Genomic DNA, 72,089 nt, shown 5'->3' with positions numbered 1-72,089 from the left:
GCGAAAAATTTGTTATTGTTATTTTTATTTTTATCATTATTATTAAATATTTTAAACGTAACTACCTCGTCTTCCGAATACATAACTTAAATCAAAGGGGAAAGTTTGAAATTAATTTTATTGCGTGACCATGACTATAAAAATTTAATATTTAATGTGATTATGCGAATTATAAAATGACATGTTTAGACTTGGGTCAGTTTGGTTTTTTGGTTGTTCGTCTTGGTGCACTATGAAAGTATGGTAGGTATAATATTTTATATTGTATTTAAAAAATACAAAAGGATAATCAGCTATAGGAACAATGGATAAAATATACGCGTAAATTACTTCTCATTGTGTAAAGACTAAAGATAGTTAAAGAAAAAAAGAACTAATTTTGATTTAATTATTCTTTAGATTTAGATTAGTTAGGTAGTATAATCATAACTAATATTAAATATATTAAAATGTATTAACTAGTTTTAATTTTTATCTTATACCAGCTGAACCCGTATACTTCGTTGTCCGTTATAAAAGCATATACAAATAGATTCTATTATATGTCTATGGTTAAAAGTGCCAACTTTATATGATTCAAACTTTGTTCAATTGGTTTATTTAATAATCGGTGTATGATGTTCAAAACTTAAAAATTGTCATCGATCATCTTGAATCTCAAAATATTTGTGCAATCACTACTTCAAAATACGAATTTTGAAAGATGTTATCTTAGAGCACGTTACATGGTGGAACGAGGGTACCGTGAAAATTGCAAGCCTCAAGCTATTATATTATTTAAGATCTTCGTTGATCAGTCAGTGAGTCGGCCAGGACACGTTCCATTAAATTATACTATGGACATCCCGCCCCGTGAGACATGTTTGTGATTATGGGAGTAAGTAGTATATTTTCAGTTAGGCAATCCACCTGCGAGCTGCGGTGGATTGCAGACCCCACGAGGTGCGTACGTATAATTACGAATGTTTTATTAATACGTTGTTTATGATGTGCATATGTAGGTTCCCGGGACAACGGTCGAAAAATTAGCCTTGGGAATACCATTTTTACTAAGTTATATTATAGTTTTGACCAAATATAATGTAGGTTCAGGTCTAAAATTATATTCAATCATAACCAATAGCAACCTTACAACAAATAAAAATATATTATTATTTAGTTTATTTTTGTTGCTGGACAGCTGGCGCCACTGTTGTATTTTTTCCATCCAGTTTCCTACTTTTCCAGTAAATTTTGTTTTGATATAAACCTGACAATTACGAATACAACAGAAAAAAAATCAGTCAAATCGGTCGAGTAAAAATAACAATATAGGCTATAGCATATTATAGTATATTGTCTACTATAGTATATTTTATTATTATCAATTTAATCTATACTGTGATATCATCCGCCTTATAGTAATCAAACTAGGTATATAGTAAATTTAATATAATTTAATTTAACTGTAGCTAATAAAATATTAGGCGTGTAGTTCGGTTAAATATTTTAAATTTCATTTCTTAGTTCGAACAGTTCGGTGTTCACTGTAATAAGTTAGGTACTATAACGAGTGTCGCATATTATACTCATATAGTCATAAATATAATATACAATATACATTGCTACCAAGACGAAATTGTTAAGTGTAATTCCTCAACCGAGTTTATATTTTTCAATATAAAGGACGAATATAGGATAGTTTTTATACAAGGTAGGTACCTGAGTTACCGACTTCCCAATAATGTATTATTATTGTTATTATTATTTTATTAGTTTGAAAACGAGACAACAACTATAGGTAAATATTATAATATACAATGATAAATGTTTTATTCAACAAACGAGTTAGGTAATTAATTTTTGCATAATATAATATTATGATCTATATAGGAGTAGAGGCTAGTAACTATATTAAGATCTATTTTATGGCAAAAATCGCCTATACACAGTAGTTGTATGATTGTATTATCATTATCATTACGCATGGCCAACGACGACAACAACAACAATAGCCGCAGCACAATTTATTGGTAAATATTTATGAATAATACTAACGACGATAATAATGTTACACGTTATTATTATACTTCGGGATAGTCATTGATCAATAGTACTTGTGGTAATTCGATGGCTGTTGGTGGTAGTCGACGTCCACGTGCGACTGATGGTAATAATAATTATTATTGTCTTTGGGTGCTTCGATTTTCTTGACCACTGCGTTGAACCCGTGCTCGTGGTCGGCCGTGTACTCGACCACCCGGGTGGAGCCATCGGGTTCCACCAGACTGTAGGATCCCTTGACGTTACCGTGGCCGTCGCTCACTTCTTGTTGGCTCTTGATGTCGTGCGTGTGCAGGTCCTTCACGCCGTACTCAAAGTGGTATGGGGCGGCGGGCGGCGTGTAACCGCTGTGCTGGTACTGCAGATGACCTGCACCGTCGTAGCTGTCGTCCTCTTCGTAGTAACTCTTGTGCTCCGGCGGGTAAGCAAAGGCCATACGCCCGAACAGAGTGGCGACGGTGGCGAACACTACGATCGACTGAACAAAATAATAAACATTTCGATATTATACAGTCTCAATACTCGTATATTTTTTCCTTGGCCTTGTAGCAGGTCCGTCCTTAGAGGGGGGGGGGGGTGAACAGGGCCCTGGACCTCGCGCTTTTTGCTTAAATTTGGTGGCCTCAAGAAAAAAGTGGTACAAATGTACGTTGAAAAATTGGTAATTAATAATTAATATTTGGAATGTATTTATATCAAGATGCATGCATGGACGTGCATAAAAATGGTGTGTGTGTGTGTGTGTGTTTTATATGAAAGAAAAGGAATATATTGCTCAATAAAATTGTCGTAGGTATGTACGACAATTATAATAATTAATATCATAATCCCATCTAGTTAAAAAAAATCTAAAATGAATATATATTTTAAAAGCAAAAACCAATCCACACTCTAACTTTTCGTTGATTTACTGTGTTAGTATTAGTATATTAATTTAATATTTCCGGCATGTTTTCATTATTTTTTATAATACTTATGGAGTATGGACAAGTGTCTTAAAAAAAGAATTAGGTGGTGTGAACAACAATAGACATGCCAAAAAATTTAAGTTATAGTGCAAATCGCTCAAGAATCGCAAACAATTTCTAATATTTTAAAAAACAGACAGAACTTGAACCAGTAAGCAAGCAATAAAAATAACATATTATTCAAACTTCAAATAATATTAGTTTAGTACAATTGTTTTTGTAAAATATCTGCTACCTTATATTTGCAAATTATGTTGTTACCTAGTTAATAAAAAGGGTTGCAATTGTTAGGGTAAAAAATATTTTAATTATAAAATATGAGAGGTGGGAATGATAACTTGATAAAAATGTGAGTAATTATGTGATTGCGAACGGTTTTTTTAAGTTTTGGGTTCAAAACGTTTGCCCTCCTCTTTTGAAAACTGAAATGACGCCATTGGGTGTGATGACTGTTGAGATAAAATATTAAAATAGTAGTGAAAAGTCGATTTTTTTAGTCTTAACGCCCCCTCCAAAAAAAAAATTACTTAATAGACCCAATTTTCTACCAGGATCCACTCTTAAAGTTGAAGAATTTTTAATATTTCAAAACGTCATGACAGGAAAACAAAAAAACACATCACTGTAAAATATAGGTATATATTTATATTATATTTATCGCTCCGCTCAGAACCTTTTATTGAATAGTACCTATAGTATACTTGGATATAATTTTACTTTCAAATTACCTCGCAACTATTATTTACAGGTACGCAAAATACTGTCTTTTTCATAAATTTATATTAAAATAACAATATATTTTATTATTTAGAGTGTTGTATTGATCAATTAGAAGTAAAGTATACACCATGTATGATAAATTGATACCATCATACTCATTCTGGAGATATTTTCGTACATTTTTGAAATTATTTTCTTTTTAAAGTGCGTATAATAATGTAATCCTATACGCATAACCTACATTCCTAACCTATATTAATATCACCGTGATATATAATTTTATTTTATTTTAATATTTAATATAATTTTACGAGAAAATCATCTCTTTACTATCATAAAATATTGTTTTAAAATGTTAATATGCACCACACAATTTATAATCTATAAGTGATAATATAAATAATTTGAAAATTCCTAAAGTTTTCCAATTATTTACTTAAAATTGATTGCCGTCCTCCCACGTATATTCCTATTTTGGTACATCTATACGTTTGGATTCTTTAGCTGACCGTTGGCATGTGGCTTACTTAACTTTTATTAATAATTTAATAAATGGTAAAGTATACTCTCCTATTTTACTATCTCAAATTCTTTTTTAAATTCCCTCTCGTCTCTCACGTTATCCTGACATAATCTACATCCCTTTATCTAATTTAGACCACTCTTCTCCTTAATCATCAATATCTAATTATTTAATTTTATGAGCCATCAAAGTTACCTACCTACTTAATACTTATGTAATAATTATATTAATTGTATTAAAAGCTGTATCGTGTTTATTTTCAGAAATAAGACAAAATAATATGCCTATAATGAACATTTAAAATTGAGATATGAATAAAATATTAATAACATTTTAAATAAAATAAATATAATAAAATGGTGGACTAGTGGGTGTTGCTCTGCTGTACAGTAGGTTATAAGTGGGTCAGTGTTATAGATCGTGTTAAATTTTAATTCAATGATATAATAGCATTGTATAAGAAAAACGTTTCTGAGCAAAACGATCAGTCAGCCTATGATATTACTAAGTATATTTGATGATATTATTGTGAATAAAGTAATTTATATATAAACTATTTACGTGGTACCTTGTTTTAAATTTTCAATCCTTACCTATAAAAGTTGAACATTTTATACATTTTTAACTACAAAATCAATTTTTAATATTAAATTTGACCATATGCGTGTACAGACTTGGTTTTGGGGGTGCATACTAAAGGGACCCACAAAAATTTTGAAAACAATTATAGATACATGTTTTAAAGATATCAAATGCACTTAAAATATTTATTTTATTTTATTATTCATTCTATTCTTCCTTTGAAAAAACTGGGAATTTTGACCTTCTATCAAAGCAACAACTAGATTCGCTTTCCCATCGAACAAGATACTGAAGTTGAAAATCGAAGCATTATTTCAACTACTTATCGTGTACACAGACAAAAATTTAAAAAATTAAAATAAAATAAAAAACACATCATTGTAAAATCAATCCATTCATCGCTCCGCTTGGAATCTAAAAAGACAATTTATTTGACAAAAAATTAAATAATCTTACCTTAATTGCCATTTTGAAAATATTGAACACTTAAATTGTAGACAAGATGAATATAAATCTTTATTTACAAAATGAACAGAAAAAATACACTGATGTATATTGAAAGTTTGCTTACAGTATTTATACTTAAATTCTTACATGCCTCCTATTGGCTCTAGTGGAGTTCACCTAGATTCTCGGACTAATATTATATAGCCCAATTACATCATCAATTACATTAAAAAAAAGGTTACACAAAATAATCATCTTCCTTGATTACATTACCTATATGTATAAATGTTGCATAATGTATTAATTAATTCTATATTATGTTAATTAGCATTGTTTGTGTTGCAAAAAAAAAATATGTTTTTATGAATTAGGTACCGGTACGTGATAGTGTGATACATCATACATTTAACTTATGATGAGTATAAGACACACGCTTGTCCAATTTACTACACTATTGACGATTTTAATTAGGCTATATTGAATGTTAATTACTTTACTTATGTGAATTTTTTTTACAATCATTCAAATTATCTAAAACCATGTATTTTATAATATTATTCTCTTAACAAGGCTGCCTCTTCTGGATAATATATCACTATGAAAAATGATTCACTTGTGACTTGTCAAACGTTTAATATTATATAGTATAGGTAATACATTTAAATGATTTTACCAACCTTGGATATTAGGTAAAAATAAAATTATATAATTATATACATGATACGTAGTTGGCCAATTTTTCAATTATCTAAATTTTTGAGAGATTTTCAAATAAGCCAACAGCATAATATACTAAAGCTGTTCGTGTACGAGCTCAACCGCGCCATACAGTTACCAAAAACTACAAGTACCTAGGTTTGTTAACAGGACGTTAATACCTGCACATGCCCACTAAAGCACATTATACGGAATATACATTATCATAATGCCAATACGGCGCATGCTTTTCATGGTATAGAGCCAATTGGATTGTTGGCGGGCGGTGATGGGTATCTATCTACCTACAATAGTGGTATTATTTACCCTGAACTCGGCCGCCTGTTGGACTATAATTATTTGGGACCGGAGCTCCGAGCTAAACAATATAAACATAATAGTATATTATACGCTATAATACTGGATACTGCAGCAGTGGAAGCCATATATGCCACTAGATCGAGTTGTCGTGAGCAATTATTATTAATCCGCTGCAAGCTCCTGCAGCAGAACAATAATATTATATTGAAGTATCGTATTGAAATGGCTTAATTACCGAGGCTTGGTGAGTTTATGAATAGTTTAAGCTATAAAAAATAGTGGTCTGTAGTACTTCTTCAAATGTGGTATTATTTAATTAAAAAATAATAATAATAATAAAAAAAACATTACATAACACTACCTTTATAAAAATATATAATATACGCGTCTACCACCCTATAGAATCCCAGAACTTGGTAACTTGGTGTTTTCAGATAGTTATAATTATTTTTTTTAGTTATACACTACATATTTTATATGTATAAAGATATATTATAATGATGTGAATAACACTGGAATATATGAATAACACAGATCTGTTGAAAATATTTTAATAATACTTTTATGAGAAATTCAAAAGATTATCAAAGCATTTTTCTGCTTTGAAGTAATATATTTTCTGAACAAAAGAAACTGATAATATTCTGTTTTGTCACAGTTTGTAGTAGGTAAGGCAACTGAAATTAAAAATTAAAAATATATTACAAAAAATTCGTTATGTATTTGTACATCATTCTGGTCATTGACAAAAAATACCTATACTATTTACAATAACTGGTACTATTGCATTGTAAATAGGAATATTTCCCAAAACATTAATATATATTACACGTGATCATTTAAAAAAAAAGACTAATTTTACTATTTTTTATTGCGTCTATAAGTAATGGTATTATTATTTATTTAAAAGTTATTTTCACCAATTTTAAGAATATAGTTGTTGTTATATATATCATATATGTCGTAGGCCATTTGGAAAATTATTCTTTTTGCGATAAGACTAGGCTCTTTGCAATGGGGTAGCCTGTTTGCAAACTACTTATTATTTTTCCAAACGGCCTGCTGTTTTTTAGGCTTATTGTATACGGAGCGTTAACATTTAGGCATTTTGAACTACAATCATTACAATATTATGATAGGTAATAACCATTTTACTTATTTTCCGACAAGCGCATCTATTTTTTATGCACGGTGTTTTGCATATGTAACATGTAAACTGAATAAGAATAATAGGTCAATTTATTAATTATACAAAAAAAATAAAATTGCAATAGAGTTATTACAACATGGTTACTTATCTACTTTGATCAATGACAAGTATCAGTGGAGTTTAGTTTATTTTAAAGTTTTACATTTCCATCGTAAAACTCAAAATCCCTGTTTGAGCACTACCCCGGGTTGGACCAATCGGATCCAATAATATTGTGAATCTAAATCATCCCAGGAACTGCTGAAACACACAAACAAATTCACCAAAGTAAGTCCAGCCGTTTAGGAATGCATAAAAGACGGACAGACACATTTTTATATAGATAGATTATATTATATCTATATCTTTAAATATTAAAGTTAAATTATTTCATGCAATATTGTTTAAAATGAATGAATTATAATTATGTAATACGTAGTTAATTTTGCAGATATAATATGTATATATTAGTTATTTTATATTATAATAGAAGTGTAGCCGTTGCTAGCACAGTTACAAGTTACAAGTATATACATAGTTTATACGTACAGTGTTAAATATGTATATGTAGTCTATGGGAATTTTTATTAGGTATTTAATATGTTTTATATTGTACTGAAGGCATGTTCCAGCAGTATTCATTAATACAGATTAGTATGATATTTTATAAATTTCATTTACGACCGTTTTAAATAAGTAAATCTTATGGGACGAACTGTATCTATTTTTAAAAGACATACTATATTGTGTTTGTTGAATAAAAAATACAATTTTAATTTATATTAATTCATAAATCCAAAATTAAGGGTTCAAAAACCAATCCCGGGAACGTCAGTGTGCTTGTCTTGAATTTAACACTGGTCGAGGCGAATAGATGAGCTACAATTAATGTCGGTCGGTAAAGGCGAGAAACATTAATTTAGGTTCATATAAATTATAAATGCATGAGAAAATTACAATTTTACTTAATATAAGTCGACCGGCTTTCTACTATTCTACTATTATGAAAGGTTGTCAAATAAGTGTAACTATGCTATACAGTAGGCTACAAATGAACCACTATAATGGATCGTGTTAAATTTGAATTCAATGATATCATATCATTGTATAAGAAAAACAATTCTGAGCGAAGACGGTCAGTCAGCCTATGATATTACTAAGTATATTTGATACAATTTGATACTATTTGATAATATATTATATTATTGTGAATAAAGTAATTTATATTAAACTTATTTACGTGCAATCTTGTTTTAAATTTTCAATCCATAACTATACAATTTGAATATTAACTACAGTAATTTTTAAATTTTAAATTTGATAAATGTTGTTAAAAATCAAACTTTAAATGCTTATAAAAATAAAAATTATGATTATCTATTTTTAATATTTTTTAAATATTATTGTAACAATATATTAGGATATATAATAATATATTATTATTAGGAAACTGAAAGTATCCATAAAAAGTTCAAAACTAATCAAAATATTTATAAAATTGTATATGGATAGAAAATGCTTATATAAACAACCAGTGAAAATTACAGTAATTTGTTTTAGAGTTACACCAAAAACCAAAATCGATTTTGCGTAAAAATTCCCGTTGATCCTTAATTTTCATTATTTTTTTCACAGCGCTTTTGAAAACTACAGAAAAATTCTAACTTTTGACCCCCTAAAGTAACAACTAGATTCACTTTCCTATCAAAAAAGATACTGTTGAAGAGAGTCTAATAGTTAATGACAGACACAAAAAAAAATATAAAAACACACATCATTGTAAAATCAATACATTCATCACTCCGCTCAGAATCTAAAAAACGTAGTGGGCAAGTGGGTTGTATAACACTGTGCTGTAATGGATGTGTCAAATTTGAATTAAGCTATATAAAATCATTGTATAGGTACGAAAAAACTCTGAACGGAGACCTATGTCTGTCAGCCATTATTATTGGTATTTTTAATTTTATGATATTATTGCTATTAAAGTAATTTATTTTATTAGTATTATAAATTAGTAACCTAGATGGTTGAATTAAATTTTGTCTAAAAAACTAAATTTAAAAATGTCATTGTATGTTTAAAATATAATAATACACTTTAAGGTTCCAAGTACCCACTAATAATATTTTTAAATTACAACAAAATAAATAATATCGTGATTCTTCGTTTGAATACTAATCTAATTTTATTCAAATTTTAACTTAAAATATCTATAGAAAAAAACTATAAATATATTTTTTATATTATTTAGTTGCAGTATTTAATTACTTGAGAAATCTTGTTTTTAAATTTGAAACCATTCGTTACAAAAATTAAATATTTTATAAATATTTAACACATTAACTACAAAATGGTTTGAACATTTTCGAGATTTTGATGAATTTTGTCATTAATTGAACTTTAAATGCAAAAAAAAAAAAAATCAAAAATATGTATCTTTAATATTTTTGAACTGCTATTATATCAAGTTATGAGGAACCTAAGTTTGTATTGAATTACCAGTACTTTATATTATTATCACACATAATCTAATTTAAAATATAAAATACGTTCTTATATAATACTAGGCAGTTATTAAATATCAATGTATCTTTTACGTATAGAAAACTAACACAATCCGCTGTCTTATATACGTATATAGGTCCGAAGATTGGAAGATATATAATTTTAGACGTTTAACTAGTAATTCGCCTACGATTTTTGACAACATTTCTACTTATAGCTATCTGCTGAAAGAACAAAATATAAATATTTATAAAAATAAATTTTAACCTGTTGTTTTTATAAAATAAATATTTTTATTTTTATTTATATGTTATGTTGTTATAATTTTCGTTTTGTAAACTTAGTATACCTACTAAGGTAGTTATTTTGTTTTATATCATTTGATTCTACATTTTTTTAATGTACTTTCCTTGTAATTTTAAAACTTAACATTTAATTAAATATTTTATTGCTGTATTAAAACGTGTGCTGGTCCCCTCACGAAATTGTTCAGTAGGGCCCCATTAGCTTCTTAAAGCAAAAAACTAAACAACAATTTCGTAGTTAGAGATGATTATTCAAAATTGTATAATATAAATAAAACATTAATTGATTCATAATATAATGGTATCTTAATTTACTGTGTTATAGTTCAGACGCGCATTAATAAATGTAAATTATAATTCCTTAAAAAAATTATTAATAATTTACCGTGCTGTACATTTGTGGGCGTTTATTCAATACTAATATAGTAATATTATGATTACACGGCATCCCGGATAGGCAATTTAGCTACACCACTATCGTGGATCCACTATTACAATATTATATTATCGTCTTCTTACGTTATACGATATACGTATTAAGAATACATTTAAAGTTAGTACGGTTTGTTATAAATTTACCAAAATGGAAGTTTAATAGAATACTTATAAGTCTTATAACTTAAAAGTATTCTGTATTAGTAAGGTGAAATTAGTAAGCCATATAAGTATATAATATAATAGTATGTACATAGTTGGGCAGTGCCTATCTTCGATATAAGTATCTTAGATACAATTGTATCTTGTACGATTTGTCGATCGTCGTCGTACCGATGTTGAATATCGAACCGCTGTATACAGAGAACGACCGCCACATGGTGGGGGAAATTTGGCCTCGCGACGTCGAAGCGAATTCATTTGAATGCGCGTGGCGGTACCGCTCTCTCCTAGAACGGAGTATAGTATCTAGTATCGCGATATTCCAAAGCAAAGTATCCTGTATCTAGTATCTCGGATCTCGATACTTATTTTTGAGTATCTTGCCCAACCCTGAGTATGTACTTATGATTGAATACTATTATATATAACTGAGAAATTACAGAGTTACAATTACTTATTAGTACTTAATAGCTTAAGTTTTTTAAAACAAAATTGCAATTTGATTTAAAACAGTGACGAATTAAATATACTAATGAGTAATGTTCATTTACTTTCAACACATTCACAAGAGTACAAGACCCATGTAACTTGAAATATAAAATGCCTAGTTTTTACTCCTTGGAATGGATAACGCTCTAGCCCCCTTAAAAGCTGCAAAGTATTCCACATTTTCATATACCTAATATCTATTTACCATTTCTATTGCATACCTATATTGGTTTTCCCAAACACTATAAATAATGCAGCCATAATACAATATAGTATTAATATGTTAAAGGGCCTCGCTATACTGCCGTCAATTTTAGCTCAAAAAGACTTAGTTTATGTTTTCGGGTTTTGATTCTGAAAACAAATTTGAACTCGACAAAACATTGTTTAAATATTATCAGTCGGAAATACTTTGTAAAAAGTAAATCTTATATTATTGCAAACTGTAACCTGAAAATATGATTTTTTCAAATCATAATTAAAATTAAAAACGGAAATTGTTCAGTACGATTTACTGAAATTTTTCTTCTGAATTCAAATCTTTTTCAGAATCAAAATCAGACAACTTTAATTTTTTCAAAACAATAAGTTAATAATTGTCGTAAAATAAATTCGTATAGTGAATTTTGTATTGTTATCGTGTCATTGAGATGAGATGCACGTACGAGAGTGGTACCCACTACCCACATTGAATTTCACTCACACTAATAATTAAGTACAACTAATACATAGATCCCGTTGGCTAAGACGAGATTAGAAATTGCCTAAATGTTGCCCCTTAAATAATATCCGTAGCGAGGCCACTTAAACAGTCATCATAATTTATTTTATTTTTGCATAAACTTTTAATTACGCCATCAGTTTTACAACACACATCTGAATAATTAACTTAATCCAATACGTGTCTTAACGTTGTTCGTGAGCCACGTGTTTTACCGTTATCGCGAGTGTGTATTTATAGCTGGCTATCGATAGCAAATCAACGCTGGATCATTATGTATGGGTAATACGTCTATTACGTGAAATCCCCTTTATCATAAAATTAACTACAATAATAAAGCGGCCGACTGTCCGACTGTCCGATCATTAGCAGACCGCATACAATCAAACCACATATTCAAACAAAACACACGCTGTTAACCAAATCTAAAAATGTCCCGTTACCCAATCCCCTCTTCCCAGACCCACAGGCAAAACTCTCCTCTAATTGTATGCATTCAAGAAACTAATTTCAATATAAGACGCTAACCCACATACCTACATTTTGATGATATAAACGAAATTGCTCAACTTAGAGTCAATAGTGGATCTACAATAATGATAAAAGATTAATTAAAACTACTTTAGTGTAGAAATAATCTAAAATACTAAAACTCAAAAATATATAAACATATTATCATGTGCAGGAGCATTTCGCTATTTCTTTTACACATACGGTCACTCACACTAATGATCACTTACTACGCACACGTTTCATTACCAGCACGCAGTGGCCACACACGCACATTAAAAATGACCTATATTGAACTCTGTATAAACGATTGGTATCAAATCTCCTTAAATAATAAATACTCATATTCAAACGCAGGAATACGTTTGACCATGGTTATTGTGATTTATTGGAAAAATTATTTCTCATTTCGGGTGTTTTTTCGTATCAACTATCAAAAATACGTATAGGTACAATTATATATGAAATATGCAAACCATATTATGTATTACTTATATTAATCTAAGATTTTCTTGTAATAATATGTCATATAAAATTGAATAATTTTATAATCTAAACACAAATTTAAAAAAAATGTATTAAATGTACTTAACTTATGTACACCTAATAATTCATGATACATGATTCAACATGAATTTATTGATACCTTTTTTTTATTTTTAATATTTCATAATGACAATATTATTCGTCTAATGAAATTTTAAAACCGTAATAATTACAATAATACAATGTAATAACTTTTTGACAGTGTACTTCAAATCCCCTGATGAATACATGGACATGATACAATGATATAAATATATATCGTCAACTGCTGTATAGTTACATTAAAATATACTAAAAAATGCACACTACATAATACCTACTGTATAAAATAGTTTTTATTTTTTATTATTTACTGAGCCGGTATACTTCGTGGTCTGTTAAAAGTACCAACTCTACATGATTCAAACTTTGTTAAATTTGTTTATTTAATATTTGGTGTATAATGTTCCACACTTAAAAAAATTGTCATCGATCATCTTGAAACTCAAATACTTGTGCAAGCACCACTTTAAAATGAGATTTTTGGAATATGCTACCAAGGCGTTGCCCGTGAAACACACTTGTGATTATGGGAGCAGTATATTTTCAGGTAGGCAATCAATAATCAAAAATATATTATTTTTTAAAATATATTATTTTCATTTTATTTTTTTTGCTGGAAACCTGGCGCGACTGTTGTATTTTTTCCATCCAATTTCCTACTTTTCTGGTGGCTTTTCATAAAATTTTCTTTCATACAAACTTTGTCACGACAATTACGAATACAACGGAACACAATTTAATACAGGTAAGTGGATGTCGCTCTACTGTACAGTAGGTTACAAGTGGGTCAATGTATGATGGATTGTATTACTCTTGAATTCAATGATATAATATCATTGTAAAAGGAAAACGATTCTGAGCGGAGATGGTTTGTCAGTCTGGATATTTTATATTGTTATTATTTATTATAGCCCGTAAGTTGAATTAATATTGAAATATACTTTTTGTTTATATTCTCTATTTTGTTTATTGTCTATGATAATAAACAAAGCGTTAGAAATAAAAATCCCATTTTTAGAGGTTTTTTGTAATTTGTCGGTGGTTTTTCCCGTGACATTAAATAACTATTGAGAAAATCAAAAAATGACCGGCTTAAAGTACCATCTTGATCCAATTTGCTAAAAGATAAGGTACTATATCGCCTATATGTTGAAATCGAAGCACTCCTTCTGGTAGAAGTTTTGTATACAGGATATAAAAAGAAAAAAATAATAAAAAAATAAATAAACACCATTGTAAAAACAATAGCTTCCTCGCTCCGCTCAGAATCTAAAATGATTATTTTTGATTATTTATAGATTAATATTGTGTTAATATTCGGTTTGAAGAAAGTTACGTTTTTAAAAAAAAATTGGTGGCTGCATTTTATTAACTTTTGTATATAATTGAAACGTAACTTATTTTATCATACGCACACCGCTCTAACCGGATAGACATTATAATATGATTAGATATTATTTATTACTTATAAAATATTAGTTTTTAATAATAATTGTAGTTTTTAGGTAGTTACCTGTCCTATTCAAAATCGCTGTAGATTAATTTTAACATCGCTTAAATTTTAAATTTTATTGCACAGTAATTAATTACATTGTTACATCGACCACCTATGTAATAAATAATAATATTATGTTGTATAAGTTTATAATACCTTTGTTTTAAAATAAATATATATTCCATAATACCAATATATCCATTTAATACCTCTATTTACGTATAATGTTGTAAATCTAAATAGACGAATAAATTGATGTACTTTTGTAAATGAATATTACAAAAAGGATTTACATGACGTCATGCGTAGACATGGTACCTACATAATTTAAAACAAGCTTTGAACTATAGGTTTGGTAGGTTACTACAACATGATCAAATGCTTATGTGAATTGATAGTTGGAATATCTGTACATTTTATTCAGGCAATATGTAATATCCTGTATTTAAAACAAATATTTTGGTTTAATAAATAATAATATAAAAAGTAAATCAATTAAAAAGTAAATTAAATTTATAGTACAAATATTACAAAAGCTTTTGATAGCTCTTAGCTGAACTGCTCCCGAAGAGAATTTAACTTGGTGTCAATCGGGGCAAAAATAACAATCAATACTAAGACTGATGTTATTAAAACAATAAACAACACGTGAATGAACAGCCAGAATTTCCGGAATCCAGAATGCTAAAAATAAAAATTTATTTTAATAACAAAATAATATAAGTATTGTGGTTTAATTATTTTGCGTAGTACGCCAGTACATGACACTACGGCAGTATATATTTGACTTGAAATTTCACTTACCGGTGCATCTTTGTGTTGTTCGTAACTCATCGGACTCCTTCCGTTGTGAAGATCTTTCATGGGGAACGTGTTTATGCGCATGCTTCCCGATTTTTCACTCAAGCAACCCGATATCTAAACCACAATGTTTGATCGGTGAATGATTAATAAGTGTATAGGTACAGATAAATATAGGTAAGAGAAACACTGTGTAAATAATATTATAATGCGCATCGAGTGCGGTTTGTGGGTACTTACCGACAATATTAAATGGATGATGACGTAGAAGCCTACGTAAGCCACTAGTATCCAATCCATCCATGCTGGGAGTTCGGCTTTGCTGAGGGTGACGGCGAAAAATATGGTTAAAACTATGGACATAAAACAGAACCACGGTTGCGTATAATATGAGAGACGAAAATCGACGGAGTATGGGATTAAAAAAAAATACGTCGGGTAGGCTACTCACTGGCGAATATGTGGGCGGCGTTTCCTACCAGCCAATGGATCCAGTTGAAAATCGGTCTCTTCGACGAGTCAGGATGCGGCCGGAACGCTGCGAAAATCGGCTGGAAGAAGGTCAACACGGTGGTGACGACTCCCAAAAGGGCGTGAGTTTGACTGGGACCAGACACCCATTCGCCGAGTTCCACGAATATGCAAGCCGACCCAGACAATGAAAGGATCCAAGTGAACATCATCAACAAACGATGCCACTGCGGGTTGGAAAATAGAATAACATATTTTATTGTGTATACAGTAACTCAATATAATAGTTTAATTATTATACATATTAGAAAATCAAATTTTCTGAGGACATCCAAATTCGTATTTTGCTATTTATTATTCTACTTTCGCTTGAGAATCATTTGATCTAATCTTTATCGTCATACTAATATTATAATAATATATTATTTTAAATGGATATGATAATTTATTAATAAAATAAGTATAATATAATTTAAAATTAATACGTATGGTATGCAAAATAATAATAACTGTATTGCCATTTTCCTTTACCATGCAATATATCAAAATATTGTTCTTAACCATGGTTTTATATTTTTATTTCTTAGTTTAAAACCAATGTTTAAAAAAAAATCATTGTTAATAATAATTTAATACAAATATTTCTCCAACATCTTGGAGCTTTTTACAAATTGTTAAAAGACAAAAACATGTCATACTTAAATAAAATCAAAAATATCAATAATAATTAAAAAGATTAGGTTTATTAATACTTATTAATATTTGGTTGTTTTAAAAATGTTGGGAAATAAATAACTACCTACTATACCTAGGTCACAATATAATATGAAAGTAGAGTTACCCAGTACACTTATTGTGTAGTGGCTGATATAAAATCAAATTTAATATGTAAGTAGTACGACTATTATTTGTTAGTATCAATAAATTGTAATTTCATATCAGTAAAATTTTACAAATTGTATATTTATTTGTATTTTAGAGTAGGTACAAAAAATATATTTTATAGGTTATGGGTAGGCTACTAAATTTTTAATTATATTTTTGGTAGTCAGTCCAAAATCCAAATACTAACGGCATAATATTCTTTTAACGATACAAATTCGATCAAATAATAGTTATTTAAAACATGTGGGTAAAATAAATACTAAAACTGATAATAATTAGTCAAAATAATTGCGGGATTAGTTTTATAATCCCCGTTTAATCAAAACCATACGAAATGAGGATTTTGTACACATAATACTATACTGCAGATACTGCAGTGCGTATTATCTACTACAGTACATTATCAATTTAATTGTTAGTACAAAACGCTTTCCAGCGGCTTACCCCAAACCACAAGTCCTTGGAACAACACGAACCTCCGACCCAGGTCTGTTTGTAATACCGAGCGACGACTATACCTATGCTGGCCGCTCCAATCCATGCGACAATCATAAACGAACCGTGTAACCTCAAAAGTAACTTTGACGAGGTTCTCAGTGACTTGATTTCCGACAGCGCACTCGCCTCCGCGGTTGAGGTATAGGCCAAGTCATGGTAGCCTACACTCCGTTCTGGGACACACACATCACACATTCGTTTAATAAATTACAGTTCTAATTGTATTCGTTTCCACTTTTTTCTAGTGTTATTATATGATATTTTTGTTGTCATTATCATAATATTATCTTTGTTATTATTGTTGACGTTATGTCTTATCTGTTTTACCTTTTAACGATGTACCGGCGGCAATCAGTAAAAAGTATTTGTTTCTCATCAGATCGTAATTAACTCCTTCCACTCTTGTGACGGCGTCCCGGACAACGTTACAGTAAATCGTGCCGTCGATAAACGAAGAATTTAACAGTGTTAGTCCATTTTGGCTCTACAAAACACAGAATGGGTATAACAACCTTTTTTATAGCATCTCAACGGCACCCCGTTAAGAGATAAAAATATGCTGCTCACCGTTAACCGTTTGTTGCTCTTTTGATTAGGAACATTCCATGACATGTAAGCTTTGACCAGGTTCGTGCCAACGTTTTCGTGAACGCATTCCATAACACTGTCTCCTCCCTGAGAGGAATAAAAAAAAAATAAAAATATTTAACGTCATTATAATATAGTCATTCACATTGTATTACACAACTCGTTCGATTTTTTACGCCATCGTGTACGTGACTATTGTTATATCCATACACTTAGACGACAGTATTAATAAGTACATTTTAATAAAATATAATAATAACAATAACCATGAACAACCACAAAAAAGCCACTATCCATTTCTGTTGTCCTCGGATCCACAACCAAAATTTAACCTGATCCTCAATAACAAGTCATCCATATTTTTTCTTAACTGTGCCTTGGACATTAACGTATTTCATTCCATTCTTAAAATTTTTGTTAAACAATTCCGCTTTGTTCGCACTGCACTATGAATAATATACTTTTGACCTTCAACATCTGTTATATTATCTTCTAACTTTAAATAGTCAAAGAGCTTTGTAGTTTCCAACATTGAAAAAATATAATGTAGGGATCATGGGGCATAGTTGTGCACGGGGCAAAGTGTTACAGTAACAATTATTTGTATATACCAGGGGTGGCCAAACCGCGGCTCGCGTCATAGACTTTTGCATCTCGTATCTTAACGTAACATTAGACGTAAATTAACGTAAATGTAAAAAAAAAAGTCATATAATAATATGATCTTTTTTTTTTTACATCTTGGCTCTTCAATTTTTATTAATATATTTGGTGGCTCGCGAGTCTCTTCTCGCTGGCCACCCCTGGTAAATACATTGGACACACCATTGGACACCCAGTGGCGTGGCGAACTAAAAACTTTCCAGAGGCAAGTTACAAATATCCCAAGTATTAATGCATAAAATGTATTAATATAATATAACTAATTAATTCTTGCTACCACAAACCCAACAAATGAATATATTATTTTTTTTCGGTTATTCTTAAACAATTTTAAATTTATTTTTCAGAAAATCTATAAGATATGATAAAGAAGCTTAAATGTTTTCAAAAACTCAAAAAGACTATAAGTTTTTGATTTTTTTAAAGATGAAATGTATTTATTTATGTTTTTAAGGACAAAAATCAAACGATAATAATATAGAAAAAACTTGTGTTAATTTTTGCTTATTTTAATATTTTTAAGTGCTTATTTGAGTTCTTATTATGAAGTATTCAAGAGCTTTTTTTCAACGCTTATTTTGATGATTTTAATTGCTATAAGTCCCGAACCCTTATTATGACATATTGATTTATTTTATAAAACAAGTTTTACACTTACAAGTATTATTTTTTTTTACTATTTATCATAATATTATATTAATCATTACAAGTGAATCTAATAATATCAAAAATTATGAATTATTTTACTAGGTACACCAGTTTTGAGTAAAATACAAAAAACCCAAAAGTATATCATGTAGCCCCATTTTCCTATCTTTAGAACCGTAATAATTACTAATTAGCACTATTCTCGGTGCCACATTTCTGTCTGTTATTATATTTTTTATTTATTAACTAGGAAAATTTTACTTTATGGTGTAAATTAGTTGATTTAATGTGTACATTTTTCTAAATATAATTGTTGAAAATATATATCAGCTAATATATACGAATTAGTGTCACATCATTTCCTCAAAAACAATAATTAATTATACATTACATATTACAAATTACAATGCATGTGACGCTCACTCACCATCTTCTGATCATCCGAGATACCGACGGCCACATAGGCAGCGTTCCTAGCTTTCATTTCAAACATGTACCGGGTCCCTTCGACTTTGACGGCCGTCACTGCAGCGCAGTCCTGGGTCGACAAGCAACCATCAGGCGACCCGAAGCACGTTTTCGTCTGACCACAGTTGTCGTAAAACGGGTCCATTACACGAGCCGCTCTCAGCTGACCGAGTTTCCTCTTGTCGGCGCTACTTATGAACGCTACGTCGTGGTAACCAACGCTGAACGCTGCACGGAAGTTTAAAAAAAATATTTTATTTATTACGACCATTTTTATTTCGCCGCAATGTTCGTACTTTTCAACGAGGCACCGGCGGCTAGGAGGACGAAATAATCGTTGTTGTCCAGGTCATATGTGCTGTCTTCAACTTTTAAAACGGGATCCACAACGACCTTACAGTAAATAGCACCGTCGATGATCGAGGCGCTATCCAAATGTACTCCCGACAAGTCCTCGACGCGGCGGTTTTGCTTCCGATTGGGCACGTTCCACGATTTGTAAGTACTCACGCTATTGCTCCGACCACTCTCTTCGTGAACACATTCAACGACGCCGTCGCCTCCCTGATGAACACCAAAGCATATAGTTAATAAGTTATTGTTGGACAACTTAGAGTTAAGTAAACGAACGCGCACTTCTACAGCACTTTCAATGATATTAGGTGAAATATGAATTTTTTTAAAAGTCACGACCGATATACTTTTGATTAATTTAATAATATAGGTACAAAAATTTAAATCTTGTACAACAATATAATTATGTGTTTATCTCAGATAGGTTTAGTACTATTCTGAAAAATACCGCGTGTAAAGCATTATGTAACATGTAATATAAATATTATTATAATAACTCATTGGTGTTTAAACTAATTTTACTTTGCAACAAATTTAAACAACTATTCGCTCTTTTGGTTTTATAGATTACCAAGGAGTTACCACACGAAACCATAAAGTTCAATAATTAATCATCGCATAATTGATTACTTTGCATGTTTAACCCGAAAGTGTTATAAGTTTTGTTTAAAGTCTAAGATTCAATATTAAATGTTGAACCATTAAAACGAGCGTTTGTATATAGGTGCCCGCTAGAATCAAGAAAAGTTTTATAATTAAATTCTTTAGAAACACTTAACAGACAGGAATTTATATTGACTTGATGGGCTTACCTATTGAAATTGGCTTACGACTCGCGGTACCTATTGAAAATGTATTGTGCGTTAAAAATAGTATTATTATTACAATGTATGAATACCTAGTGATTGTTTTAAGAGTAATATTTTTCTAAGGACAGGTGATATTATGTATATCAACCGACAATTACAAATATATCTGATGGAAATATTATTATATATATCGTTTTAAACGAATAGACATTTAAATTGCATACCATTTTGTTGTCGTCTGAAAGTCCAAAAGCCACGTATTGGCTGTCACGAGCCATCATTTCAAATTGATATTTGTCATTCCAGGGCATCAAGGCGACAACCGCTCGGCAGTTCATAGTTTGGATGCAACCAAGAGGGGCTCCGACGCAGTTTTTAGTTTTTCCACAACCATCGTAAATGTTTGCCTCGATTTCTTTGAGACCCTATATAACATTTGCACGACATAGATTAATAGGTTTACCTCCATTGGTTATACGATTATAATAGTACTTATAATATATAATATTAATATTTTAAAAAGTGATCATACATTTTCTGATCTGCTGATTTCGGTAGGTCCGGCCATCGAAGGCTCACCTTTTGCGCTGCTAACCTGAACTGGAGTCGAAGTAATGCCCACCCAAAATGTCGCGTAATCAAGTAACACCGTTGCCCTGCATAAAAAAAATATAATATTATAATTTTTTTATATTTTTGTGATGTTCTTTTTACGTAATAATAAAAACATAGCATAGTATTGTTGAATTCAGAATTACTACGCGTTATACGTGTTAATCAAATAGTTAAAACTTACACGAAATTCACTGGTCCGTTAAAGTTTTCCGGTGCTTGCCAATCAAATTCTACAGATTTCTTTTTCGTGTTGCTACTATGCGTCACGCCCGAACTCTAAATATTAATATCGAATTCATTAGGAAAATCGCTGTAATTTAAACATGTTATTTTAAAATGACAATCGTAGTTTAAAAAATCAAAACTAATAGCAAAAGTGTACTATTATTTCTTTGCTATGATCGTTTTGTGTATACGAGAAACCATGTTTAAATATTATTAGGTATACAAAATAAAATCCACATATTTTGTACAAAAAAATTGTGAAAATCATGTCCGAAAGTTGTTTCAATTCTGTATTAGGTACCTACTATTATTTCAACAAGATGCAACCTACTTTTATTATACTATTTTGGAATCAACTAGATTAACCTTGGTCTACACATCTCGCTCGTGACTCGTGAGAACGCATTATTGCGATAATCCAGCGTTATTATAACAAGAAAACAAGTAAGTACTGTACAATTCAGCCATCATTTTCAGTATTTTACAACACCTACTGTACAACAATATAAAAGGATATGTATATAGTATAAAATGGCATGCAACTAGTTTGTATTACGACTATTTCAATTGCGTTTCAATTTGTTCTGTGTAGGTACCTTCTTTATCTATAAACGTGTAAACCTGATGCTAGTATATAATAATCTAAATGATTTTCCTTAAAATGGTATTCGCATTTAAATTCGCATTCTCTGCACAATATACGTATTTACTTCAAAAGTCAAATGACTAGATTGAAATCTGTATTTGCAATCAAAATCATATCAAAGAATAGAAAAATCCATCAGCAATATGGATATCCTAAAAGTTTTTTTTTGCATTAGGTATCTAGTTGGAAAATATAAATGATTGGAAGATGTAACATTCAGTGTAGCGAAATTTACTCTACTTATAGTGAAAAATTGGATTTCGATATTGCTAAGTAAGATTATATAAGATTTACTGGTCAAAAAATCAATATACCTATGTACGTTGCTACATTATTCAAGTTGTACCTACGGATTTACATATCATAATATGATCAGCTTTAATTGAACTAGATGTGTGGTGGCCACGGTCAGTCCCATGACCCACAAACATTACATTATTGCATAATATTTCAAATACATAAAAGACTGCTGTGTAATAATATCACTCACGGTCACTTCGTTGCAGTCGAGCGTCTGCGAGTCCTGCGGCACCTGGACGAACGACCCGATGGCATCCTCGCCGGTTCCGGGCGCTCGGGCCTCGATCAAGAACCCGATGAAGTAGTCGTTGGGCCGCGGCGCTGTTAGGGTGACGCGGACCCTCGACGACGTGACGTTCTCCGACGGTACGATCCTGTACGGGGCGGCAGACACCTGGGCCGCCTTGCCATGACCCGGGATCATGGTGCGACACGTGAGCACCGGCGCGCCGGACTCGTAGCCGCGGACAGCGAGCATCGAACAGCAGACGACCGCCAGGGCGGCGACGGCGGCGACCGCGTGCCGGCTGGTATTCATCGCGCACTGCAGCAGGCCGCGAAGTGTCACAAAGTAGAATATGAAATTGTGTACGCTGTTAACAGTTCACAGACGAAAAACATGAGTAAATGCGCGAAAAAAAAAATGTTTTCGCAATATATAGTAGGTACATAGGATAATAATATTATAATATGATAACGAAATATTATACGGTAAACATCGAACATTATAATATTATATTATTGATCGATCACTGGTCGGGTTGGTCACATGATATATAAAACAAATGATAAATTCGAACGTGCGACGGCGGACGACATGCGTTTTCGGTCTGACGAATATTATTAGTAGGTATATACTGTTACTGTTGAATCCTAATTGATATAATATTATTATAATTACCTATCTATACCGTTGTCGAAATATGCCAATGACGACAAGTTTTCAAAAACAACCAATCCTACGCAATAGCCTATAATATTATATACAGGGTGTCTCGCTATACATTCGTCCCAGACATTGACACGTTTATTTAGAACTATTTTTTCGAAAATTGTATAGATGACAGCGCTTTTAAATAGTCACATTTATAACGTTTTCTGCAGGTAGATTCACTCACCATTAACTATATACAGAGAGTTTAAGTATGAACCTTTCTGTTATCGCGGATGACAATAATATGCGCACGCACACAGAATGTACTTACGGCGAGCACTTGATATATAGATAATATACCTATGCATTGTGAATTGTGAAGATATGACGATCATGATAATGTAACTGATTACTATAAGTGTTAACTGTAATGATTAAAGTATAGGTACCGAACATTTTCAGACCCAAAATTTCATCAACCATTTCACAGCCACACGTATTATAATATACGAATACGTATAAAATTAGGTAAATTTAAGTTCATTCGACAGTCGACATTCCGACAATGGTGACAGAATAGCTCATTTCGCGTGTACAGCGTAAGAACTCAAAACAATGTAAACTGAAACGCGCTCGTACATATATCCTATACTATAATATGATAGGTACGTGTGGATCCTGTGAAACGGACCTAAAGTCTCAAGATCGATTTATATCAACAGGACCACTTGAATCATATGATAATAATAATTCCCTTCGATGACCGTAATATGCATACCTATATTATGTATAATGTATGTTAATAATAACTTCACACGTAACCGCTGAGTATCACAAAAATGTCATTAATTATGTGACTTTATTATGCGCAAATACTTATAAAGATATAAGTTATAACTATACGCCAACGGCCAAACTGTAAAAAAAAACCACTAGCCACTGCTGCACATTATTGTAATTATTATTGCTGGTTGGTGGCTGCAAGGCCGTAACTGGAGGAGAGTTAATGGTTCACCCCCCCCCCCCCTCTACGCCCCCAAAATTCTATCAGATACGTAACTTAACGTAAAATTAACGACGATTTATTTTCATTCCGCGTACGCGTTATTAATGAATTTTATTTAAATTTTAACCTCGAACAACCTTTCTGTACTAAAATATCCTCCCCAGCCATACGCCATCACCTAATAACCCCAAAAAAAGATAACGTCTTCACTTGGAGAAATAATATTATTTTAAAATTGTATATATTTAAAACGCTATTTATCATAAATTGGTTGTATATTAATTATATTTTAATTTCCGTTTAGGAACACTTGTGTCGAATTTTTTTTTCACTTCCGATATTCAATGAATCAAGTACCTACAAATTCACTTAACCGTTGCTTTTTGGCACCCGACTGCGAATTTCACGGTAAATTATTTCCAGGCATTCCAGCACACTCACGCACACACGTTAATGCAATAGGTAACAATGTGTTATTACTTATTTTCATTTTCCCACTGCTGAGTGATAACAATATTAATAAACGCACGCGCTTAGCGTTCATAATATTAATTTTGCGTAAATTTATTACGAAAATTCAGTTTTCGTGCCGACACACACTTCCTGCATGGGTAAACTCAATGCACGTATTTATCGGTACAGTAAAAACTGTTGCAAAAAAAAAGCCTGCCGTGCCCCGCGACGGTATATTGTTAATATTATTTATGATCATTAATACAAAGACAAAAACGAACGATATTATTATATTTTATAAAGCGAGGATGTTTTAAATTAAGCCTTTATTGCTGTTATTTCGCCGTCAGAATTATAATATTATTAGGTGTATAATACCATAATAATACCAGGATACCAGACACCAACATATTATAGACGCATACATACAGTCCAGTTGCAATTAACACGTCACGTTATTATTACGTATAGCTGAATAGGTGCGCGTACAGCAACCATATACCTGGTATATTCATTGGTTTTCACGATGTATGTAGTATAATACGCGTAAAATTAGTGTACAACACATTAATATAATATGGATTAAGCAAATCGCATAAATCCCATTCCGGAATGAGTCACGGTGAACATTTAATGTCATGCGATTAATTTATGCGGGGTTTCACCGAAACGTGTTCCTGGTATGACGATAGAAAATACATTTGCCTATTCGCTAAACACATTTCCCCCTCCCCTCACAACTCGCACCATTCCAATGCAATTACCGCCATATACAGGCAATGATCGTCCCACAGAATTCGACCACAATTTATTATGTTAAATAATATTTTGTAAAATACATTATTTATTAATGAAAAGATCTATCGACTGAAAAACGTGTTCTTTTTAAAAAAATTGCATCTCTTAGCACAAATACAGGTGGTGATTTTTCGCGAACGAACAATAACCCCGTTATATTATTGTTCAACAATAAATAAACACATGCATACCCATGGGTTATCCTGACAGACGATACGATAACAATATTAATATATAACCCGTTCAAAATGGCATTCAACTAAGGTATACGCAATGGTACGAAAATAAGCAAAATGCAAAAGTACGATATTATACACCTATAGGTATCATTATGTTAATTACCTATAAACGTGCAGAAGCTACTTAGATACAACAAGTTATAGCGGTATTTATTGTATACAGTGTGTAGTGTGTAGTGTGTACACTGTACACTGTACATAGAAATTACAAACTACAAATCTTTCCTTATTTTTGAATACAGTTTGTAAGTAAGCTCTAAAATAAATTATGGCGGGAGTGCACAGGTAGGACTGTCCCGATTCTCGTAAATCGCTACCATATTATATTTTATTAAAAACTATTAAGATATAAATGGTCACGTTTTTTTTTTTTTTTTAATAAGCATTTGAAGTTTATAATATCATGACAAAATTCGTCAAAATCACGAAAGTTTACATATTTTTTTGTAGTTCAATATCAATTTATATTTTATATTCAATTTTTATACCTGATCTTAGAAATTTTAAAACAAGATTCCTTATAAGTACTTCATTGATACTTGAAACAAAAAAGCTGAAAAAATAAATGATTTCAATATATTATAGACATTTTAGATTAAATTGGCGAAATTAATTATTTAAACGAAGAATTTTAATTATATATTGTTATAATTCAAAAATATTATTCATGGTACTTGAAATTTATACGTATATTATTATTATATTATATTCACAGTGACATTTTCAAAACATTTAAATTATTAAAACTAATCATTAAATCTAATCGGTGTGATTAACGGTAAGTCGGTATCGACTCAAAAGTTAATAATTATATTATAATACGTAACGAATATATACTATTACAATAATTAAATATTAATAATAATATAATGAATGCAATGTTTTCTGTGAAAATTATTTCAACATACCACATTAGTAATAGCAAAATAAATCACTATATAATACCAAAATAAATATACCATAAAATATACTTAGTAATATAGGCTGACTACAGTTTTCGCTCAAAATATTTTTTTCCGTTTTCTTATCCAATGATTTATCTTTGAATTCAAATTTAACACATAATATATTACACTAATACAGTGACTTACTCAATGGCGAGGTACACTCCTCGTCACTCGACCAATTCTATAGCACAGCAAAGCAGTTATACCCAGTATTCGGATTAGATAAGTATTTTTTTATCTAGATAAAGATACAGATTATGCAACTCAAATGTATCTAAATAGATATAAAAAATAACTTAACTCATATTTATCTAGATAAAGATAAATAATTTTTTATTTAGATAAAAAAAAGATACAATTATTTTTTAAATAGCTTTAAATTTTGGTATATTTTAGTTGGGCACTAGGAACATAATAATAATAATGATATAAATAAAAATATATACATTATTTATAAACCATAAACTTTGTTTGAATCTGTATAAATATTTAAAAATTTAGTACAATTTCGCGATTTTTATCAATAAAAAATGTATCTAGATGAATTTATTTAGATTAGTAAAAAATTATCTAAGATGAGCGTTTAGATACCTCGTAACTATTTATCTAGATAAGATAAAATATGAACAAATAATTATCTAGATATTCATCTAGATAAATTTATCTAGATAAGTCCGAACACTGGTTATACCTAAATTTCCCCCATTTTAATTTCATTTCCTTGATCATAATCCTAAATCATAATTAACGCATTCAACGCAAAAACATATTATTAAGAAATACATTAAATTATTATCTTAAATCCTAGCGTAGGTACGTATAAATAACCTATGTAAATTAGTAAAGTATTTATTATTATTTACCCTTCTATGTTATTTATACTTATCGACTATCGTTCTCGTTATATTTTACGAAAAACAAAAATGAGTGACGTAAATAAAAGAAGAAGAAAACGGTAAAAGTTGAGTGCTTGGAAAAAAAGGTGGGTAAGTGGATGTCGCTCTGCTGTACAGTAGGTTACAAGTGGGCCACTGTAAATGGATAGTATTAAATTTGAATTCAATGATATAATATCACTGTATAAGAAAAACAATTCTGAGCGGAGACGGTATGTTAGTCTAGGTATAAGATATATTATATACTTATCTAAATAGTATTAAAAAAAAAATTGACCAATAATAGGTACCTATCTATAATAAATTCCAAATTAATCATATCGCAATATCTATTAGGTACTTATAACGCGTTATACATCAACAACAAACCGTGATACTATCATAGATATATAATAGTATACTTTAGAAGTTTCATGTACCCACGAATAATATTATACAATCGCAACAAAATAACTAAAATATTTATACTAGGTATTTTAATATGTAATTTCGTCCAAATTTGAACTTGAAATGAGTATAAAACTGTGCTTATGTGTTTTTAGATTTTTTGGTAACAGAATAAACTACTTACGTGGAATCTTGTTTAAAATTTTCAATCCTTAGATATAAAAGTTGACCATTTTATACATTTTTAACCACAAAATAATTATTGAATCTTAAATTTGATAAATTTTGTCAAATATCTACAGTCATTCGTTTTTTAATTACAATTAAATAAGAAAATCGTCACATGAGAAATCGAGTGAATATCAAATGTTGTAAAAATATGAATTTCAAACGCTCATAAAAATTTAATTTGACTTTTTTGTAGACATTTATTTTTGATAAAGATAGACAATATTATGAGGAATCTTGTATTACATTTTCAAATCTTAGATTTAAAAAGAAAAATTTTTACGAATTCTTAACTAAAAATAATTTGCTAATTTTCGTGATTTTTACATACTTTGTTAATTTTTGAACTTTAAATGCTAATAAAAAACTGTGACTAAGGATTTTTAATATTTTTCAAATATCATTGTAACTATATAGTAAGAGCCTTGTATTAAATTTTCAAGTATTTTTACTAAACAAATAAAGTTTTATTGACATTCTTAGAAAAAAAACGAATAATATTGGAAAATGAAAACGTTCCTAAACAGTTCAAAACAAATCAAAATATTTTGAAAATTTTATCAAGTATAGAAAATGGAAATATAAACAACCAGTAAAAATGTCATGTATCTACGGTCATTTAATTTAAAGTTACACCAAAAACCAAAATCAATTTTCTCGAAAACAGATTTCGCATAAAAATTCCCGTTTTTCCTTAATTTTTCTTTCTTAGTACCAACTAGATTCACTTTCCTATCAGAAAAAATACTGTTGAAGAAAATCGAAGCACTTTTACTGTCCTAAAAAGTGATGACAGACGCAAAACAAAAAATAAAAAAAAAAAAAAAAAAACACACATCATTGTTCCACTCAGAATCTAAAATCATGAAGAAAAATTACATTTCTGAAAACGGACAAGTATTGAATCTATTTGAAAGTGCAGCTGCAACTACACGAAATTAGAATAAACGGGCAGTGATACCCATATAGTCGTACGTATTTGGAATTATTTGTTCAAAATGTTTTACAACCTATAATTTAATACATTTTTTTCAATATAATGTCTAATGTGTACTCATTATATATTAATTAGTATTAAATTAGGTAATAATAAACTGTATTATAATATTATAGCTAATAAATGTGTTATTTTTTAACTGTTAATAAAATAATTGTATTAGTATATTTGAAGAAACAATTTTAACGTTTTTAGAAGTTAAACCAGTTGAGGTCCATATTATGAATGGATCAACCAATAATAATTAATAAATTATATTTATCACCAAAAATGCTACCATAAATTTGCACCTTGTAAGTTTTTATAATACCCAACCGCGTCTACTATTAGTAGGTACTTATAAGTTCCGAGTATACTGAATCAAAACCAAAAAAATTCCTCTCACTTTATGTGTGCAAGGTTAATAAATCCTAAATATGTATTCCTACGTTTATAATAATAACCACTCGTGCGAAACGGGACAATTTTTTTTTTTAGTTGGGAAATTAATTAATCTAGGCTCTCTCCTTGGGTTGTCTTTCTGGACGGCCCTGTGCACAGGCGACAGACACAAATGACAAGAACCCTTTAGGTTCTATAGTTATTTTTTTTAGATTTCAAGACTATAGTATACTTGCAGAATTACTGCATACGACAAAAACTAAAATTTAAAAATATCACACTGCGCACATAGTTGGTATGAATATTTATAGTACTATATTATACTAGTAACGAAAATAAATAATAATAATATAATATATTATGCTTTTTTAACTTAACACACACATTGCAGTATACGAGATAATGCAGTGCATAATAATATGTTGGTATACTTATTCATAATATAGCAACTACAAATCGCTAAAATATTATATACTTCGATAAATGTTTGGCACTGATCTCTTTATCCTACTTTACGCCATTTAAATTCCAAGCCGAACTTTCGTTGGCAATAATAAAAAGGATTCATAAATATTTCACAAAAATACATAATATAGTATACTATTATGCGTAGATATGAAATATTTCGAACGCCTTTGTTATATTAATATAATTTAAGCAATTTATTTTAGTTTTTTCTGATTTTTTTTTATTTACTCTTATAATGTTCAACGCGTCTATTTGTTTTGTATCTTATCAATACTATTATTGTACTCGAGATGTTTTTAGAATTGAATTTTTAAAGTATTCAACTCCCGAAAGCACTCGAATTACGGAAAAAAACAGATTTGAATAATTTTATAATCATTGTCAAGATACATGTTTGTCCGTGATTTTTTTCTCGGTAAGTTTTTACTGAAAATTACGTAGATTTAAGTTTAAATCGCATAAATTATGTACTGAAATTGAACGGTATGACTAATAACCTATTTTTACAACCATATTCTCGTGTTGCATTATTTGTAAACAAATTGAGTAAAATTTTTCTAGCATTGCGAATGACCTATTTGACGAAAATTTAAAATAATAATAATAATAATTGTTATTAGTTGGAAAAAAATGATTATTGGTTTACTTATATAGAGAAAAAATCAAGCAACCACTGCAGCAACCACATAGATGCTAATTAATATCGATTTTATATGACATTCAAGGTTTTAATAGCAACATTGGTTGTCAATATATTATATACCTATGTATTATTTTACTATAGTCAGTTTAAAAAATAAAGTATACATAATAACCTCTATCGAATAGGTTTACAATTATCGTAATTAATTATAAATAGCTTATTTATTTATACGTATAATAAATATAGATATTATATTATTATGTAGGTACTAATATCTATAGTACTAACCTTACTGTTGGTACTTAAATTAATACGTTCAATACATTTTTAGATCCAATACGAATTGTTGGTTTTTGGCAGTTATCGTTTTCCTATACAAACTCAAAAGATAAATCAAACAGACATTCGAGCCCATTAATTTCAGGCTGAGCCATTTAGGAATATTACAGGAAAATAAATAAATAATCATATAATGGAATCACTATTCTGCGGTTACGAAAATGTTAATTAATAATATTTTGTAATCCTTTTTGAAAACTAGATTTTTTCAATTTGGTTATAAACTTATATCGTGTTCTGTAAAAGTTTACGACAATGGCCTGGAAAGTTTCAAAGAATCCAAAGTCATCGCGTAAATGTACATTTAACTTTTTGCGTGACACGGACGTGGACTGGCCCACTCTCCGCTGTTCCCATCGTCAACTCGCGGCCTTTTATCGATTCATAACAATATTAATATTTTATTATTATAATACCAAAAAAATAAAAAGCCTGCAGAATGTGGCGTCCTTCGAATCATAATCATTTTACAAAACGTTTTACGTAGGATTAAATAATTGCTCTGAGTAGGAGGATACATGGATGACTTTCTGCGGGTAAAGGCTGTCGTTTATGATATAAAACAATATAATATTATAATATCAATATAAATCCCAATGTTCGATAGACGTGACGAGTAAACACAAAAAGGAAAAGCCTCGCGCGTTCTCGCCGTGGAAAAACTTCCCTGAAAGCGCGTGTTTTCCGGGATAACCTTTGGACCAGATGAAGTCGTTAGGAGAATAATGGAGGTTCGAATCAATGACTGTTCTACACCTACGTATATGTGTTATATACTTATATATATATAATCCACCATTTACGCGCCGGAGTTACGCAGCGAACAAGTCCGTCCGTAGAAGAGTCTGATATTTAACAGCAATATAACAACGACGGTGGTGATAATACTGAAACGGAAATAATTGCGAGCCCAAAACGATAGATAATATTATTATTATATCGCATACAATACGCGATTTCAGCAATACCTACAGCTGCTGCTCGCCCCCCGGAAGCTGAGAATATAACACATCGCGTTATCCAACGCCAACGCCTATTATAAACGAACCTATATTATTATTTTATATAGATAATAAATAATAATAAATTATAATAAATTATAAGTTACAATATGTTGCCCGCACTCGAACCTTGGTCGCGTGCGCGGATGTAAACATATACCCATAATACGTCATAATATTACAGCTTGGTATCTTTATTAAATATTATTATTATTATTATTATACCGGTACAACATTCGTACTATACTACAATATTATAAACAAAGTATTGTACATATTATAATAGGTAATAGTATAATGTAGGTATAACATATGTAGGTATAGTATATAATACGCGATGCTGGCGATAATTATTGCTAGAGCAGCATAGGTATATGCAAAGGTGACCTTCATCGGTTCGCTTCCGTATATCTAATATAATAAAATGATAGTTATTTTTTTTTTCCTTTACTTTTTGCCAAACGTTTTATTGTCTAACCGTGACCGGAGTCGTGACTAATCGCGGAGATCACGATATTATACAATATAATAGTGTTATTACCACGCGACTGTGTAATGTAATAATATAGTACGTTTTAAACACACAAATTGCAGCGTCGTCGCAATCACCCTCCGGGGAAGGGTGGTACGTACCCAGGGGGGTGGCATTGCCGTCGTATTTGTCGCGAAAAAGTCGTTGCCATTATATTATTATCGTCGTCGTCGTCGTCGTAGTAATTTCCTCAAACGGTCAAGGACGGAAAAAAAACAAGAGATAAAAAGTGCCTCTACTGCCGCCTTAAAGAGGTCGTGTGCGCGTTATTATTTGATAAGGATCGGGCTTCTCTAAATTTGGATTCACAGGGTCACGCGCCGTGGTCGTAAAATATTTCGTAGCCGCCGCCGGCGAAGGATTACTGCTGCCGCCCCGAGATCATCCGACGATGATAAATGATGACGGGTCGTCAACTTAGCGCATACATATTACATATAATATATATATATGTAACATTTTGTACGAGGTTTGCAGTGTAGAGCTGACTATATAGTGGTGATTTATTTTTACTCGAATATTATTGTTATTATATTAGTGTTCCTTCGAAAAATGGAGAGTTCGTTTCGAATTGAACAGTCTCGTCGTTTGTAAACAATATTCGCAATGTAACCGTCGCGGCTAGTTGCGAGTATGAAACTCCGTTCGACCGATTGGTAGATGGGTACTTTATGCGACGATAGTGTGTAGAGAGCATTCCACCAAAACCACTACGCATCACACGAAATATCGTTAGTAGTGTACAAGTCATAAGTAGATAAGTATAGTATTATAGTATATGTCGGTCGAGCGAAGGGGGTACTTATAAGAAGCAGCTAAATAATATATTTTTCTGGGAAAGTTTTTTCAGCACACATAGTATTTTTATTTGGAGAGGCTTATTAAATAGGTACGTATCCGACTCGGTCGAGCATGTTGTAATATAATTTATGATACTTTCATGTTTATTGCTCGTGATTTTTACCCATTATTAAAATATCAAAAGTCGTTTTTGCCATTCAGGATTCTTACAAAAAAAAAAACGCTGAGTAATAAATCAGTGCCCCCCCTCCCCACGGGGGTCTTTGATAATTTTTATTCTTTTGGAGTGATGTAGTTCATCGTACGGTGGATTATGTCTATACAGTATACTTTACACACGATGGAATAATAATTTAATAGATAATAATACCATAATTTTTCAATTTACAATATTACAGCCTACAGGTGTGTATGGTGTATTATCTCGTCGGTCATCGTACAGTGGTCACATAGACTGTGCTCAAGTGTTATCAATTGGCGGACGTTCGCCAAACCCGTATTGTATAGGTACTCTATTACTCTCATCATCGTTGGGGTTATATCTACGTTTGTTTTTGATAATTATTATAATGCGAGTGCAACTATGATATAAAATATAATAAATTTTATAAAATATTTTAATGGGTCATTTTTTTCCGCGTATCTACTAATATGTTTTCGTATAATATGTTATTCGCACGTGCATGTTGCTATGTATACTTAATATTATTATACACCTGGCGGCTAGCACGTTGTATTTTCGCGTTAAAACCCATATAATGGGTCGTCGTCACCGTGTTTCGACCTCGTTTACAAAAACGAACCCACTTAAAATGCATGGAATTTACATAGCGAATATATTATTATTATTATAGGACCGCAAACGAATCGAGTCAGCGTATATAATATGCCTTCGCGCCTCTACATCTGTGTATATATTATAGTATGTACACTGATCCTGTAAATACGTTTGAATCATCAAAGTACAAAGATGAAATATATAGGTACTGAGGTAGGTACCTACGATTTGCACTCGCACAACAACAAAATAAAATTTTTATTATTATTATTATTGATTAATAATACAGAACGGATTAACTAAAGCTTGCACATATCTGCGAATTTTCCGAGTGAAATAATTAATTTTATACAAATGTGAAAGGTGCTGGATCGCGATCAGCTGTGGCCGGGGAGGCTGCACGTTTTGGTACATTATGTTATTATCTCATAAATCCTACAGCGTGGATTTTTTTTTGTCCAATTTGACCTCCACTCGCGCCTTCTACGGCAATTCCATCATATTGTTAATGTTATAATATTATCTGTATTCTGTACGTATATTAATATTATTATTGTTATCGTCTATCGTTAATTGTTATTGTTATTTTCGTTGGGTTAGCGTTTGAAGATGTTATCGGTCCAGAGCACAAACGGCCAACAACAATGCAGTGTAATACCTAGTTACGACAATATAGTTACGTGACGGCGATTTGCCTAATTATGTTACTGTAATTCCTTAAGAGCATATCACTAAAACAGTACGACACGAACATTTGCCATCGGTCATTTGCTCGTGATTGCAGTCGTAAATTATTATTATTATTATCCTCGCGTACCTACGCCTACATACGATTAAATTGTAAACGGCACGAGTAATATTAAAAACGTCATTAAACAGATAAAATACTATTATGTACTTATACACAATATAATATACCTAATAATATAATATATCTAAGCTAGGCGTCGTTTCAAGGTTTATTTAATAAGCGTGTTTACCCATTGTGATATTAAAATATAATACATATTATTATGTTATCTATATTATTATGAATATTATGATATTGCGATATAATATTAATAATATTCTTCCAACGTGCACATTATTAAACTGGTCGCCGCGCTCGCCGGTACGCGTACCTACAGGTTACAGCTGACTACTACCTATATGACCATAGGGATAATATTATGTTCAAATCGTAAAACTTCGTCTTTCCGCCCGGACAACTCGACGTGTTAAACGGACCGTTTTGTGAAATTGACATAATATAGATGATGATGACGATATCTAAATTGCAGTAGTAGATAATAATATTATATATTATAGTGTATAGCTAGTGTACGGCGTACTCTCAACCGTATGTGATGTAAGCATAGTGCGCCCCGAGATCATCGTGCGCGTCCTATTTTCCGGGTGATTTTCCCCGCGAGTCTCGGGAACGACAGGCAACCCGGGATTAACGAGATCAAAACGCGTACTGTTGTGTAAGTTTTTAAACCGACCTGCGAAAACAAAAGTGTACCCTACCGTCATAATATGAAGCCATAGCAGTCTAGGACACGACATCGGTGGGTTAGGTCTTAGGTACAGAGTAGTTCGGCACTTCGGTAGCAGGAACAGTTTATAAAATTGTACGTAATATAATAATATACGAGTGTAGGTACGTACCTATAGTTCAATTTATAGCTGAATTATTATTATTTATTATGATTGATTTGCTCCGCTCGGGCCCGTTTAACGTTACTCGTCACATCATAATGTACGCGTACGAGACGTTAATTATTATTATTATCTTTATGTACGCGACGACCGGGGAGATTTGCCCGCCGAGTGCCGTCGTCACGTGTACCACTGTGCAGGAGGTATTGACTATATTAGTGAATAAAATAATTATATGCATGCATGATGTACCGTATATTACAACAGCTAATGTTTAATTGAATGATTGCAGTTAGATAAGTATACTTTATGAGATTTAATATTTTATAATTTATCATTTACACAATTATACAATAGAGCCAGTAGAAGTATATTTGTATATGTATTAAATATTAACAGAGAAAATATAATTTGAGATTTGGAGAGGCGGGTTCGATTATAGTGCATCATATTTGTTATTATTTTTTATAATTATTAGTGATTTTGATAACATTATCGGTGGAGTGTAAAATAATACAGAGCCAAGGCCCCGAAGCCAAAAAATTGCCTCAACCATTTGCTATATTATAATATTATATTCTTAATTCTTTATACAATTTCTTGCTTGCGTACGCAATTCAATTCATATTAAACTGTTTCCAAGTGTTCTGCAGTCCATTGTATGCGTTAAATAATATAAGTATAGGTACCTAATTTTGATATTAAATATTATTATACGTCGGTTTCACCACAGAGTCATAGATCAGAACAATATTTTTCAAACGGGAGAGGATGAAATTTCATTGAACGAAAACAATTATAAATGTATCAAAATATGTAGGTATATTATATTTGAGCTCAATTAAAACGAACGGTATCAGTCCCCTTGATCCCCACACCTTAAATATAGCCACTGTATCATCGAGTTAATAGGTCGTATGGGACGGCGTGTTGGCGTTACCATTATTTAATCGTATTCAGTGTGTCGACAAAAAATAAATAAATAAAACTAGTTGGCGACGGGGACGCCTCAAGGTCGTATTCAAATAATAATTATAGTACGAATTAAATTTCACTTTCGTAATGACTTGCATGTTTGTTTTTGCGAAAATACGAAAACACGTAATATGTGTATGTTATAATAGTTATATTATAATATCAAGGCGTAACGAGTGCAGATAGTGTTGTAGTCGTGTGATTGTAAAATGGCCGGTTCCATTCGGTTTTCTGTTTCCGAAACAATAATCCCGGCAGCTCTGTATGCCGGCGTGCTTTATGGATAATAATATTCTGAATTCATGTACCTATACGACGTCTGGCGAGTTATTTATCGAGCGCTCACCCAACGTAATAATATCGTTATAACTCGTTGAATTCCGAAGTGTGAAGAAATCCACAGTCGCCTTAAAATTATAGTTATTTTTGTTTGTACAAAATAATATTGAAATCGAAAATCACCACGATAAACCCGCTGCCAGCTTCGTCGGGAGCGCAACGTGCCGGTGCGTGTAATATTTTACACCGAATAAAAAATGTGTTGCCTAATCAAAGAAGGATAAAAGTGTCACCGGATAAAACGAACCGTGGAATATACTAATGTGTATGGTATATTATAGACGACGGTGGGTAAGCCTGTGACAGAAACGACGTCGCCGTGGGTCCCGGTATACACGAGATTCCATTCCCCGGGCGTTAATGTCTTTCAGATGATATTATACCTAATGTAGATTACGATAAACAAAAATGTATCCAATGTCGCTGTGACCTCGTCTCAGTACTCTCAGATGTCTATGAACTGTAGAAAAACGTACATTATGTGCTGACAATATTTATGTAGGTACACTTATCAGCAGCAGCCTTCGACACTGTTGGACGCAGTGATCGATGTAGCCTACTATATAGCTAGGTATATAATATTATATGGTACTCGTGATATGGATCCATATTATATTTATAAGAGTCTTATCGACAAAATGCATCTATTTTTTGTTATCTCTTATACATTGTTATGCGAGATAAGAACGAAAGTACGGTTAAATTGTACGCCATCATAATATAATATTTCATAATTTTAATCAGGTAATTTATATTATAGTACCTATCGAGCGTGTAGGTACCGTTATACCAGCAACTATAAAGATTAACTGAAAGTCTGGAAATATAACGAACGCAACGAAGTAAAACGACGACGTCTTGTTTAATGATAATGTTTTTGTTTTACCATATATCATTATTATTCATATTGTTTTCTAATTATACGCCTTGAAAAAGTGAAAATAATGTGCATAATATAATATGTAAAATACTAAAATCGTATGTAGGTAAAAGTCGTAACATTGTGTATTTAAACTCTCCATGCGGTGTTGGCATAGATTATAATAACTTTAAGATGTATTTTAATACCTATTTAAAAACCATTATAATATCATTTGTTCAATTTGAAATAATATATGTTACGGATAGATTTATGTATATAGTATGATAAATGTATAATAAATACCTACTAATGTATAGATCTGTTACAGGTGCGTAATTTTTTAAGTAATATTTGAGAAGTGTTAAAAATAATTTGTCATTATTTAAAATGATTTTCACTTTTGTTGTAAAATTTAAATAGTACCATACTGCACAAGGTTATCAAAGAATGGTCTTTTTCTCTTATAGCACTGATCAAACATGTCTTCCATACCTATATGAGTGTATCCAATCAAACAACAATAAATATATACTTTGTTGTTCAATCCCACAAAATGTAACCGTGGGAACCTGACAGCAATAATTATTGCATTGAACCTTATGTTTTCAGTATTCATTTGGGTATTTTATCTGTAGGAAAAAATGAGTAGTTATATTTTTTACGAACTCCCACTATTTTAAAATCTTACGTTTTTATAATTTCATTTTAGATCCTATATTTTACTGTCCACAAAAAATAATCAACATCCTGCAGAACAGTTTATAATAACTCTACAATATGAAAAATTTACTAGTAAAACCACTTAGGTACAATAATTTTAATCAATCATAATCCATAGAAATTGTATTATTATATTTTTTTTAAATGGCGTGCCCTATAAACTTAGGTATGATCACAAAATATTTACCAATACATTCTTATCTACGATGAATCGTATCGTATTCGTAGATCTTATTACACTAATGGTCTCAGTTTGGAGATTTAACGTTAGCCACTATTTGCATGCACAGTCTGTTGTCAGCTTACAATTACTTAAAGATAGAATGTAATAACTAATAATATATTATGGATCATACACAAACGTATATAAATTATCTGACCATATTATTATAGTATATAGCTATAATATCGCATATACAACATTTAAGTGTATTGGGTACAATATATAGGTTGGGTTAATATAATATGATCTTGAGTTATATGAACCAAAAATCTTGCATCTTAGTTTTATTTAAAAAACATATTTTATTTTTATTTATATTTTATTCACTAAGTATATGCTTTCCATCTTTTTCATTTTATTTATTCAATTACTTTATGGATCTTTTTAATAGATATACTTAAAGAACATATTTTTAAATCCTTAGATTTTTATAAAATTTAAAGAGTGTCCTGTTCATTGTTGTTGTCGACTGTAAAAAAGATGACTTTTATAAAGTTTTGTTGTATTTAAATAGAAATTTGAACTAGTAGTTCTTGAGTTTGTAACTTTGTGTACTTATTAAGGATTTAGGCCTACAAGAATAGGTTTGAAAGATATGGGGACAATGATAATTTTTAAAGTTTTTGTAATAAATATAAATCAATCAACACTCCTTAAATGATATACAAATTCTAAATAATTAGAGATAATATGGTTCTTAAGTTGGTGTATATTAAAATTCTAAAAATCAGAATTAAAATTATGGTGAATAACTTAGAATCATTGGTGCAAATAGGGACTTGGGGGGGGGACTTAGTTCCCCCACATTTCTGCCAAGTCCCCCCAGTTCAAAAGTCAGTAATTAGTACTGAGCATATATAATTTTTAGAAAATATTATAGGAGGAGCTTTAATCCCCCCCCCCCCAAAAAATAATTTTTCTATTTGCACCTATGCTGAGAATGCTGGTGAATCATCATGTATATTTAAAAATTAATTTTGATTGGATCTCTTTAAATTATACAGAAATTGGTATAGAAAATTTAATCAGAGTTTTACGGTTTCTAAGATCATAGTATAACATATTAATTATTAACATAACTATAAGCCGTTTCTGAATTTTTCATCTAAAAATTAGTACGTAAATACTATTTTTAAATACACAATTAAATATCCACTTATAAAATATAGTTACCTCAATAATAATAGTTTGCATATAATTAATATAGGTACTCACAATATTCTTTTTTTTAATTCGACAAAAACGGACCATAACTTTTTTTTATATTTTTAGGATAACAGAATCTGTGTAATACGTGCCTAATAGCTAGAATGAATAATAATGATAATATTTCAAAACGCTAACAGATTAAAACAATATAATACTCAGTTTATTAATTAAAATGTGAAAATCTTATCTTGCTCGCAGGCTTTCGTTCCGGCCGACATTACATTTGATTGTATATTGCTTAAAAAAAAGTGTTATTCTGCTTGGCACTAACTAACAGCGTATATACTAAATAAAACTATTTGAAGCTTACAAGAGTAATAATAACAATAACCATAACAATAAAAATAATACGATTAATAACAGTTGTAGAAATTGTGTCATTATATATATATATATTACATGTGTATGTAGCATATCTACTGTATTATGGAAACATTACCAACGAGCAGACGACAAATCGAAAACATTTTTATTACTTGACAGTCAAATAAACACACGTTGTATAAATTGTACTTTCACGGTCTTCATTCATTTTTAATCGCTATAATATAATATTGATCATTAGATTTTAAACAGGTTTAATGTTTGTTTTATTAGTCGTGTGGTCGCGACCTACTCAGATACTCGATCATTGTAATATATTTGTACATTGTACCTACCTACAAATACTTATAGGTAGATACTAGGTATAGGTAGTTGTAGTGTTTATCACGTTTTTTTTTTTTACTACGCCACAATGTAAAATTCGTCATTAATATTATTTTATTCAAAATCTATGTCGACAGCCCGTTCATAATCCATCGAGTAATTTCTGTCCATGTGATATTGCATAAAATATTAACTCCTTCCGATATCTTTGTTCAGGGTTGTTTAGTGTCTTAAACACTTAACACATTCAGTAATAATAAGCTCCAACGTAAAAAAATGATAAAAAAACTATTTTTATTGGTTTGTAAGTTTTAAATCGAGTAAAATTTAACATCCGTATAAACTAATAACTAACTATTAAGTACGTAACTTAGCTTATAATAATAACATACTATAAGTAACTTTTATATCTAACATATTGATGCCGATGAGTTGCATAAAAATTAATTAATTTAATAACTCGCTAAAATTTAATGAACAATCATGTGCCACTGAATCGTGTTTGAGGACCCATTAGCTCGCTATTGATTCATAAAATATTTACTGATTACTTATATGCATAAATCTTTCAATAAGTTTGAGAAACTCTTTAATAGTAGATTATTATGGCTAAAGAGGAACCCTTCCAGTCATAGTGTACAACCTGCGAACTGTGGTGTTAACTGTTAACCTAACAGTTAAACACGTAAAAGAATACGAGCTTTCTCTATATAAAATATAAATACATATGACATTATTGACATAAGTATTTCAAGGATGGTTTTTGGTAGAAAATTAGTTCTAGTTGATACTTTGTGGTGTAAAAAGTATTATGAGTGGACAAATTAATAGACCAACATTTTGCATACCTTTAAGTCACTCAACTACGTTCATCTAAACTTTAAATACCTACCATAGGCTATAGCTATAAGTTTATAAGTTAGAACCAATTAAATACTCATTCAAAATATCAAAATACTACAAAAATATTCTACTTTATTATATGAAATTAAATACAAAAAAAAGTTAAAAAAATAATAAGAAAAACAATTATAAAAAATAGAATTTTTTTTCAAAATAACAACAAATCCCATTTTTTGTTTGACGATTGATGTGGTATTAAAGACGATAATTATTTAAGTCCTCAGTTCCAAAAGTTTTATTCACAACGTTGAATGGACGATAAATGTAATTCAGTTTAACTGGTCAAGAGGTTATTACTTTTATATAAATCATAATGCAAAGCACACGACTGTATTATACATATTATACTCAATCATAATAATATAGTCTAGCAAAATATTTCGAACCATTTTGTAAGCATGGATAATATCATAATAATACATCCGAATAAGACAGCTGCGACGTGCGTGAAGTATATGTATATATCTTCCATTGCTTTTCCGGCGCTAAAATTCAGAGATACTAGTTCTCGCTGCTGATGGATATCGAATGGTCGGACTGTCTACTATTATGTACGATGGGCGGTAAAGAAATTTGCCGACACTCGAGACGTAGAAGTGAGTAGACGCAGTCTGGCAACCCGCAATGTCCGCTGCAAAACTCAATAGCCGCCGGTCGAACCGAATTGCGCGTATATCCAGTCGATTAATAATAATACCAAGACTACCCTTCGCCATATGCCGTGCCCACGGGGGTAAGTGCTTTTAAACTCAACGCTGCCTCGCCTAGACGGATAAGTTAGCTGCCATACAGCGGTCGTGTGATGTATATATATATACGCAGTGAATATAGACAATCGGGGCATACGCGGTCAAAACCCTGCGTGTATATATATAAATATTATTATTATTATATAGCTATAGTGGTGTCCTGTCAAACTTTGACGAACAAAAATGTAAGTACCAATGATTATATTTCCCATCGTTGAGGATCGTACACAGTTGAACGTGTTCTACTTCAATAATAGGACGCCACGTCGAAACGATTTTAGTGTTTATTGTTTACTCACTCGGCGAAAACTTTTTTTGCTATATCAATTATATTATGCTATATGCGTGTGGTGTAGTGAGTATATAATGATTATACAATATTGGGCTGCACAGAGGAAATCTAAAAACCGGTGAAAAAACGTAACCGCGTTAACGGTCTGGGACCGTTGTAGTACGAAGGTACACTACAACAAAAAAACAAAAAGCTCTCCGAAATAATGCAATAATAATATAATATATGAACAATAGTCGTAGTGGTCTTGCGAGCGAATAAAAAAAAATCCGAATATCGCACCGCGTAATTATGACAGTACAATGCATATTATAATAATTATGCACACGTAACTATTGCAATACTTTAATTTAATAGTATAATATTACGTTGGTTAATTGAAGTACCTACCTGTATTAAATGTCACGTTTAGGAGACGACGACAACGGTGCCACATAATATTATATATTATACTCGAATAATTTTGCGAATTATATAGGTATTATACGAGGTAGCAGGGATAGCAGTAGGTTGTAGACGACATATAGCTCGTCAAATAATGAAAACCATAATATTATAATATTAGGTTTTAAAAACCGACACACGTACCTATAGTGATATAAAAAAAAAAATAATGTTAAAAAATAATTAAAAACCTATATCCTTGGCGTCGTCGGATTGCCAAATCGGTTAGTGAATGTGTGCGTGTGTGTGTGTTTGTACACACAGCCTCCGCCACGAAGACGCGGCAATGATAATTGTTACACCGTTTTCGCTTACAGAATACAATGCATGCGGTCTGTATAATATGTACATACTACGCACGATTATGTGTATGTATAATACATATATATAAACATATTGTAATACGCGCTAGTATCAATTATTCATCAACGAAAATGAGATTTGAGCGAATTGCGTATACCCAAACGCCCACGCATTTTATCCTTCGCACGTGACACAACAAAAGCTTTCATAATAATATAAATTAGAAACCACCTATATATGTATGGATATTGTATATACATAGGACGTTTTCACGGAAAAGGATATGACGTGACGGTGGTTGTAAATAACAGTAATAATAATAATAATCGTCGTCTCGTGTATGTGCGCGTGTCTCTCTGTTTCGCCGGGCTCCGACAATATTAAAGATGAAGACGACGGCCGGAATAACGATTACTTATACCTAATATTTTTGGATCGTCTTAAAACCATTAATCGTCCGCAAATAATATGGCGAAAAACGTTTGCGCGAACACTACCCTTATAACAGCAATATAATAAGCCGTACCTGTTATATTATATATTATAATAACTATAATATACACCTGCCTTTGCGTCGTCAAATGACAATATTATAAAAATACCATACTATAGTACCATACGGTGATATAAAAACCGAAATCGTATAAAATGTATTATCACTACAGATTATAGGTACCTTATAATAATAATGAAAAACTACAATAGTACAATACCTACTTGTTTTTCAGATATATAAATAACACAATTAAAACTATACATATTATACTCCATAAATAGGTAGTGATTTTTAAATTAATTTAAATTATTTAGGTATTGCCTGTTATTGTATACTATAAGTATCATAATATGTTTAGGTAAATTAATCTATTTTATAGCGAACAATAATTGCTGTATAGCTCCTCAAATGGTTCATATTTCCATTAATCTATAGGTTCCAGTTCCACAATGTAAAATATATAAAATACATATTATTATATCTTTAAATATGATACTATAAACATAATAATAAAACATTGAGACATATAATACAGGCTGTTTTTCGCCTTGGTGATATTATTATTATTGGTTATGTATGTATTTTCAGATCCTAACGTTGATGAGACCGCGGAGTCTAAAATATAGTCTTTCCATTAACATTAGAGGACATTCTATAATGTTCGTGCCTTCATGATTTTGTCGTTCTAGTGGCATTTCTGATATTTACGTGTAGTGAGCTAAGGAGGACGCAAATGGTTTATATTATACTATACTTGTCTATGTTGAACGTGACACATCGCCGAACGTTTAGGAGTTCGCCCGACCGGAATCTACAGAAGTTTGATTCTACTTATACCTACGAAATTTTCGATCAAAAGCTCTAGTAGTATTTCTCATAGTTATACATTATACTGTATAATATTGTATGCAATTTGTATATAATACCACGATATTTTATGGATGTCACCGACTGAAAGCGTAGGATTTCGTGCTTCTACACCGCGTGTATGCACTATTGTTTACAGTATAAACTTAATTACAATATTAATTATTAGGTATGGATGCCTCTACGTGTAAAAATCCAAGTAGGTATTGTTTCTGAAAAAATAATAAACTTTGCAATATGATTTACACAGATGTCTTTCTTTTTCCAGGATTATGATTTGTGATCTTTCTTCATACATTTCGATATGTTTTACAGGGTAGCTCATCTCCATTTTTTTCATTAAATTAATTCAAAATCTGATTTATGCAATTTATACATTATATTACTATTAAGGAGTGTACTGATCCAAACTTCTGTTTTTCAAATGAGGACCTCATTTTTTAGTTAAAATATTTTTTAAAGAATATAATATAAAGTATAATCTCCAGTAAAAAAGGAGGTTCTCATTTGAAAAATAGAAGTTATTGTATCTCCAAATGACACTCCTTACTCCTTAAATAGTACAAAAAATCTCAACAATTTAAAAATATAGTCTTTAAGTATATTTAAAAAATCCAAAAATCAGATTTTGAATAACTGCATTGTTGAAGAATAACGGAATGAGCATGCTCTGTGTATTACTCTGTATATTGTTTGAAATCTCAATATAATGACGTTTTTTCGTGTACATCGTCCGTGTGATGTTCGCGAGCTACATTTTAAGCAGAGGGTTACATAATGTCATACTACATTATTTTAATTACATTATAATATATGAACTAACAATTCAACGATTGGACATGACATAACTACAACGCATTGTATTAACTGTTATGTACATCGACCTAATCATTAATGAAATAATAATGAATCGCTTAGCGACCTAGCGTGTTCCCAGTCAACTACAAATCGACTGTACATCTACGCACTCAGTATATTATTTTTAGATGTAAAAAATATCTAACAAATCATAATATATTGTTTTGTTTATGGTGTGCAACGATCAGCTATAGAAGTAAAATACTAAAATTACGTACGGTTCCTCATTTGACGTCTATACGAAATAGATATGTATTGAGACCCGTTTAATTTGATTTTACACTCGAGACTGCTAGACTATAATATAGTTTATACAAAAACCATACTATGCAATTAATATCCATTTAATTAGATTTTAAATAGCAAAAAACATACAACGAGCAAATAAGTAGGTATCGTGATTAAATATACTACTACCTTTAATCGTGGTAGCTGGTACCTAAAGGTATTATAGGTACGTAAAAAAAGTAAAAACTTAGAAAAAAAATTGTAAAAATATCAATTCTTTTCGAAAATGTCGTTTTATTTAAAAACTTCAAATTATGCAAATAAAACATTTACAAAAAATGTTCCTATATACAAAAACTAAAAGATAAGAAATTATATTTTATGTATACACTAGTATGGATAATATATTATATTATATTATACCAACGTTATACATATACAAACCTATGATGTTATAAAAGACGAATCTCGAGTTCTTACGGAGAAAAAAAATAACAATAAAGTAGCTCGACGACCGTAGCGTACGGAGAAGACGTCAGATTTGCCCATATATAATAAATAATACCTGATGTATTTTTTATATATTATCAAAAGGAAACGGTGACAAAACTTTCAAATCATCATATATTATATATATGTTGGCACACGATGAACAGACGGACTTGCAGCTGTGAGAGGCGTCATATCACACGCGTTGAGTGCAAGTAACTTGACGACACCATAATGTAAATACATATAATATTACGTGTATAGATAGGCGTATATTTAGGACACAATATATATATAATACAAGTACACATAGAGCCACAGTGACAGACGTCGATGTTGCGGTTCGCGCTGGAATTTCGAAAATATTCTTCTCAGCCCCACGACGGCTAGCAATATATCAAGTATATACAGATTATTGTCACGGCACTTTGCAAGATGTATATCAAGGGTAGCACAGCAGCCAGCAGGTAGTACACCGAACTATAATACCGCCGATCGGTATACATAAGATATTGCATTCATTTATCGTGTGGTCAGTCTCTTCCCGCCGCCACCGCCGTTTCCCTCTGGTCAGGTACCGTGCGGGTATAAAACGTATACCTAAGCGCTGTATACACATATAGTAAAAACTATACTGCCAACAGCATTAGTGTGGGCAGGCATATATATATATATTACAGCGATGATAATTATTGCGCATACGTAGTCGTACATGAGGCCGACAATAATAATAATATGTGCCACGGTCATGGGACCCGGGCCACGTTAATTGCACCTCCTCCGGACAACGACTATCCGCGACTGCTGCTGCTGCGGCGGCGGCGACGGTGAGGTTTCCCCGCGGCCGCGTACGCGTACGTATTATTAATGCTATGCGTACCTTTGGTTTTTTTTTTTTTACTATTCTATTTTTTTCCACAAGACTATGTACACACACAGACACACAGACACACGTGGCGATAATAACACGACATTACTGCGATATGGGAATGTGCGCGTCGACGGCCATTTCGAAACGTTTCTTTTTTTCCTCGGTTTCATTCCACGCGAGTGTCTAGAAAAAATGATAAAATAAAATAAACACACCTACCGCTGACTATGCCGCCGCTACAGACGTGCATAATGTTATTATTCTCACGCACGTCCCGTCCGAAATTTCGTCTCTACGACGTATAAAAGTATAATACAACCCATATCACCCCGCTGGAACACCGAACCAACGAACCCTACTAAACGTTTTAGTCTGAATAATGCCCCGTCGTCTGTTTGGCATTTTTTGTTCTAGGAGAAAAAATATACGAGTTTTTAAACACTCAAACGCCATTACTTATCCCCGAGCCGCCACAGTGTTTGTATGACTCTACATCATATTATTATTATCATTGTATGCCCGCGTAACTTAATATTATAATAATTTACGTCATAGCTACATGACATAATTTAATAATAATATATAATATGGATTGTACGGACGCCTTATTATGTATATTATACTACAGCTCGACAGATTGTAAATAATATTAATAATTTTATGCGTGTATAGAGAAAATTGTATGTGAGAGTTAAAACCAGCCATCTCAAGATGATGAACTCTTCGCCGATTCATGTTGACGACTATATGTACCTATAATGATTAATAATATTATTGTACCTACGATATTCGGATATTAAGAAATATTAAAATTTTACAGAAAAATTTTATCCAACCGCATGACACACTTGTTATTTTCGACATGAGTCGCTATCATTTTAAAGCCTAATTCTAATCAAATAACGTTAAATACTTATACAGTTATACCTACTATCATCAATCATGGATGCTGACGTGGCTAATATATTTATTAAATAATATATATTTCGATCGCGAAAATATTTTTAAAGAAATAGCGAGGATTTACAATTTGTATATTATACTACCATTTAGTAAAAGTCCTATGTTATTCAAGTTATGGTATGAAACTTCCACATATAACTAACTTCCGCATTTAAAAAAATGATCTGTTAAACGAAATATTGTTGACACTTAAACCAAATTTGAACCGATTATTTGTAATTTTATTTGACGAATTTCTCTGTTACCTAAATAGGAATGAGTTATTTTTGTAGGCCATAAGACTTCGTATAAAATGTAAATTTCCCTGTACTATAAATTATAATAATATTACGGTAACGTAATTACGGACTATAATACGTATGTTATGATTAATTTTTTTATTCGGTTCAACACTGAACATGATAATTTATAATATTACCTACATAGGTAAATAGGTACTCGCCACTATAGAAAGACGATGTACGTGTTTAAACTTTAAATTGTAGAATTTGACAACAAATTATTTCCCGTCATCTTAATTTTTATTCAAAATACAGAAGCAAGCATTGAATGCACTTAGACGTGCATTCCATCACTTATGAGTTATGATTGTCATTTTTTAAGAACTTTGAATTTTTTTTTATCGTTTCTCTAATAATTTCAGTTTTATTTACACGCAACGTTTTTAATACCTAGACAAGATTATGAAACAACAGCACATTCCAAAACTCTACTAAATCATCTCCGTCTAAATCCAGCTAATGTTGACTATACCAGATATTTATTATCAATTGAAACTATTAAATTCATTATATTGATACCTGCGCCATTACACTCCAATGTATCTATCTAAATATGTATATACCGACATACCGTCCATAAACCACTCGAAACACATATATAATGCATGTTTTATGTGAAAGTTTTATAGTTTACATTTCTAGAGTACTCGAAATTTAATTTTTTCTATATATAATGTACTTCTCTGCTGAATATTTGAATCGTAATGTTTGTTTTAGTAAGATACCAGCTGCAGCTTCCTTTTTTTTTCATTTTTATTTATACAAGATTAATGTTCAAAAACATATTCAATTATGCAACGACAAAAAACCGGGTGAATGTGAATACCTACCTTACATACTATAGGTTGAAAAAAAAGTAATGTGGATTAATACGAGTTCCTTCATGAACATATGCATAATATGAAATGTGTGTGTAAATTCCAAAAGTAGAATACAGATTAGTAACTACCTAGATAATAATATTATTAATCAAATATAATTAATAATATTCAATATATTCCATTGGCTGTTTGCAACGGAAAACCACACAGGGTATGCATTAGTATTATAAGTAAATGTTACAGGTAACGGGACTGTAAATAATAAACACAGTAGGAATACAAGTGTAATACGGAGTCGGTACACGTTTTATATACACTCGACAGTAGTTGTATAATAAAACAGTAACCATGTCGCAGTCAGCACATTGTTAATTTAAATTTTTTGTCACTTTTATATGCGTGTGACTACAGATAGGAAATATAAAAAACATAATATAGGTATTCTATAATTTGTTCTCTGATATTATTATGATCGGATGGGGACTCACCCCTACTACCAAGTACCATCCCCCTACTACAAACCACTAATATATATTATTATACTAATTCACACATAATAATATGTAATATTTAAATATTGTTATTTACAATTTCGTTCAAACGAAATATGAACAAGCGTAAGGTATAAAGTAGAACATTCAACCATATTATGCTGCGCATTTAGTATTAAAAATAATTTTAAAGAATTGCTTGATTGTCAATAATACAAAATATATAAGTACATATATTTAATTTTATGCAAATCATCATTTAAAACCTTTTGACTGCACCCAAATTTATTTTAAACCTGTTTGCAAAAATACTAAACATATTTTTTGTCGTTAAAATAATTATACTTAATAAAATATTAAAATAAAAATTATTTGTTATTCTATAGGTATCTACCGTTTAAATATGTATGTATTAAACTAATTGTAACATAATTATTGTTCAAATTTGGTTCTAGTATTATTATTAATTTATCTAAAGGTACCATGTAAAAACTAGTACAAAAACTAATACTACAGGGTATTTCACTGATAATAATTATATGACTATTATGACTAAAAGTAAATACCATTCCCACTATATTAGTCATATAAATCTATACATAATAGATTATTCATTAATCATAACATGGGAAACACATGATTTGTCCTGTTCCAAAGCCCACGATAAAAAATTTAAGACGAGATTTAAAAGTAAAAAAACATGTTGTGTTGACAACGTACAACATAATTGTCTGGTAAATAGTAAATAATAAATACTAAATTTCTATATACGTACATAATCGTGAAAGAAAACGACGCATAATACAAAATAAACAATACCATTCGACACATCATAGTAATGGCCAATGGGACGCGCGATGTGATAACAAGTCCTATCTTATCTATAGTTACAAGTTTACAATAATATTTGTAGGTAGGTATAATAATAATAATACATCCAACAATATTATTATGCTAAGCATTTTAGGTCCGAAAATTGTTAAGGAAATCTTTCGGGTCGAGCTATGCGATGATGCACTATGCAAATGCGGGTCAAGAGTCAAGACCGCAACAAACACTAAATTATTATAATAATTAATAATACAGTAGAACCTCTGTATCACGAAATCTCAAGGGACCAAAAAAAAAAAAATTCGACATATAGAAACTTCAAGTTATCGAGGTAATTTAAAATAATATGTGAATGAATCGAAACTGAAAAAAATTCTAAATACCTACAGAAACTTCAAAATACCGAGGTTCCACTGTATAATAGGTTGGTCATAGATAAATAGGTTAAATTAATAAACATTATTATATACGGAGTTTTGACAATTTCTATGACAAATGAGAATATAAATCCTTTTGACAGCCGAAGGATGTGCTCTACAGAGTATAGGTATAGACTATATAGACATAGGCTACAGCTATAGAGTAACTAGAACAAAATAAATATCTACGCCATTCGAAAACTAAAACAGACTAACGATAATAAGGCGTATGTACTATACACTATCGTAAACGACAAGCTATGCGTTTTTATTTCCATCGCGTGTGGACTACTTTTCCATTCCACGTAAGTATATAAAAACTTTGAATTTTAATAATTTAAATATTATACAAGTAATAAATGGCAAACGTTCGTTTAGGGCGTCTTATTTACTTATATTATTATCGTTTTACTATATAGGAATTATTGTGTTTAGTACCTATTTGTTTTTCAACATACTCAAAACTCACTACTTGTGTATTCACAAAATAAATAAACTTATCATAATGTGTCGAAAAAATTATTTCGCGTTACATATATTATAATAGTATGTACCAGGTACATTGTACCTACATTTTGCCGAATTAAAAACTACGGTGTAATGTGTTAGAGTATTACCTGCATTTGTATGTACAATAATAAATTATAATAGGTAGTCGCATTCGAAAAATGACTAATGATCACTTCAGCATACTGGACGAAATATAAATTACTAATGGGTCGACGTCCACTTCAACGCGAACGTTACATGCAAAATATATAAAAATTATTATGAGATTTCCAAATGCTTGTGGTTTTTTTATTTCGCGAAAACGATTTGTCATGATTAAATGGACCAAAAACATCACGGGACCGCGACGCAAACTAAATTTAAAACACTTTTGCCTTATGAAAATATTTAAATTTAAAAATATGACCACTAACCCTTGTGAGATAATTATTATGTAATCACTTATGGTTATTTCAGAAAGTCGCAGTTGTATACAATAATAAAAACAACACTCGCGATGATGAGAAGAATTCTTAAATATGATTTTTAACAGTAAACAATAATATATAATATTATATGCTGTGAAAAATAATTTTCCATGGTGAAATCAAATTATGAATTCCAAGTTTGTGGTTACAAATGGTTGCGAGTAGCATATATTTTTATGTTCTGAGCCAGCTCGGTTTTTTCTCCGCAGTAATCACACCATGTACAAAATGAAATGCCCGCCTCGGAGGACACTGATTTTACTGTATTACACATCAAGGGGAGATTACACACTCGTTGTCCACACAAAAATATTTACCGTATAGCATTTTACAGGGAGATTTCACAATTTTTGCCCACGAATTCTCCGCTTGCACAAAATATTTACCAATTTTAAAATTACAGAATAATTGCACACTCAAAATTGGTTTTTCCCCTTACTCGAAAATTTTTATCGCATAGGTACACAACAAATTTATTTCAGTCATAGCCTCTGCAGTGGATGTTCAATTTCCAATTGAAGCATCAGAATCACTTACAGATGCAACTGCTTATTGTTTATTAATTCATAATCGTATTGTAAAGTATATATACCTTTTACTAAAGAAGTAAGAACACTTTTGTAAATATAATCAAGAATTAATCTATAACAATAAAAAAAAATGTATTATTTTATAACTTGAGTTCTTTATTTGAAATAATTATTTCAGTTTTATATTATAATGATATAGGTTTGGTGAAAAAAATCGAGGAAGAAAATGTTGGTGTGTAATGTGTATACACGGTAAATATTTTCGAGTAAGCAGCAAAACCGATTTTGGCTGTGCATATCTCCCTGTAATTTTAAAATGGGTAAATATTTTATGTAAGCAAAGAATTTGTAGGCAAAATTTGTGAAATTTCTGTAAAATACTACACGTTAAATATTTTTATAAGAGTGGCAAACAGGTGGTCAACGAGTGTGTCCCTATGATGTGTAATTCAGTAAAATCAGTGTCCTCTGAGGGGTGCCACGGTAACGTACCTTAATATATTTTAACTCTAGAAATGCAATCTTCCGTTGTCGTTAAAAACGCATTATGCATAAACATGTTGTAGTGCTTTGTAGTGTACAGATTACAATATTACATATTAATATTAATTATTAAACATATTACGTTGTATTAGTTACATAATCATTTCCCAGATTTATTTGCGTTCAAAAAAAAAAAAAACAGTTTGTTATTAATAATTTTGCTTTTTGTCGTCAAAAAAAGCTTAAATATCAATATACGCATAATTTAATTGAATAATTTATACAAAAAAAATTATTAAACTTGGTGATATATTCCTAAGCACGCTCGTCCTCATTTTTTCAATTAATAATAAATGTATTCAAATTCTGATTTTTAAAATTTGTAAGTAACAAAGACCATATTTTAAATCCTTATATTTTTCGCCGTTTAAGAATTGTGGCGATATCATTTTTTTTCAAAAATTAAATTTATATTTTATTAGAAAATATGTTAATTATATAATATACATACTTAAAACAATAATAAATAATATTATCCACAATTCACCCCTTGTTCTAGCTGTAACTCAAATGTCGGAGTATCGCCAGTGGCTAAATTCTGCACTAAAATCCACCTGTCTTGAAATTGTAAATGTCTATATACCTAAATGCTTAATATTCTAAAATTGTATAAATTAAATAAAAACTAAACTAAAAAAAAGTACTTATACTTTAAAATTACAAAATAAGAATTTGAACGAAATATGAACTATTAAAGAAGACAAGGAGTGAGTATGATTATGGTGAGTCATTTTTTTTCAATTCCGTTTCCATCACCTACTATGCGAATAGAATTCGAAGGAGTAAAATCAATGTACCTTGTACCCACGCAATACATATAATAATATATATTCACGGTTATTATAATTCATCCATATATCTATACATCGTAATTCGCAAATCATTCGATCGGGTGTGATTTGTTTGAAACGCTTAAATTATTTTTTTCATGCAGACCCCGCATCCTTGTTGTGTCAAACCATTTATTATACAGAGTGATTCACCAAGAATGCTACTCCCATTATTCCTTTAGTAACGAATAAATTCGTAATTCTGATTTTTGGAATTTTATAATACCTATATACTTAAACGCCGTTTTTTAAAGTACTTGGATTTTTATACTATTTAATAGGAGTGTCCTGTGGCAATACAAACTTTTTTTTCTAACGCGAACATCCACTTTTTTACTGTACATTTTTTAGACTATAAAATATAGTTTAAAGTAATGTACGATGTATATGATTGATATATTTTGTAATACGTAAAGCATATCAAAAGATTTAAAAAAAAAATCTAACTAATTATAAAATTAAAAAAAAAATTAAAACCTAATTCTGCAGTGACAAACGATTGTGACGGGGGGGAAAGGACAAAGGAATGTTTACAAACGAATAAAGAAATAAAAAACGTGTGGTGAAAAATAAATCGGACCAAAATATATTTTTTTAATATATTGCCATATTTCGCCAAAATTCGGAATTGTTCTTTTATTTTATATCCGTATAATATTATTGCGAGTAATAAAAATATCACATACACTCGGCACATATTATTATGACGTGTGCGGTTACCGTGTATGTGTGTGTGTATAAAGCAATAGATTAAAGTGTAATAAGTCTCTAGAACGTGGAAAAAAATAGACGCGAGAAGGAAACTGTAATGTTATAAATTATAGTACGTGTAATAATAATAATAATGATAGTAATATTATATTATTGTCGTAGACCAACGGTTCGTTCTATGATATGCGTCGTCTTTGCGGGACCAAAAAAAATAGCACAAACGTAAAGGTATACCTACGTATACAGAATCTGAAAATTTTAACGATTTATCTGTACAAACATTAGGTCGAAACTCTCTCTCTCTCATTGTTTCTTATATCCGATTCAAGTATGTATGTATAATATGTGTATTATTATACGCTACGGTTTGATACGGACGGTATATACGCGCGTTCAGTATAGGTACCTACTCGTTTTTTTTTATCTTTTTTTTTACACAACCATAACAGTACGTTTTTACTGCCAAACTCCGAGGTTATATTTTCAGCTCACCAAATTGTGCGAAACATATAATAACAGCTGTGACAAAAATAATATATATATATGTTTATGTATATAGTATATACTGTACATTAATAAAAGAGAAAAATTATGCCATCAGAAAATAATATTGCGATGGGAATAAAAAAAAACACATTAGGACTGGTGAAAAAACTTCTCTGTTCTATAATGGCGTACGTTTGTGTCGACCACAATGGGTTGAATGGCATATTGAAAAAAAAAATGATAATATTTTGAAACCGACCAAACTACGATATAGAATATTTTTAGGACTGTATAATAGTGTATAATAATATATTATATAAGACCCCGTTTGCGAATAGAACGTTTAAACAAAATTAATATGTTCGGGTAGAAACGTTTTTAGCATTCAAGCTCTTATTAAAAATCTACCACACGCAGCTACTTTTATGTACATATAGTGCATACGACCATGGCGTAATTGGGAAAAAAACTATAGGAAATGAAAACATTCCTAGTGTTCAACAACCAACCACGATTAAAAGAGATGTAATATATTTATTTTTTTTATAAACGATAGTAGTATTATGTTAACTTTAAAAATATATGCATTAATTATTAAATATATTAATATATTAATTATCAAAACAAAAATATGAACTATCAATCACTTTTATAGAAAAAAATTTCAGTATGTACCTATTATTGATTATAATAATTAAAATATTATCTTCTCTGAGATAAAAAGAACGACTTAAATATCTATAATATCTCATATTTAATATTATGATGTTGAAAACTGTTTATTTTCTATGAATAATATAACACACTACCTATACATTATGTCCCGGAAGTCCCGTACCACCCTAAGTATCTCCATGGAAAATCAATATATTTAAATGCAATTTTTTTACAGTCATAAGGATGGAAATTCTGATTAAATAACATAATATTCCATTTTTTTTTTTAAAAATTCAAAAATTATCAAACAATTTTTTTAGGCAAATAAGTTTATTAAATTTCCAAGATAGCCATTTTGTTGATCATATTTTTTAAAAAAGTTCAAAAATAAAAAATATTAAAATTTAATGAAAATCGCCCAAGTTAGAGCTAATTATTATTTTTAATTTCAGCCGAAAAATCAGAGTGATTGTAATAATTAACATGCGAATCGTATTTTGCTAATGCTGTATGCATAGGTAACATAATAATTATTCTTAGAAATTCAAAATAATAATTAGCTCTAACTTGAACAATTTTCATAAAATATTAATATTTTTTTTTTAAACTGTTTTAAAAAATACGATCAACAAAATGGCTATCTTGGAAATTTAAAAAACTTATTTGTTTAAAACAATTGTTTCATAATTTTTGAATTTTTGAAAAAAACAAATCGAATACTATGCTATTCAATCTAAATTTCCATACTTATGACTGTAAAGAAAACTGCATTTAAATATATTGATTTTCCACGGAGATACTAAGGGTGATACGGGACTTCTGGGACATACTGTATATAAGCTTTTCAGCTTTTACGTATTATGAAAACCCACAGTCGAGGAACATATGAGAATATTTAGGCCACATATAAAATAATATATTATCATTTATCAATTATCAACATACCTAGTAATTGTTATCTATTTAATTATTCAGGATGATTCACCAAGCATATTAAGCACCATTTTTCTCTTTAATAATGGATTTATTCAAACTCCGATTTTTAGAATTTGTATGTATATTTGAATTTTGAATACCATAATTATTATTTTCAAATACTTAGATTCTTTATACCATCAAAAGAGTGCGGCGATATCAACTTCGATATATGGCCATATTTTTTAAAGTTGAAAAAATATTAAGTAAATTGAATTTCTATTTTTTTGTTGGTAAACATTCCACATATAACATAAGTACCTATAATCATGTAATATATTTCAATTTAAAATCAACATATTTTAACCCTTACCCGTTAACCTTAAGTTTTAAATAGGTATACTTAATATGAATTTAAAGTTTTCAAACTACAACCACTATACTTGTTTGAAATAATTTCGTGTATTGAAGTAAAATATAATTTTACTGAAAACTTTGATTCTCGAAATAAATATCGAATATTGAACAAATAATTTATTATTTATACAAGCATTTAAATTTTAAAGTTTAATAAAGGAGTTACTTAAAAGCTTCATCGAAATGTGTACTGTGCATACCCCTCTAAACTTTAAATTCTTAAATACGGTTCAATATTCAATGTAAATAGTTAATAAATAAATATAATTTTACATTTCTACCTCAGTAAATGAAATTAACGAGATTGGTTTCTATATAAAAAAAATATTTTACATAAAATAAAACCATCACGTTGAAAAACAGTAGGTAAACAAACTCTATTGTTGTGATTAAGTAAAATAGAAATAAAAAACAATTGTTTTTAGTAAAAAAAAAAGAAAAGAAAAAATATATCCCCCTGCAGTGTACAGTGTACACTGTAGGTACCATTTACTATACTACAACATTAATATACAACAATGCATGATTTATATTATATTATATAAACACAGATCCAAGAAAATTCAAACAATAGAGAGCAGGTAGGTCTATCAATATAGCTCGTCAAAAACTTCCTCCGCGCGTACTTGACCATTATAATAATAATAACATTCTATATTATTCTAAATTATTGTTATACCTGATCGAGCTGATCTATATAATTACGTCACGTCCATTCCGATTAGTCACGCACGCGTCATAGGTGACTATCCAGACCTGTAGGGCTTTCCGTCTCTCTCGTCTCATTCGACCCTAGAATATATTATTTAATTGTTTTAGCAGCATCAGCAGGGTCAGCAGATACCGTGCGTGTAGAAGGTAGGTACTATAGTGCCACACAATAACCCACGCCTCTACGGAAGTTTCTCACCATAGCTATATAGCTGCAGTTATTACACAATAAACGTCCCGCAAACAATACGACTGACGAACAGTGTAAGTACACCGTGGTCGGACAAGACGCGTCCACGTCGACGTCCAAGGTCCCTCGCGAGTCGCGAGACTAATCGTTCGGTCACAAATCACCGGACGAATAATAAATTACCATTATTAATATAATATTATCTTAATGGCACCACGGTGACGGTGTTTCGGTAGCACATCAATACATCATCACACACGACACGCACTTCCATTTAGAATACTTACGGTTATTATAGGTACCTAATTATTGTTATTCATTTAAATTTTATATCGATTTTCTTACCCTATATCCGTAATTAAGCATAATTGCCATATTATATTATGTATAGGTATACATATTATTGCGCGTTTTTGTTTTGTGAAACGGCCATTAACCTCGTAATGAATAAACATATTTTACCTACAGTCAAAATCTAGAAAACCAATACAATAACTTTACTATGCCCATTGGGATATAAGAAGTTTTTTATTATCTCGGACACTTCATGCTGATGTATAAATATGAAATACGCCAATGCATAACACTAACACTAACGACCACCACGTATTGTCGAAAAGTACTAAAAATGTTATTCATGATTCATAATAATAAACATGATAGGTACATATTACTTTTGAATTAAAAAAAAAATGATTTTACTGCCACGAATTTAATCGTACCTACATTTTCATTACAAATTGTACCTATTGATTAAGTATTATTTTTACTTTACTAATAGTAAAACTTCCACAGTATTTTTTTTATAAGGCAATTTACAATCTGTACAGTAAAGCATAATAAGCAAATATTATACAGGAATGACAGGAATACAGGAATAAGGTATTGAAACATAAAAAAAAAATAACAGTTTATAATAGATTACACATAGTGATAAACATTTGAAGAGAGCAGCCACCCATTAGTGACACTTTTGTTTGAAAGTTACGTCCACAATATAAATTTCAAAGTTGTTTCAATAAAAAAAAATTACTTACCACCTATATATTTTTATTTGTTTACAATTCATTGACATTGAAAATGTATAAGTACTTAGTAAATACCTATTGATTTGCATTTTATTACTTGTGGCGAAATTATGGAAAAAAGTGAAACATTGAAATATATTTTGATTTTCATAACACGAATCACTAACCAATTTTAATTTTAAAAAAACCCAACTACAATATTATTATTTAATATTAATAGGTATCAGATGTTTATTGTAAACATGTATGTGGGAAAAATGGAGAATTTTAGTTTCAGTTACCTATTTTAAGTTTTTAACTGTTGAATTAATAATTACGTTAACGAGTAACAGAAAATAAAATAAATTATAACATGATGTTTATTCTAAAAATCAATTAATAGACAAAACAAAAAAAAAAATATGTACATAAGAAATACATTGAACCACGACGTAAAATAAATGTATGAAACGATTTTTTTTTAATTTCTCTAAAGCTTAAACAAACACGAATACCTATATATTACTGTATTTTATAAAAAAAATCGTAAGGTAAAATCGACTGACCCGTCGTCTTATATTAAACCTATTATTCGAAGACCTATAATCTATATAGACACGTGAACACATGGGTACTGGATATTAAATTCAAGTGGTTTAGTTCGTGTAGTACTGTAGTAGCTATACTAATGTAATATGCGATATGCCGAAATTAATAACAACATATAATATTTAATATTTAAATCCATTAATTGTAGTTCGAAATTCGTTTGATTGATAAAAAATTCCACGATAGCCAGGATATGTTTATTTTTTTTCATAGGTAGTATCGTCGTGCTAACCACTCGTTAGTAACACGCACCGTTATCATAATGTTGTTCGATCAGTTGTCGTGATGCGGCCTGCAATCCGAAATAGACGGCAATAGATGTGTAAAATATTATAATACTAGGCGTTTTTTACGCATACCTAGCCGACGGGCAATGATACGTGTTGGATGGAAAAATAATAAAACCCGTTCCGCCGATTAAAATATTCAAGGAAGTGCCATCGTTTAATATTATTATTCATAGGAAGCACATACCGTCTATATATGAACAGAATATTATAATATATATGGGTATACTGCATTTCACTGCGGTCGTATAATAATACACGTATAGTTCATTAACGCGCCGGCGAGTTTCACCGAATCGAAATACTTTTTCTTTGATTATCACCCGGGCTCGGAACTTACAGAATTTGCTTATGGTTTGACATAAAATGTAACAGAGTGCTATGGAAGTGTATGTCATCATCATGTTATAACACTTTTTATTATGGAATTTTAAAGTTCTTTTTTTTTGCTTTCTTCGATGATTTTTTTTTAAATATGCTTGTTTCCGGTTTTTCTAATTATTTTTGCCTTTTTACATATCTCTGGTTAATTATGATTTATGATGACATGTGCCACTGACAAAAATTAAGTTTTTTAAAAAAAAAGTTTTAAATTTTTTTAAAGACGATTTTTTTTCCGTTAAATATAAAAACTAAACGATAATATAGAAAAAATTGTGTTAATAGTTTTTGCCACGCTATTTTTTGTGGTTTTTTTAATATTTTTAAGTGCTTATTTCAGTGTTATAATGAAGTATTTAAGTGCTTTTTTCAGCGCTTATTTTGATGATTATAACGTCTTATAAGTGTGATAAACCCCGAACCCTGATCATCACCAATTTAGGTAATACAGCTGGTTGCTGGTATATTGAATCAAAAGTCTCCGCATAAGTATAATATTAAAATCTCGTGTTAAGTAAAAAACTGTATGATAGTAAATATTATTAAATAATAATATAAAGTTTTTCACAAATACCTACATAAAAATAATAATAACGCAGTTCACTTATTATTATGGTCTAACAATTTTCAAAAACGTCACCAAGAGCGGTTATCCTAATCGACCCTCACCAATAATAAGTATTTAGTTCGATGATTATAAGGACATTATAATTTATATTATGAATATTTATTTTTGATTTCATATTTCATAATAATAATAATTCACCTACGTCTGGCATATCTGGAGTGAGAGGATTGGCAGTTTGGTTTATTTTTCTAAAAAATCGCCATAAATCGTATACGATTTTGATACCAGCCATATAAAACTATACAGTACAAATAAACTTGCATATTAATAAATTACTTTTTTTTAAATTCATTACTGTATTTATACAATATAATATCATCTTTGGTATGATTCAATAAGACGACCAAGTATTTTTTAAAAGATACGAAATCACGGAAAAACTATAAAGACTTCAATATTGAAATACTAATGTTTATTCTACCTATATAGTTTATAATATACACAGCAAATCGGTAATGTGCATTAATTTTCCATATGTAATCTAAAAACCGAGTGATATCGTTTTCAATCAAACTAATGGAATTGGATACATGCGGCTACATAATGCTACGTGATACACATTATTTTTTTTATGACGAGCGGTATCTCAAATACCGAATTATACTCAAATACTTAAATGCTGATACCTACTATATGTTACGTGTATTTGTTCAGAGCAATCCATTTAACTGACATTACTTATTTCCTAAGTTATTTTTTGTATTTTAGAAAAAAGTTTTTGTTAAATCGTACATATATAAGTGTATATAACACTACATTTTACAAAAAAAAAAAATGGAATATTTTACTAAGTACCTATTGATTATATTTCCGACTTTTGCGGAGTACTATCCTTATAATTTTACTCCGCTCATCTTAACTTTGAATCTTAATTAATAAAAATAAATATATATTTATTCAATATCTATTTTGATATATATATAAATCAATATTCTAAGAAATCTGTTCTACTTAAAATTTTTAGATTAAAATATATAGGTTACTAAAAAATAAAACCACTATAAAAAGTAAAAACATTAATTTTTTGTAAAACTAAGTGTTGTATGCATTTAAAGTTCCAATTATAAAAAAACATTTTTTTTCAAAAATTTGAAAATTGAATTTCCTATAAAATGATTGTAGCCAAAATACCACATTATATCAGTTATGCTTATAAAAAAACGTATAATTAGAACACCGTGATTAAGAGACCTCACTTTTTAACGATTAAGGACTATAATTACCCATACTAGTGGAATTATAGTATAATAATATTAAATGTCTGAAAACTTATATAATATTAAAATTCCGATCTAATTGATTTTAGTGAACGTACGGAAATTAAGGACGTTCGACATTCTCGATTTTAATTTATATTGTGGTTAATACTTAAAATACTCAATACCACGAAACGTCTGTCGTCATAATTTACTATTTGAATAATGCCATGAAGTATTAATCTGTATTGACTATTGAATTGCTTGTGTAATTTTGTTCCAATAAAAACATCTCGGAGACACCACGGTTTGTGAAGTCAATGACATTTTTCTAATAGTTTTTAAAATCAATACCGAACAGAAAACGTTCGACGACGAAGTAGAGCATAACCTAATTATAAAAGCCAATTCAAATGCATTTTAAAACCTGTTAATGCATTTAAATAAATACATTTACGCGCGATTGACAAACGATAGTTAACAACATTTTTAAGTGTTAATTTAATTCGTTATTTTTAAGAAAATCATAATTTTGTAGCTTCATATACCTATTTTCTAAATTTATGCTATATCATATATTGTTTTGGTGTACTTAAAAATGTGTATGCTCTAACAGTCATAATAAATGACACAGTTATATTACCTATAGTAATAATAAATAATAATATAATATATTTATTTAGCAAATCAAGAAACAGAACAAAATTATAATATATTATATAAAAATAATAAAAAGATTTGCAACTCCCCTAATAACCATATAGCGTGTATTGGGGAGTTAAAATTGAGTTGTGATATATCTAAATAGATTTACATAAAATCATAAACATTTATGATTAAAATCGTAATCATTTAAGAATGACTTAAATGAATTTACATTATGGAAATTATTTAAATTAAGTTTTAGAAATTCTACACAGTAACATAATATGTTACAATTTTAATGATTTGATATAGGTATAGGTATATACTCTAAATCTTTTTAATGTTAAAAGTAAATTGTTTGTAGGTAATAATTATAATTTAAAAGTTAAAACAATTTAGTACGTATAATTACTAGTTATAAGTTAGGTAGGTAATCTAAATATTTTTATAGCACGCAATTGACCATTTTGATTTTTTCCGTATGTATAGACTTCAAAACCAAACAAACACGTAATGATGAACATCGCTTATGGTACTTTTGGTACTCCAATAAATTATGTTGCATGGGGACAAGTTGTGCACCCCTATGCTGCGATTACGTAAAAAAAAAAAGGTAATATCGTTTTAGGTTTTCGTTTAGCAAACTGGTAATATTAATTATCCACAACTATTGAGTCATTATTATGTTATCAATGACCTAATCTAACATTAGTAATTAATAATTATATTAGCTATACCTACTAAAAGTTGTAATAACACGTATAATGTATATATAGGATTACGAAACTCGTATCTATTGTATAATGGTGCAGATAAAGTTGATAAAACTATTCGTCAAACATCGACCCACCCATTTATTGATCTATAAATTACAATAATACTAGATAGTCGTTTAACTATCGCCGTAAAGTTATCGATCGACAACAAATCTCAGTATCTCTTAGCGTCCCACCGACTGCGCGGAGTCTGCGGGAGACTTTAACGCTTTACCCACTCGACTGACTGCGGCAGACAACTGCTTGTTCGTTCGAAATTCGCATAGTATTAATTATTATACTGTACATTCAATTTAAAAAAAATCAAATTATCATGTCCCGCCAAACACGTGCAGTGTTACTGAAAACTATGAAATAAAATACACATACCTACCTACAATAAAATATTATCTATTATTATTATTATTATTATTCGTAAGCTCGTAATACATAACTCGATTATATTATATTTAAGCTATATAATCAACAAGTATTACTTATAACTTATAAGTTATATTAATATCTTTTTGAAGTCACACCTAGCACAATGATTGCAATTGTATAGGTATGTACATATAGTATTATTATTGTATATACTATTGACTATTGTATAAGAAATGGTGTCTCGCGAACGGTCAACCCAAATATGGGTTACCTATATATTATGTTACGAAAATAAACCAATATCGAACACTCCTTTTTAGAAACCGACGGGCGGGGTGACAGGCGACAGCACGTGCCAATTTCGTCGATATTCATATTATTTTAATACCCATTATTATGGCCTGGCACTTGCAAAACTAACCTGTGCGTAGATGAAGTATTTTAGTGGTGTTGCACTATATAGTATTGTCCTTGCGGGCGAATCGTCAAGAGTATTATAGTCGACCAACTTTCAACACTTGTTGATGGAAAACAAACAAATAAATAAAAAAACCACACACACGTTTACGCGAGAATAAGAACTGAGTTATAAATAATTAATAACTGTTCGATCAATCGCGTCCGCGTCGAACCATCGTTTGCACGCGTGCGGGGTACGTTCTACCGACGTGATACTGACCGGACGAATGAGTGGCGTCGGCGGTCGACCGTGTGCAACCGGAATATACGAACTCTCGGGCCGGACAGAGGCGGCGGCGGCGGCGGCAATGGCCTTCGACGACGACGACGACGACGAATAATAATAATAATAATAACACTGCGGCGGCCGACAGCGGAGTGAAAGAAACGCAAGCGCGCGCACGCATACACAAAACTCGTATATTATGTAGGTATACATTATAATAAGAATACTATTACAACTACTACTACTACTTCTACTATACTATAATACTAATATATAGAATAATATATAGAACTGTAGAGCCATACAGGTAATAAGTCCGTCGTTCTCTCTCACACGCACCTGACGTATAATGATATTATGTATGTGTATTGTAGTGGTGGTGGGGATATGGATATATTGTTATTATTTTCGTGGTAGTATTTTAATGCGCGTAAAACCTAAACCATAGTAGTGTTTACGAGCGTGTGTCCCTAACCCCCCTGGTTGCTACGGGCAAGTCTTCTCCTCCCACCACAACCACAGCAGTACCTATAATAACAGCCGCGCTCGTGCGTGCGTGTGTATACAAAACGAAACAAAATAATATACACCATAGTACATAATACCATAAGCCCAGTGGAACCTCGACAGTCCAAGTTTATTGGAAACAGAATTTTCTTACTCTTACCAAAATTTTGACTTAAAGAGGTTATTTAAAATTTTAAAAAATGCATTTATTGATTAAAAGTAAAACATAATTTAATTTTTAAAACAGTTCTACAGTATTTACCTATACGCTGTGTTGAATTTTGAGTTAATAACAATAATGTATGATATAATATTATTTTAATAATTAATAATACAATTTTATACGCAATTTTTTTTGCAAAAATTAGTTCAACGTGATATGTGCGATAACCAATCGAAAAATAAATAAATTATAGTATTATACTAGGTACCTACTTATCATAAATAAATTATAAAATATCATTAGAAATATCCGTCTCTGCTTAAAACCGATTTTCCTGTACTATGATTTATCGTTGAATTCAAATTTAACCCATCCATTACAGTGACCTACTCAATGAAGACTGACGAGGTATACCCACACTCTACAACTACTATACAGCAGATCAACTTCTCTGGGGTTTTTCTATTGATCACATTATTGTACTGCATTGTGACTCATAGGCGCAAATATGGGTGGGCCTTAGGGGTAAGCCCCCCAAAAATGTCCATAGCCCTCCCAAACATTTTCTACATTTTGTTTTAAGCTTATTCAATATTATCAAAGTAAGGCCCTATTAGCCCTATTAGCCCCCCCAAATCTCAAACGCTATTTGCGCCTATGATGTGACTGTATCTGTTTTATTCATGACTTCGTACCACGCTATCTCGAATCTGTCGTCGGCCGATAGGTATGAGTGCATGGCGTGGACGGTGTCGGTCGTGCATTTTGCGTGTACAAAACGATACGATGTCATAAATATATTATATAAGAATATAAATAATAATATAATATGAATTTATATGTAGGTAAATAATTACTGTTATATATTATGTAACACGGTCTAATCGATTTCAACCTTAGAAAAATAAAAATCCTTACAAAATAAATAGTTATATTACTATCATTACTGTTTACTATTATTGCCGATCGTGGTAACTCGACCGCATTCCGATGCCGCTTTCGTGTTATCTGCAGTTGTACGATTGCAATATACGAGTATACGACGGTGGCCGCGGCGACGGAAAGGCACAGACGAGAAGGTGGTGTCACGTGTATCGCGTGATCTATATGAATACCTATTAAAATTATTAATACTGCTCGATCGTTGTTGTTGTTGTTGTTGTTGTTGTTGTAGTGTTGTACGCATAATAATATTCTAATAAATCGCGAAGCTATAGAAACGCACGATTGCTGCAGTGCCGAACGGATCGCAGAATCCATATGCCTCAGCGCATTGGAGACTGAAGAGAATTACGTTGGACAACGCGAGTGTGACGATAATAATATTATTGTCTTATAATGTACTTGCACTGACGGTTTAGTTATAGACGAGCGGTTTGGAACAGGATACCAAATGGCCGTACGTGTATACAAACTTTATATCTGAGTTAATTTTCAGAAATTTAATTAAATGAGGTTTTCATTAATCTAAAATTAAAATTTTATTTTTTGATTTCACCTTTTCATCCTTTGAATAAACATGTACGCTCCATTATGGTGACCTCTATAATATTCATGAAATCCAAAAATGGCCCTCCAAAAATATCAAATGTTGATCCCTAGTACCTATAGGGCGCGACTGCGCGAGTTATATGTGTGTTATTTCAATCGGCCAGACACCCTCTTTTATTCATACTAAACAATTCGCTACTAATATACATTTCCGTTTCAGATAAACTTATCAATAATGTATTTAAAAATGTATTTTATATAAACTATTATGACATCAATTTACATACTATTTCGACTGGAGCGTAGCATGTTTTAAGGAGTAATATTCAGGCAATTCATATGACACGTACTATGTACATTTTGTTATGTCAATGTGTGAGTAGATAGTAAATAAACATTAAATATTTAAATGAACATATTCTGTGTAATCCGTAATTTCATAGACACATCGAAATATTATTTTTATTTATAATTTTATTTATTATTTCTTGCTCATTTCTCCTATGAAATAAGTATATAGGAACTTACAAACGTGAATTGACGTGGTCCGAGAAGCGAAGGTGGGCAAGGGCAAGTCAATGAAAATATTACATATTACATATTCACTCAAGTTAAGTGAACAAAGATTGATAAGTATATTAGAAGTTAACAGTTAACAGTTAACAAATCATATAAGTCTAACTTGATAAGTTAAAAGTTAATATGGAATAAGATAATAGTTAACTCAGTTTAAAAAAAGTTAACCTACCTTAAATTTTTTAAATTACTATGTGCGGATCACATAAAAAGTAACTGCATTCCAGTGGCGCCGGCTCCTATGATCTTATGGCCTGACCACTTTTTACTGTGTGTGGCTGTCAGGTTAATATGGCCACCGTGTTTATGTAGCCGTTGTGTTAGGCCTTGCAAACGCCACACACTAAATCCATGCAGCGTGAAATTGCCACAAATTCTATGCAGAAATGACGCCCCTAAAACACATTGAAAATATTATCTAAAAGTGCGTCTCCATCGGATTTGGATTTGGCATTTTTGGATACGTAATATAAAATTAACAGATTCTAAATTTAGTATCCACTATTTAAATCTAGTATTTTAATCGATCCTCGGTGATAGCCAACGAAGACCAAAACAGCGACGTGTAGGTAGTAACCATGGACTCTTGGTGTTTTAATACTATTTAAAAATAAAACAAATAACATTCTACGTTTATTTATTAGTTTATTACACAATGGGAAAACGACTCCACATAGTTTGTTTTTTTTTTTTTTATCAATTTGTGTTTAATTATCGTTGACGCTGTTGTCGTCTTCGATTTTGCGTGGATGCAGCGGTGGTGGCTGTGAAACTGCTCTGACCTCCCGGAGCCCGGACGAGAGGACGCACAATGGTCAGTAACTGGTGCAGGGTGCTCGAACCATCCCGAAACTCCACTGGCGACGCGGTGATCGGCTGCAGTGTTAGGAACTGAACCGATACGGTCGAGTGTCTCGTGGGCATGGTTCAGCTGAGTGCCGAGAACCACAGCATCGCTGTTTGCCCGGATGTCGGAGCACTGCGAACGTATAACGTACTTTACATTTACATAATTATACAATATACATTGGTACGTACTACGTAACATACGAACGCAGGGCTGGATTTTGAGCAACTGCTCCCCAAGGCCCTTTTAAATATTCCCCCCCTTCAGGAAATAATTTAAGTTTTCATTACTCGTATAAACTTGGAGTTTTAACAAATTTAATCAACTAAAATAAACGGTATAAATGCAGTTTAGTTCCCACGCGATTTTTTCGATATTTTTCATCCCAAAATGTGTGTTTCAAAGCACTGAATATAAAAGTCTAATTCAAAAATTCTCACAAATTTTTATTTTGGAAGTTATATCTTTCCAAAGTTTACGATTTTACATATTTACGCATGCACTTTGCTTTCCTACGTATTCGTATTGGATTGTCGCCTCTTATTAATTATGATATTTTTCTTGTTATAATATTATCTAAAAAATGTTTGGTGAAAATGTAGATTAATATATTTGTGACCAATATTGGAATTTATATATATGACCTACATGAGGTGGTTTTGCATAACAAGTCGACGGATATTTTCGATTTACGGAGCGAAGCGACAGTGCCGAGGAGCGTAGCGACGAGTACCGACACACGCGTAATCACTGCCGAGGGCGGAGGGATATTGTGATATCGAGCTGTGATAATGTGTAAATGTTGGTTTCAATTTTTAAACAGCAAATACGATAGTTAAAATCTATTAGCATATTTCCATCCATCATAAAAAACATACAATTTTTAAAAAAAATCAAAGAGTTTTTTCGATGTTTTTTGTCGAAGATATCATATTTTTTAAAAATGTACTGTTTTATAGTTTTTTTGCTATAACTTTTAAAGTAAAAAAATGCGAGAATTTTTAAATTAGAATTGTATTCAGTGCATAAAAACAAACATTTTTGGAAAAAAATCGAAATAATCGCGTGGGAACTAAACTACATTTGTTCCAACTAAACAATAAGAAAATATTACACGGGAAAAAGATTTATAAACAAAAAAAATAGAAGAATTTATGAACACAATTTTTAGATATTCAACAAAGTTATTTTGTAATATAAAATATAAAATTATAACAATTATATAGATATTTAAACGACAATTAAACGAATAAGAAATAATTTTTTACACGGTAAATCTATTATATTTGGCGATGAACTTTTTTTGATGCGAAATTATCTAGTATAATATGTTATGGTAATTACTAATTACACATGTAAATCGTCGACCATTTATACCACCAAGCATTTCAGACTATACCTATTAGGTAATATCGAAGTCGGGTTCTATTCGGGTTCTACTCTTTTCAACTGAATCACTGTTCTGATGAAATATTTTTAAATTCTTTTCGCACCCCCATAGGTTTAGTGGTGTAAACATGATTTCTGAAAGGGGGATAAAAAAAAAACGACATAGCTAAATGGGAGGGGAGAATTGGAAAACCCTTTGATCCCTGTGTAAATCACGTCATGTTTTGTGGCTGCACAATATTTTGTTAGTTCACGCAGTCTCTCAACAATTTCCTAATTTTTCTTTAAATTATCCCGTCTATAAAATATAAATCTTTAGTGTATTGGAAGACTTGATTGAGTATTTAATCAATTATCAAAAAAATACCCGGAATAATACGCCTTGCTAGATCGAGGGACCGTGGTGCAAGCAGCGTCCACCAATACCAGGCCATATACATTATACCTATAAGAAATATAAAACGAATATTTCAAAGAATAATAAAATATCATATTCATTCATAAATTAATATTACAAAATGTACTATATTTACCTATACATGATGTGCAAGTCATGACCTCTTGAATTAGGAGTTCTATGTTTGAGGATTCAATCAATTTCCTAAAAGAGACGTGCCCGGTCACTTTACTAGGGCTAGGGGCCGTGGTGCAAGTGACGTCCACCAATTTAATATAAGAAAAATAGAACTATTAATTAATTCAAAAATAGTATATCCTATTATTTTATAAAAGTATGATTGTGTTAGTCACAATCTTGTGCAAAAGATATCGGCTTCAATTTTTCCAATCTTAATTTACGAAATACTGACAACTAATAAAATCACAAATAATATAAAAAAAGAGAGATTGTGAATTGATTTATAATTTTATAATGTTGTCTTAAATTTACGTTTTGTATAGAGAATCTGAAGGTGGGTGTGGGTTAGGCATTAAGTGCTATATCCCAGCGATTCTCTAACTAGGAGTCACCAATAATTTTTTTAGGGTTGCAAATACTTACACTTTTTAATGTTGTCATAATAGAATGGTCGCCAAAAATATTTATGAAATTATAATAGGGGGTCCTGAGATAATCTTTACGATATCGGCAGCGTAGGTTAAGATGTTAGAATGTTAGATAATTAAACAATGTTTTAAATTAAGATATTTTGATTTTATTTAAAATTATTAATTTACTGTAGCATTATTTTACTGCTACGATATTTTTTTACTGAATAAATGAATCGAGAATGAATGGTTATTTTATGCAACAATACAAAATAAATTCGATAAATACAAAATACTAAATAGTATAATATTACTTTATTAGTATATGGGTACCTACTATTACACTTATTACTTACATTAAACTATATTATTGATGAAATAATTCTCAGATTCGAATTCTTAAACTTACTTAACATATAGTTGTAAGTGGCATATGGATGCCAACAATCTTTTCGTTTTAATTTGTGAATTTTTTTTTTTTTGTTTCTCTTTTGAACTTTAGTAAAATAACAGAAGACAGATTATGAACAATAGTATCGTCTATGTATAAAATGTTGATTTTTTATAGCTAAGCTTAGTCTAGGCTTGGATTTAACCTACTGATAAAATGTTCTATTTTCCTTCTATCAATGCCCATCCACCAATATTTAATGTATTGCCTACTTATATTATGCGTACTAGATAATAATATCAAGACCGTTGATTTTGATTTCGCCCGACAACTTTTTTCAAAGTTCGGCGCTACTGCTGCGTTCTTTTTAATTTCCTAAATTTTAATAAATAATTGTATATTGCTTTTATCATAATGTACAGTGTAAACCAATTTTACTTTATATGATTATTAAATATTTAAATTAGTTATCTACATCTCTAATAATAGTTTAACAAATATAATTTTTTTTTTTTATTTAATTCAAATAGCAATTTAAGGTAATATAGTATTATGCTTACCTATCTAATTTACTAAAATGTTATCTAAATATTATCTAAATAGAAAATTATTTTATCAATAAAAATAACAGAAATGTTTGTATTATTATAGTATTGGATTATAATAAAATTATATTAATATATATATATATTTAAACAAGATATCACACAATCTATATAAAGTTGTAGAATAAACGTATATGAGTATAAAAACAAGAAAAAAAATGAGACGAACATCATGAGGGCAGAAATCACCCAATATATAATGATACTATACATGATATTGATTTA

The 72,089-nt window shown here is 30.5% G+C and overlaps 2 protein-coding genes across 2 annotated transcripts; both read right to left on the bottom strand.

Moving 5' to 3' along the window:
• Positions 1 to 1,785: 1,785 nt before the first annotated feature.
• cp54 (cuticular protein 54) lies at positions 1,786 to 5,386 on the bottom strand. Its single transcript, NM_001172253.1, has 2 exons — positions 5,293 to 5,386; positions 1,786 to 2,521 (listed from the first exon to the last, which is right to left on the bottom strand). The coding sequence occupies exons 1-2, from the start codon at positions 5,302 to 5,304 to the stop codon at positions 2,087 to 2,089; spliced, it is 447 nt and encodes a 148-aa protein (NP_001165724.1). The 5' UTR covers positions 5,305 to 5,386; the 3' UTR covers positions 1,786 to 2,086.
• A 9,503-nt stretch (positions 5,387 to 14,889) lies between these two features.
• LOC100168620 (putative ferric-chelate reductase 1 homolog) lies at positions 14,890 to 64,981 on the bottom strand. The gene is made up of 14 exons (XM_001950544.5): positions 64,645 to 64,981; positions 22,864 to 23,266; positions 21,684 to 21,778; positions 21,420 to 21,543; positions 21,112 to 21,312; positions 20,021 to 20,288; positions 19,684 to 19,952; positions 17,925 to 18,032; positions 17,685 to 17,841; positions 17,304 to 17,530; positions 15,955 to 16,201; positions 15,744 to 15,856; positions 15,507 to 15,620; positions 14,890 to 15,386 (listed from the first exon to the last, which is right to left on the bottom strand). Exons 2-14 carry the CDS (start codon positions 23,209 to 23,211, stop codon positions 15,252 to 15,254), a joined length of 2,406 nt encoding a protein of 801 aa, XP_001950579.2. The 5' UTR covers positions 23,212 to 23,266; positions 64,645 to 64,981; the 3' UTR covers positions 14,890 to 15,251.
• Between the last annotated feature and the right edge of the window lie 7,108 nt (positions 64,982 to 72,089).

Source organism: Acyrthosiphon pisum, chromosome A2, assembly GCF_005508785.2.
Source record: "Acyrthosiphon pisum isolate AL4f chromosome A2, pea_aphid_22Mar2018_4r6ur, whole genome shotgun sequence".
Taxonomy (NCBI): domain Eukaryota; kingdom Metazoa; phylum Arthropoda; class Insecta; order Hemiptera; family Aphididae; genus Acyrthosiphon; species Acyrthosiphon pisum.
The sequence above is the reverse complement of the archived record's forward strand: the minus strand, read 5'-3'. Positions and strand labels throughout refer to the sequence as shown.

Excerpts from the sequence above, each read along its gene's own strand:
- LOC100168620 (XM_001950544.5), bottom strand. The coding sequence starts at position 23,211 with ATGAATACCAGCCGGCACGCGGTCGCCGCCGTCGCCGCCCTGGCGGTC. Across the intron at positions 21,779-22,863 it reads TCGACTGCAACGAAGTGACC|AGTTCGGGCGTGACGCATAG; the intron begins GTGAGTGATATT and ends ATTAATATTTAG. Across the intron at positions 17,842-17,924 it reads AGAGCAACAAACGGTTAACG|AGCCAAAATGGACTAACACT; the intron begins GTGAGCAGCATA and ends TGTGTTTTGTAG.